A 55445-nucleotide genomic window follows, 5' to 3' on the forward strand; every position below is an offset into this window, starting at 1 on the left:
TGCTCGGTGCTTGGCTCCGCGACGGCTTTGATGCCGCCGGATGCGAGGGAATGAGGGATGGTATTCCCGAAGCCTGGCTCCTTATGATCCATGATAACGGGCTTGCTTTTTTGGGATGCGCGCATTCCCCGTTAGGAAAACGTCCCTCTTCATCCACAGGAAATTCCCACCGGGAAAAGCCGGAATGCTGATCCCGGCCGGCTTCATCCCGGTTTATCGCCTCCTCCAATCCCCCCCCCCCCCCCCACCTTTTCCCTATGGATATTCCCATTCTCCAGCAGTCCCATTCCATAAGCCCGACGTCGGGAATGCTGTGGGGGGGGGGAAAGGGGCAGCGAGATCCTTTGGGATGGAGGTGCCTTTGAGGGAATGGCAGGGTTTGTTGGGAATACCGGGAATAGGGATGTATATAGGGCTAAATAGAGAGCTGTATGTACATAGGCCTATATATACTGCATGTATAGGGCGTATATAGCTATATACACTATATATAGGGTCCTATATAGGGCTATATATACTGTATGTATAGCCTATATATAGGTATATCCACCCTATATGCTATATATATAGCGTATATAGTATATATGTGCTATATAGACTACCTATATAGGGAGCTTTATGTCCATAGGACTATATAGACTACCTATATAGGGAGCTTTATGTCCATAGGACTATATAGACTACCTATATAGGAAGCTTTATGTCCATAGGACTATATAGACTACCTATATAGGGAGCTTTATGTCCATAGGACTATATAGACTACCTATATAGGGAGCTTTATGTCCATAGGACTATATAGACTACCTATATAGGGAGCTTTATGTCCATAGGACTATATAGACTACCTATATAGGGAGCTTTATGTCCGTAGGACTATATATACCCCCTATATATAGCTATATAGAGAGCTTTATGTCCATAGGACTATATATACCCCCTATATATAGCTATATAGAGAGCTTTATGTCCATAGGACTATATATACCCCCTATATATAGCTATATAGAGCTGCATAGGTGTATAAATGCAGCTCTATATGGCCGTAAAGCCCTATATCTACTCGTATAGGGGCATGAATGCAGCTCTCCATGCCCTTAAGGCCATATATATGCCTTTGGACCTCTATAGCACATATAGTTCTATATGCAAAAGGCAGTTCCTATAGCTACCTATAGATATATAGGTCTCGAGCTGCATATAAGCCCCTGTATCTACCCGTATACGTGACTGTCGTGTCGTGTTACCCATCTATAAAGCTATAGGTGCGTGTAGGTATATATACAGGTTTAGATGCCTATAATACGGTCCTATATAGCTATATATCTATATAATAGGGTATTACGCCTATTGAAAGCTATGTATATAGGGTTATATAGGGGTATATATATATAGTTATGCATACATATAATGCTATATATGTGTCTTTCTATAGGTCTATATGCACCTATAGCTCTATACGGGTATAGGTGCCTATAATATGGCCCTATATAGCTGTGTATCTATATAATAGGGTATTACCCCTATTGAAAGCTATGTATATAGGGTTATATAGGGGTATATATATATAGTTATGCATACATATAATGCTATATATGTGTCTTTCTATAGGTCTATATGCACCTATAGCTCTATACGGGTATAGATGCCTATAATACGGTCCTATATAGCTATATATCTCTATAATAGGGTATTACCTCTATTAAAACCTATGGATATAGGGTTCTATAGGGGCATATATATAGGGCTATATATATATATATAAAAGGGTCTATATGTATCCATATCCATAGAGCAGAAGGGACCTTAAAGCTCACCCCAATGCCTCTCTAGCTCTTCATAGGCGCTCTATATGTACCGGTCCATCCATAGCATTCCCTGTGCATCCCTTCCAAATTCCCTATGGAATTGGGGCGAGGGGAAGAGCCCCGATAGGGATGCGCTCGGTTTTCCAGTGCCACGATCCCGGCGCAATTCCCGAGCCCAAAGGCACGGATGGGGGGGGGGGGGGGGGGGGGGATGGATGGATGGATGCCTCCTTTTTGCTTCCAAATCCCGCTTTTTCATCCCGGTTTTCCATGTTTCGGAGCTTTCCCATCTCCCATCGGTCATCCCGGGAATGTGAGGGATCTTTAGTGCGGAAAACCGCCCCATTCCCAGCCCCATTCCAGCCGGCTTCGGGGCTGGGGTTAACAAAAGGCGCCTCTTCCAAATGCCTTTCCCTATGGATCAGCCGGAAGCGGGGGCAGGAGAATGGCTTGTTTCCTGGGAATCTGCTTCGCATTAGGCTCGGCTCCGGGGGATAAAAGGGCCCGCTCGGGAATTGCGTCTGGAAAAGGGAATGTCGGAGCTGGGGCTCCTTTTGCCCATGGGACTGCGGGGTTCCTTCGGTTTCCATGGAATTCGGCTTGGATGCGGTGGGATTGGATTGGGGGGGGGGGGGTTTGGGATTGGATTGGAGTTGGTTTTGATTTTATGGGAATTCCGTGCGGGATGAGGGGGAAGTATTTGCGTTTGGAGGGGGATTCATTGGGATCTGGGGGGAATTAGTGGGAATTCCGGGGGAATTGGTGGGAATTTTAGGTGGAATTAGTGGGAATTTAAGGGAAACGAATTGGAATTCAGGTGGAATTGTTCGGAATTTAGGTGGAATTAATTGGAATTTAGGTGAAATGAATTGGAATTTAGGGGGAATTCTTTGGAATTCAGGTGAAATATGGAATTTAGGGGGAATTATTTGGAATTTAGGTGAAACTAATTGGAATTTAGGCGGAATTATTCTGAATTTAGGTGGAATTAATTGGAATTCAGGTGAAATTATATGGAATTTAGGTGGAATTAATTGGAATTCGGGTGAAATTATATGGAATTTGGGTGAAATTAATTGGAATTTGGGTGAAATTAATTGGAATTTGGGTGAAATTAATTGGAATTCAGGTGAAATTAATTGGAATTTGGGTGAAATTATATGGAATTCAGGTGGAATTAATTGGAATTTAGCTGGAATTATTTGAAATTTAGGTGGAATTATTTGCAATTCAGGAGAAATTTGGAATTTAGCTGGAATTGGAATTCAGGTGAAATTAATTGGAATTTAGGTGTAATTATTCGGAATTTAGGTGGAATTATTCGGAATTTAGGTGGAATTACTTGGAATTCAGGTGGAACTAATTGGAATTTAGGTGAAATGAATTGGAATTTAGGTGGAATTCTTTGGAATTCAGGTGAAATATGGAATTTAGGGGGAATTATTTGGAATGTAGGTGAAACTTATTGGAATTTAGGGGGAATTATTCTGAATTTAGGTGGAATTAATTGGAATTCAGGTGGAATTATATGGAATTTAGGTGAAATTTGGAATTTAGGTGGAATTAATTGGAATTCATGTGAAATTAATTGGAATTCAGGTGAAATTAATTGGAATTTGGGTGAAATTATATGGAATTCAGGTGGAATTAATTGGAATTTAGCTGGAATTATTTGAAATTTAGGTGGAATTATTTGCAATTCAGGTGAAATTTGGAATTTAGCTGGAATTAATTGGAATTCAGGTGAAATTAATTGGAATTTAGGTGGAATTATTTGGAATTTAGGTGGAATTACTTGGAATTCAGGTGGAACTAATTGGAATTTAGGTGAAATGAATTGGAATTTAGGGGGAATTCTTTGGAATTCAGGTGAAATATGGAATTTAGGGGGAATTATTTGGAATGTAGGTGAAACTAATTGGAATTTAGGTGGAATTATTCTGAATTTAGGTGGAATTAATTGGAATTCAGGTAGAATTATATGGAATTTAGGTGGAATTAATTGGAATTCAGGTGAAATTATATGGAATTTAGGTGAAATTAATTGGAATTTGGGTGAAATTAATTGGAATTTGGGTGAAATTATATGGAATTCAGATGAAATTAATTGGAATTTAGGTGGAATTATTCGGAATTCAGGTGAAATTGTATGGAATTCAGGTGGAATTATTTGGAATTTAGGTGGAATTATTTGGAATTTAGGTGAAATTATATGGAATTTAGGGGGAATTATTTGGAATTTAGGTGAAATAATTGGAATTTAGGTGAAATTAATTGGAATTTAGGTGAAATCATATGGAATTCGGGTGGAATTATTTGGAATTTAGGTGGAATTATTTGTAATTTAGGTGAAACTAATTCAAATTTAGGTGAAATTATTCAGAATTTAGGTGGAATTATTTGGAATTTAGGTGAAATTATTTGTTTCAGGTAAATTTCTTTAGATTTTAGGTGAAATTCCTTGGATTTTAAGTGGTTTTATTGAATTTTATTCCCTTTAATTTCATTTTAGGTGGATTTAGTCCCATTTTGGGTGGGTTTATTTGGAATTTGGGTGAACTTCCTTGCTTTCCCGGTGATTTTCAATTTTGGGTGAATTTCTTTCAATTTTGGGCGAATTTCTTTAGATTTTGGGTCATTTTATGTGGTTTGATTCCATTGTAGGTGAATTTAGCTCAATTTGCGGTGGTTTTATTTGGGATTTGGGTGAATTTATGTGGATTTTGGGTGAAATTCGCTCCATTTTGGGTCATTTTATTGGCCTCGATTTGATTTTGGGTGAAATCACTTGGATTTTAGGGGGTTTCATTTGGTTTTCTTCAATTTTTGGTCAATTTTTGGTGAGCTTCCATCAATTTTAGGTCAATTTTAGATGAATTTCGGTCAATTTTAGGTGTTTGTTGCTTTTTATTTGGGTTTAGGTGAATTTAGGGCCATTTTAGGTGGATTTTGGTCAATTTTAAGTGAATTTCAGTCAATTTTAAGTGAATTTCAGTCAATTTTAGGTGTTTCTTGCCTTTTAGTTGAGTTTAGGCAAATTTAGGGCAATTTTAGGTGAATTTTGGTCAATTTTAAGTGAATTTCAGTCAATTTTAAGTGAATTTTGGTCAATTGTAGGTGAATTTTGCTGAATTTTAGGTGTTCCTTGTTTTTTATTTGGGTTTAGATGAATTTAGGGCAATTTTAGGTGGATTTTGGTCAATTTTCAGTGAATTTCAGTAAATTTTAAGTGAATTTTGGTCAATTTTAGGTGAATTTCCATCAATTTTAGGTGTTTCTTTTTATTTGGGTTTAAGTGAATTTAGGGCCATTTTGGGTGGATTTTGGTCAATTTTAAGTGAATTTCAGTCAATTTTAAGTGGATTTCGATCAATTTTAGGTGAATTTTGGTCAATTTTAGGTGTTTCTTGTTTTTTAGTTGGGTTTAGGTGAATTTAGGGCCATTTTAGGTGGATTTTGGTCAAATTTAGGTTAATTTCAGTCAATTTTAGGTGAATTTCCATCAATTTTAGGTGTTTCTTGCCTTTTAGTTGAGTTTAGGCTAATTTAGGGCCATTTTAGGTGAATTTTGGTCAATTTTCAGTGAATTTCAGTCAATTTTAGGTGAATTTTGCTCAATTTTGGGTGAATTTTGGTCAATTTTTAGGTGAATTTTGGTCAGTTCTAGGTGTTTCTTGCCTTTTAGTTGAGTTTAGGCAAATTTCAGTAAATTTTAGGCGAATTTCAGTCAATTTTAGGTGAGTTTCAGTCAATTTTAAGTGAATTTCAGTCAATTTTAGGTTTTTCTTGCCTTTTAGTTGAGTTTAGGGGAATTTCAGTCAATTTTGGGTGAATTTCAGTCAATTTTGGGTGAATTTTGCTCAATTTTGGGTGAATTTTGCTCAATTTTGGGTGAATTTTGCTCAATTTTAGGTGTTTCTTGCTTTTTCTTTGGGTTTAGGTGAATTTAGGGCCATTTTGGGTGAATTCGCGTCAATTTTAGGTCCATTTGGTTTCATTTTGGCTGAACGGCGTTCCATTTGAGCTTGGTTTTGGTTTTCTTCGGATTTGGGGGAATTTCTTTGGATTTGAGGCCATTTTCTTGGAATTTCGGCGGAATTCCTTGCGTTCGCTTTGCTTTTCCGGGTTTCTCGGCATTTTCCTTCATTTCTTGGAATTTTCCTGGAATTTCTTTGCGTTTTCCGTGATTTTTGTCTAAATTGGAGGGGAATTTCCCTGGGTTTCTTAGGATTTTCTGGGAATTCCCCTTCCTTCCCTTCGGATTTCTGTTTCGGAGCCGCTTTTCCCTAAAAAGCCGCCCTGTTCCGCCTGGAAAACCGGGCTTGGAGCCGGCAAAAGAGCTGGATCTAAAGGGGGAAAAGGGAGTCCTGTTGCCTTTAATGCAATTCCCGGAATTGGGATCTGAATTGAGATGGATTTTTGGGATGCGGCTTTATTAAAGGGGGGGGGGTATTCCCATTATTATGGCGACGTTTTCCCTTCTCCTATTCCCGAGCCCGCCTCCTTCCGAATGGAATTCCAAAGGTCCGGAAGTGAAAAGCTCCTCGGAAAGTTGGGAATGGGGCCGGAGCGAATCCCTTTGGATCCCAAAGGATCGGGCCTTTTGTGCTTGCTTGCCGGAGGCTCGGCGGCATCCGGAGTATCCATAGGGAATGCGGGCTGGGAGAGAGGCTCAAGCTTCCCATTTTATTGGAGCTGCTACAAATCCACATGGATTTGGGGGGGGGGGGGGGTAAATCCTGAGCCGGGATCCCGAATCATTCCCATTGGGAATGCCGGCGCGACGGTGCTACAGGTTGGGGAGCGGATTCCTGGGAATGCCGAGGGGTTGGGAATGGAAAAGGGTTGGGAATGGAAAATGGTTGGGAATGCCGAAGAGTTGGGAATGCAAAAGGGTTGGGAATGCCAAAGAGTTGGGAATGCCGAGGAGCTGGAAATGCAAAAGGGTTGGGAATGCCAAAGAGTTGGGAATGCTGAGGAGTTGGGAATGGAAAATGGTTGGGAATGCGAAAGAGTTGGCAATGCGAAAGAGTTGGGAATGCCGGGGAGTTGGGAATACTGAGGAGTTGGGAATGCCAAAGAGTTGGGAATGCCGAGGAGTTGGGAATGCAAAAGGGCTGGGAATACCAAAGAGTTGGGAATGCCGAGGAGTAGGGAATGCAAAAGGGTTGGGAATAGCCAAAGAGTTGGGAATGCCAAAGAGTTGGGAATGCCAAGGAGTTGGGAATGCAAAAGGGTTGGGAATGCTGAGGAGTTGGGAATGCAAAAGGGCTGGGAATACCAAAGAGTTGGGAATGCCGAGGAGTTGGGAATGCAAAAGGGTTGGGAATAGCCAAAGAGTTGGGAATGCCAAAGAGTTGGGAATGCCAAGGAGTTGGGAATGCAAAAGGGTTGGGAATGCTGAGGAGTTGGGAATGCAAAAGGGCTGGGAATACCAAAGAGTTGGGAATGCCGAGGAGTTGGGAATGCAAAAGGGTTGGGAATAGCCAAAGAGTTGGGAATGCTGAGGAGTTGGGAATGCAAAAGGGTTGGGAATACCAAAGAGTTGGGAATGCCGAGGAGTTGGGAATGCCAAAGAGTTGGGAATGCCGAGGAGTTGGGAATACTGAGGAGTTGGGAATGCAAAAGGGTTGGGAATGCTGAGGAGTTGGGAATGCAAAAGGGTTGGGAATGCAAAAGGGCTGGGAATACCAAAGAGTTGGGAATGCCGAGGAGTTGGGAATGCCAAGGGATTCGGGAAGAATCCCGCTTGGATAACGCCTGAACTTGGCTTTTTCACCTGCGGAGCTGGAAAGGTGGGAATGGGATTGGGGGGGGGGCGGATGGCAAAGCATCTGATCCCGCTTTTTAGCTCCCGGAATTCCCGGGATAAAGAGGTTTATCCCATAGGCAGGGGATTATTCCATGGTTTTCCCTTGCAATGCCCTCGAGCGGCGCTGGCGTATCCCAGGAATTCCTTTCCGGAGAAGGGGATGGGGTTTGGCTTTTAACGGTCACAAGGCATCCGTATGGGAATACTTGGGAATGACGGGGATGATCCCGCGGCATTCCCGGGCGGACAGCGTGGGGATTGGCCTGGTGATCAGCGGCTCCATAGGGATCCCCGGGCGTTATTCCCGTTGTCGGGAATGGGAATGGGGGGGAAGGTGCCTGCTCCCGGCGGGATGCGGAGGGCGAAGGGGGGGAATGGGGGGGGAAAGGGGGGGTGCTGGGAGTGGTTTCTGCCTATTAGGGCTGTTATTAGGGCTATTATTAGGGCTATTAGCGCTATTATTAGTGCTGTTAGTGCTATTATTAGGGCTATTAGCGCTATTATTAGTGCTGTTCTTGCTATTATTAGGGCTATTAGTACTATTATTACTGCTATTATTAGTGCTATTATCGCTATTAGTGCTATTATTAGTGCTATTTGTGTTATTAGTGCTATTGTCGCTATTATTACTATTATTCCTATTAGTGCTATTATTGGTGCTGTTATTAGTGCTATTATTAGTGCTATTATCGCTATTATTACTATTGTTGCGATTATTACTGCTATTAGTGCTATTATTAGTGCTATTATCGCTATTATTACTATTATTGCTATTATTAGGGCTATTATTACTATTATTAGTGCTGCTATTAGTGCTATTATTAGTGCTTTTATCACCATTATTACTATGATTGCTATTGTTAGTGCTATTAGTGCTATTATTAGTGCTATTATTCGTGCTATTATCGCTATTATTATTACTGTTACTCTTATTATTAGGGCTATTACTATTAGTAGTGCTATTATTAGCGCTATTATTACTATTATTGCTATTAGTGCTATTATTAGTGTTATTATTAGTACTGTTAGTGTTATTATTAGTGCTATTAGCGCTATTATTAGGGCTATTATTACTTTTAGTGCTATTATTAGTGCTATTAGTGCTAGTGTTAGTGCTATTATTAGTGCTATTATCCTATTATTATTGCTATTATTAGGGCTATTATTACTATTATTAGTGCTGTTAGTGCTATTATTAGTGCTATTATCACCATTATTAGTGCTATTATTAGTGCTATTATTACTATTATCATTGGTATTATTACTATTATTGCTATTATTATTCCTATTATTCCCATTATTTTGATGATTATTGCTATTATCACTTCTGTTATTACTATTAGCATTACAATGGTAGCTAGTACTATTAGTGCTACTATTAGTGATATTATTATTACTATTATTGCTATTATTATGGCTAGTATTACAATTATTATGACTATTATTGCTATTATTATTCCTATTATTCCCATTATTGCTATTATTATTATTACTATCACTACTCTTATTACCGTTAGCATTGCAGTGATAGTTATTACCATTATTACTCCTATTTTTGCTATTATTATTCCTATTATCACAATTACTGCTATTAGTGCTAATATTATTACTGTGAGCATTGCAATGATCATTGCTATTATTGCTATTATTGCCATTATTAGCATTCGAATCATTATTACTGTTATTACCCTTATTGACACTATTATTGCTGTTATTATTACCCTCATTACCACTATTAGTGCTATTATTATTACTATTAGCATTGCAATGATCATTATTACCATTATTAGTGCTATTATTATTACTATTAGCATTGCAATGATCATTATTGCCACTATTATTGCTATTATTATTGCTATTAGCATTGCAATGATCATTATTACCATTATTAGTGCTATTATTATTGCTATTAGCATTGCAATGATCATTATTGCCATTATTACCACTATTATTGCTATTATTATTACTATTATCACCCCTATTATTGCTATTATTATTACTATTAGCATTACAATGATCATTATTCCCATTATTGCCACTATTATTGCTATTATTATTGCCATTATTACCACTATTATTGCTATTATTATTACTATCATCACCCCTATTATTGCTATTATTATTACTATTAGCATTACAATGATCATTATTACCATTATTAATGCTATTATTATTGCTATTAGCATTGCAATGATCATTATTACCATTATTAGTGCTATTATTATTACTATTAGCATTACAATGATCATTATTACCATTATTAGTGCTATTATTATTACTATTAGCATTACAATGATCATTATTACCATTATTAGTGCTATTATTATTGCTATTATTACTATTAGCATGCCAATGATCATTATCACCACTATTACCGCTATTATTATTACTATTAGCGTTAATAGAGGGGGCTGGACGATCCCTCCCAAGCCACGTTATTCCATGGTTACCAGGGATAACGGGAATAACAATAGGCGGGGGGGGGAAGAGGAGGAGCTTTAAGGCCTTTTCCAACCGGGAACCAGTTGGATTCTATTATTGGTAATATTAATAGGAGTATTAGGGCTATTATTAGGGCTATTATTAGGGCTGTTATTAGGGCTGTTATTAGGGCTATTATTAGGGCTATTATTAGGGCTGTTATTAGGGCTTTTATTAGGGCTGTTATTAGGGCTGTTATTAGGGCTATTATTAGGGCTTTTATTAGGGCTGTTATTAGGGCTATTATTAGGGCTATTATTAAGGCTATTATTAGGGCTATTATTAGGGCTATTATTAGTATTATTGCCATTCCTATTATTAACCCCTCCATGGCAGGGATGCGGCTTTAAGGTCCCTTCAGCCTGCTTGTATTATCCCTATTTGTATCCCTATTATTATCCCTGGTTTTATCCCTATTTCATCCTTCTATTATTCTTCCTATTATTACCCCTATTATTATCCCTATTAATATCCCTTTTACTATCCCTATTATTCTTCCTATTATTCTCCCTATTATTATCCCTTTTATCCCTATTATTATCCCTATATTCTTCCTATTATTACCCCTATTATTATCCCTTTTATTATCCCTATTATTCTTCCTATTATTCCCCCTATCATTATCCCTATTGTTATCCCTATTAATATCCCTTTTATTCTTCCTATTATTATCCCTATTAATATCCCTTTTGTTATCCCTATTATTATCCCTATTATTCTTCCTGTTATTCTCTTATTCCCCCCATTATTATCCCTTTTATCCCTATTATTATCCCTATTATTCTTCCTCTTATTCTCCCTATTATTTTCCCTATTATTACCCCTATTATTATCCCTTTTATTATCCCTATTATTCTTCCTATTATTCTATTAATCTTCCTATTATTATTCCTGTTATTATCCCAATGATTATTCCTATTTTTATCCTTATTTTTATCCCTATTTTATTCTTCCTATTAGTCTTCCTATTATTACCCCTATTATTATCCCTATTAATATCCCTTTCATTATCCCTATTATCCCTATTATTCTTCCTATTATTCCCCCTATTATTATCCCTTTTATTATCCCTATTTTTCTCTTTTATTATCCATACTATTCTCCCTATTATTCTCCCCATTATCCCTATTATTCTCCCTATTATTCTCCCCATTATCCCTATTATTCTCCCTATTATTAGCCCTATTATTATCCCTATTATCCCTATTATTCCCATCTTTTAGCTGCGGCGGAGGGAATCCAGCGTTTTCCCCCCCTGTCTTTGGGAATTCCATGCTTTGGAATTCCATGCTTTGGCATGGAGCCGCCTTCTCCCTGTATCCCGAGTGATGCTCTTCATCGCCTTCAGTATCCCTGTGTAGCCAATGGGTTTCCTATCCCGTTATCCATGAGTTGGGAATGTCGGAGCGGGTCCGTTGCCTTATCCCGGCTCTTCTTCCTGCTTGAACCGGGAATTGGGAATGGGCCCGAATCCATCCGGGAGATTCCAAGGTTTTTATGGGATCACATAACGGAGGCATCCAACAGCGTGTAACGGGATATAGGCTATGGGAAGAGGGAATGAAATCCCATGGGAATGCGGAATTCCCTTTCTCCTGCCTTCTTTTGGTTGGGAATTGTAGGGAATTCCGTTGGGATTTTGATGCTCCCAAGGAAAGGGAAACCATGGATGTTTGCCAAGGATAACGGGCAATATTCCCGGAATAGGGAATCGCCGCAAATCCGAAGGAAAAGAGCGCTTTTCCCACTTCTTTTTAGGGAATAATCCACATTTCCCCCCCGTCTTTGGGAATTCCATGCTTTGGGAATTCCATGCTTTGGGAATTCCATGCTTTGGGAATGCGCTCCGGGATTCATCCTTGCAAGAGGACCATTGGGATCTCGGCTGCTTCCTCCTTTGCATCCCTTAGGAGCTACCCAAGCTCTTGCTTCCCCATTCCAAGCGGTATTCCCATAGGATTTGGGGGGGGGGGGTCTTTTCCCTGTTTTCCCAGCAAATCCAAGCCGAATCCGTCTGTTTTTCCATAGGTTTATGCCCCGTCGGCCAGCACCGCCGACTACAACCGGGATTCTCCCGGTTTTCCAAGCTCCAAACCCGCCGCCGGCACTTTTCCAAGCTCTTTCTTCATGCAAGGTAAGGAATTCCAGTGGGAAGCGATTCGGGAAGTGATTCCCAATGGGAATAATGGGAGTGATTTGGGAAGCAATTCCCATTGGGAAGAATGGGAAGAATTTGGGAAGCAATTCCCAATGGGAATAGTGGGAATGATTTGGGAAGCAATTCCCATTGGGAAGAATGGGAAGAATTTGGGAAGCAATTCCCAATGGGAATAGTGGGAATGATTTGGGAAGCAATTCCCATTGGGAAGAATGGGAAGAATTTGGGAAGCAATTCCCAATGGGAAGAATGGGAGTGATTTGGGAAGCAATTCCCAGTGGGAATGGGAGCGATTCGGGAAGCAATTCCTACTGGGAATAATGGGAAGAATTTGGGAAGCAATTCCCATTGGGAAGAATGGGAAGAATTTGGGAAGCAATTCCCAATGGGAATAATGGGAATGATTTGGGAAGCAATTCCCATTGGGAAGAATGGGAAGAATTTGGGAAGCAATTCCCACTGGGAATGGGAGCAATTCGGGAAGCTCATCCCACTGGGAATGGGAGCGATTTGGGAAGCAATTCCCACTGGGAATAATGGGATTGATTCGGGAAGCAATTCCCACTGGGAAGACTGGGAAGAATTTGGGAAGCAATTCCCAATGGGAATAATGGGAGCGATTTCGGAAGCAATTCCCACTGGGAAGAGTGGGAACAATTCAGGAAGCAATTCCCATTGGGAATGGGAGCGATTCGGGAAGCAATTCCCACTGGGAATAATGGGATCAATTCAGGAAGCAATTCCCACTGGGAATGGGAGCAATTTGGGAAGCAATTCCCAGTGGGAAGAATGGGAATGATTCGGGAAGCAATTCCCACTGGGAAGAATGGGAAGAATTTGGGAAGCAATTCCCAATGGGAATAATGGGAGTGATTCGGGAAGCAATTCCCAGTGGGAATGGGAGCGATTTGGGAAGCAATTCCCATTGGGAAGAATAGGAACAGTTAAGGAAGCAATTCCCACTGGGAATGGGAGCGATTTGGGAAGCAATTCCCATTGGGAAGAATAGGAACAGTTAAGGAAGCAATTCCCACTGGGAATGGGAGCGATTCGAGAAGCTCATCCCATTGGGAATAACGGGAGCGATTCGGGAAGCAATTCCCACTGGGAAGAAGGGGAGCTCCATGGCATTCCATAGGGATTCCAGCCCTGCTCTTGCTTCCCAGATGGCCACCACGGCAGTGATCCATGGAGCTCTTCCAGTGGGATGAACCAGCCCGGCTACGGAGGGATGCTGGGAAGCTCATCCCATATCCCGCAATCCAGCAGCTACTGCAGCCTGCATCCGCACGAGCGCTTGGTAAGGACCTGCATCCATAGGGATGGCCGTGATGGACCCGGATCCATAGGGATGTCTATGATGGTCCAGCATCCATAGGGATGGCCGTGATGGACCCGGATCCATAGGGATGGCCATGATGGACCTGCATCCATAGGGATGGCCATGATGGACCTGCATCCATAGGGATGGCCGTGATGGACCAGCATCCATAGGGATGGCCGTGATGGACCAGCATCCATAGGGATGGCCATGATGGTCCAGCATCCATAGGGATGGCCATGATGGACCTGCATCCATAGGGATGGCCATGATGGTCCAGCATCCATAGGGATGGCCGTGATGGACCCGGATCCATAGGGATGGCCATGATGGACCTGCATCCATAGGGATGGCCATGATGGACCAGCATCCATAGGGATGGCCATGATGGTCCAGCTTCCATAGGGATGCCCATGATGGACCAGCATCCAAAGAGAAGTCCTTAATGGACCTGCATCCATAGGGATGGCCGTGATGGTCCAGCATCCATAGGGATGACCATGATGGACCAGCATCCATAAGGATGTCCATGATGGACCAGCTTCCATAGGGATGTCCATGATGGACCAGCACCCATAGGGATGGCCATGATGGACCAGGATCCATAGGGATGTCCATGATGGACCAGCATCCAAAGGGAAGTCCTTAATGGACCTGCATCCATAGGGATGGCCATGATGGACCAGCATCCATAGGGATGGCCATGATGGACCAGCTTCCATAGGGATGGCCATGATGGACCTGGATCCATAGGGATGGCCATGATGGACCTGCATCCATAGGGATGGCCATGATGGACCCGGATCCATAGGGATGGCCATGATGGACCAGCTTCCATAGGGATGGCCATGATGGACCTGGATCCATAGGGATGGCCATGATGGACCTGCATCCATAGGGATGGCCATGATGGACCCGGATCCATAGGGATGGCCATGATGGACCAGCTTCCATAGGGATGGCCATGATGGACCAGCATCCATAGGGATGGCCATGATGGTCCAGCATCCATAGGGATGGCCGTGATGGACCAGCATCCATAGGGATGGCCATGATGGTCCAGCATCCATAGGGATGTCCATGATGGACCCGGATCCATAGGGATGGCCATGATGGACCTGCATCCATAGGGATGGCCATGATGGACCAGCATCCATAGGGATGGCCATGATGGTCCAGCTTCCATAGGGATGCCCATGATGGACCAGCATCCATAGGGATGTCCATGATGGACCTGGACCCGTAGGGATGGCCACTATGGACCAGTATCATTCGGGATGTCCATGATGATCCATCATCCCCATTATGGATCTCCATGATGTTCCATCCTCACCATCCTGGATCTCCATGATGCTCTATCCCCATTATGGATCTCCATGATGCTCCATCATCCTTACGGATCTCCATGATGATCCATCACCATCATAGATCAAAGTGATGCTCCATCATCCTTATGGATCTCCATGATGATCCATCATCACCATCATGGATCTCCATGATGCTCCATCATCCTTATGGATCTCCATGATGATCCATCATCCCCATTATGGATCTCCATGCTGCTCCATCACCATCATAGACCAAAGTGATGCTCCATCATCCTTATGGATCTCCATGATGCTCCATCATCACCATCATGGACCTCAATGATGTTCCATCACCATCATGGATCTCCATGATGCTCCATCATCCTTATGGATCTCCATGATGCTCCATCATCACCATCATGGACCTCAATGATGTTCCATCACCATCATGGATCTCCATGATGCTCCATCACCATCTTAGACCAAAGTGATGCTCCATCATCCTTATGGATCTCCATGATGATCCATCATCACCATCATGGATCTCCATGATGCTCCATCATCCTTATGGATCTCCATGATGCTCCATCATCACCATCATGGACCTCAATGATGTTCCATCACCATCATGGATCTCCATGATGCTCCATCACCATCTTAGACCAAAGTGATGCTCCATCATCCTTATGGATCTCCATGATGATGCATCATCACCATCATGGATCTCCATGATGCTCCATCATCCTTATGGATCTCCATGATGATCCATCATCCCCATTATGGATCTCCATGATGCTCCATCCCCATTATGGATCTCCATGCTGCTCCATCACCATCATAGACCAAAGTGATGCTCCATTATCCTTATGGATCTCCATGCTGCTCCATCACCATCATAGACCAAAGTGATGCTCCATCATCCTTATGGATCTCCATGATGATCCATCATCACCATCATGGATCTCCATGATGCTCCATCATCCTTATGGATCTCCATGATGATCCATCATCCCCATTATGGATCTCCATGCTGCTCCATCACCATCATAGACCAAAGTGATGCTCCATCATCCTTATGGATCTCCATGATGCTCCATCATCACCATCATGGACCTCAATGATGTTCCATCAGCATCATGGACCTCAATGATGCTCCATCACCATCATGGACCAAAGTGATGCTCCATCATCCTTATGGATCTCCATGATGCTCCATCACCATCATGGACCTCCATGCTGCTCCATCACCATCATGGCCCCAAGTGATGCTCCAGCACCACCAGCCCCCATCCATCCCCATTACCTCCTCCAGATGCCCCCCAACCTCCCTTTATCTCTTCCCCCCCCTTCTCCCCATTGATTCCCCCCCCCCCCCCCGCCCCACGGATCGGGCCGCTCCGGGTATCCCGATCAGCTCCTGCCTTTTTCCATGCAGAGCTTCCCATCCCATTCCTCCGGAGAGCTCAATTCCAGCCTCCCTCCGATGTCCACCTTCCACCGCGGCGGCAGCGGCCACTACAGCACCTCCTCCTGCACCCCCCCGGCCAACGGCACCGACCCCATCATGGGTGAGTCCGCGGGGGCCCCATGGGTGCTGGTACCCGAGGGATGAAGGCAAAGTGGGGCGGGATGCGGTGGGTAGCATCCATATGGAATGATGGGGCCATTGGGATGCTGGTACCCAAGGGATGAAGGCAAAGTGGGATGGGATGCGGTTGGAAGCATCCATGGATAGTGATGGGGTCATTGGGATGCTGGTACCCAAGGGATGAAGGCAAAGTGGGGCGGGATGCAGTGGGATGCATCCATGGATAGTGATGGGGCCATTGGGATGCTGGTACCCAAGGGATGAAGGCAAAGTGGGGCGGGATGCAGTGGGAAGCATCCATATGGAATGATGGGGTCATTGGGATGCTGGTACCCAAGGGATGAAGGCAAAGTGGGGCGGGATGCGGTGGGATGCATCCATATGGAGTGATGGGGCCATTGGGATGCTGGTACCCAAGGGATGAAGGCAAAGTGGGGCAGGATGCAGTGGGATGCATCCATGGATAGTGATGGGGTCATTGGGATGCTGGTACCCAAGGGATGAAGGCAAAGTGGGATGGGATGCGGTTGGAAGCATCCATGTATAGTGATGGAGCCATTGGGATGCTGGTACCCAAGGGATGAAGGCAAAGTGGGGCAGGATGCAGTGGGTAGCATCCATATGGAATGATGGGGCCATTGGGATGCTGGTACCCAAGGGATGAAGGCAAAGTGGGATGGGATGCAGTGGGTAGCATCCATATGGAATGATGGGGCCATTGGGATGCTGGTACCCAAGGGATGAAGGCAAAGTGGGGCGGGATGCAGTGGGATGCATCCATGGGTAGTGATGGAGCCTTTGGGATGCTGGTACCCAAGGGATGAAGGCAAAGTGGGATGGGATGCAGTGGTTAGCATCCATATGGAATGATGGGGCCATTGGGATGCTGGTACCCAAGGGATGAAGGCAAAGTGGGGCGGGATGCAGTGGGAAGCATCCATATGGAATGATGGGGCCATTGGGATGCTGGTACCCAAGGGATGAAGGCAAAGTGGGGCGGGATGCGATGGAAGCATCCATGGATAGTGATGGGGTCATTGGGATGCTGGTACCCAAGGGATGAAGGCAAAGTGGGGCGGGATGCAGTGGGAAGCATCCATATGGAATGATGGGGCCATTGGGATGCTGGTACCCAAGGGATGAAGGCAAAGTGGGGCGGGATGCAGTGGGAAGCATCCATATGGAATGATGGGGTCATTGGGATGCTGGTACCCAAGGGATGAAGGCAAAGTGGGGTGGGATGCAGTGGGAAGCATCCATATGGAATGATGGGGCCATTGGGATGCTGGTACCCAAGGGATGAAGGCAAAGTGGGATGGGATGCGGTTGGAAGCATCCATGTATAGTGATGGAGCCATTGGGATGCTGGTACCCAAGGGATGAAGGCAAAGTGGGGCGGGATGCAGTGGGAAGCATCCATATGGAATGATGGGGCCATTGGGATGCTGGTACCCAAGGGATGAAGGCAAAGTGGGCCGGGATGCAGTGGGAAGCATCCATATGGAATGATGGGGCCATTGGGATGCTGGTACCCAAGGGATGAAGGCAAAGTGGGGCGGGATGCGGTGGGATGCATCCATCCCTAGTGATGGGGCCATTGGGATGCTGGTACCCAAGGGATGAAGGCAAAGTGGGGCGGGATGCAGTGGGATGCATCCATGGATAGTGATGGGGCCATTGGGATGCTGGTACCCAAGGGATGAAGGCAAAGTGGGATGGGATGCAGTGGGAAGCATCCATATGGAATGATGGGGCCATTGAGATGCTGGTACCCAAGGGATGAAGGCAAAGTGGGATGGGATGCAGTGGGAAGCATCCATCCGTAGCCGATGGATGGGCTGAAGGAAACGGGAAGCATTCCCCATTCCCGATGCCGGGAAGCCCCTTGGAGCAGCGGGATGAAAGCGGCGATGGAAAAGGGGATGGGATCCGGTTGGGAATGGGAATTCCCAAGGTTTTTTCCCTACTTCTTTTCACCCGCTTCCCTTTTGTTTTCCAGGCACCCGAGGAAGCGGAGCAGGCGGAAGCTCCCAGACTGGGGATGCCCTGGGCAAAGCCCTTGCCTCCGTAAGGATCCATTTCCTCTTGGAATGCTCATTTCCCAGCGGGAATGGGGGCGGGGAGCCCAGCAACCCCATCCCAATGGCATCCCGGAGGAATTCTCCCCGAGAAGCATCACTTGTGAGGCCGGAATTCCGTGGCGAAAGGACCCGGCGCCTTTAGCCGGGATAACCAGGAAGCGTTTTCCATGCCGGCATTCCCGACGGATAGGGATGCTTTGGGTATCCCGAGGGCAATTCCCACCTTTTTTTTCTTTCCATGATTTTCCGCCCCACAAAGGGCGCCCGGCGTTCCCGAAGGAGAATTTCATGGAAGCGCTTCCATGAATTCCTCTTCGGATCGCTCGATCCCCATGGAAAACAAGGCAGGAGGTCTTGTGTGGGCAGAGCGGGTTCCATGGAGTTCTCCGGCCAGGGAATGGCTCCTTGGTCTCCTTCCCATCTTCTGGAATGCCGCCTTCAACCAGGCCAAGGGCTTGCGGGCAACGGGTCTATGGGATGGGGGATGGAGCGGTGCTGAGGCCGTCATTCCATAAGGATCCAATGGGATTGTGTCTTATGTGATGGGGAAGAGCAATGCTGAGGCCGTCATTCCATACGGATCCAATGGGATTGGGTCCATCTATTGCAGTAGAGCAGTTTGGGGGCCATCATTCCATAAGAATCCAATGGGATTTGTGTCTGTGTGGTGGGGTAGAGCGATGCTGAGGCCGTCATTCCATAAGGATCCAATGGGATTGTGTCTATGTGATGGGGTAGAGTGATGCTGAGGCTGTCATTCCATACGGATCCAATGGGATTCTGTCTATCTTATTACAGTAGAGCAGTTTGGGGGCCATCATTCCATAAGAATCCAATGGGAATGTGTCTGTGTGGTGGGGTAGAGTGATGCTGAGGCCGTCATTCCATAAGGATCCAATGGGATTGTGTCCATCTATTGCAGTAGAGCAGTTTGGGGGCCGTCATTCCATAAGAATCCAATGGGAATGTGTCTGTGTGGTGGGGTAGAACGATGCTGAGGCCGTCATTCCATACGGATCCAATGGGATTCTGTCTATGTGTTGTCATAGAGTGATGCTGAGGCCGTCATTCCATAAGGATCCAATGGGATTGTGTCTATGTGTTGTCATAGAGTGATGCTGAGGCTGTCATTCCATAAGGATCCAATGGGTTTGTGTCCATCTATTGCAGTAGAGCAGTTTGGGGGCCGTCATTCCATAAGAATCCAATGGGAATGTGTCTATGTGATGGGGTAGAGTGATGCTGAGGCCATCATTCCATAAGGATCCAATGGGATTCTGTCTATCTTATTGCAGTAGAGGAGCTTGGGGGCCATCATTCCATAAGAATCCAATGGGAATGTGTGTGGTGGGGTAGAGCGATGCTGAGGCCGTCATTCCATAAGGATCCAATGGGAATGTGTCTGTGTGGTGCGGTAGAGTGATGCTGAGGCCGTCATTCCATAAGGATCCAATGGGATTGTGTCCATCTATTGCAGTGGAGCAGTTTGGGGGCCGTCATTCCATAAGGATCCAATGGGAATGTGTCTGTGTGGTGCGGTAGGACGATGCTGAGGCCGTCATTCCATAAGGATCCAATGGGATTTGTACCTTTCTATAGTAGTAGATGAGTTCTGTGGCCATCATTCCTTAAGGATCCAATGGGATTTGTGCCTTTCCATAGTAGTAGAGCAATTTGGGGCCATCATTCCTTAGCGATCCAACGGGATTTGTGCCTTTCCATAGTAGTTAAGTAGTTTTGGGGCCATAATTCCTTAAGGATCCAATGGGATTTGTGCCTTTCTATAGCAGTAGATGAGTTCTGTGGCCATCATTCCTTAGCGATCCAATGGGATTTGTGCCTTTCTATAGTAGCAGAGCAATTTGGGGCCATCATTCCTTAGCGATCCAATGGGATTTGTACCTTTCTATGGTAGTAGATGAGTTCTGTGGCCATCATTCCTTAGCAATCCAATGGGATTTGTGCCTTTCCATAGTAGTAGAACAATTTGGGGCCATCATTCCTTAAGGATCCAATGGGATTTGTGCCTTTCCATAGTAGCAGAGCAATTTGGGACCATCATTCCTTAGCGATCCAATGGGATTTGTGCCTTTCTGTAGTCGTAGAGCAATTTGGGACCATCATTCCTTAGCGATCCAATGGGATTTGTGCCTTTCCATAGTAGCAGAGCAATTTGGGACCATCATTCCTTAGCGATCCAATGGGATTCCATCCATCCCTCGCCGCAGCCCCCTTCAACGGCCTTCTCCAAGGCCATTCCATAGGGATCTCTCCCCTTCCCATCCCTCCGGAGCCCTTGCCATATCCCCATCCAGGCCATTCCCCTCCTTCCCCTTCCCCTTCCCATCTCCCGATCCGTGCCCTCCCGTCGGGAATACCGACGGCCCGTATCCCGCCGCGCTTCCCGGTATTCCATGCTTTTTAGATTAATGCTCTATCATCGTCTCTTAAAGATCTACTCTCCAGAGCCCACCACCACCAGCTTCCCATCCACTCCTTCAACTCCTGTTGGCTCTCCCCCTTCTCTCGCAGGTATTGTGCTTCCTTCTTTTATTCCCTTCCTTTCCCGGGTGTGGGTTTGGAATGGGGCCGGGAAAAAAGAAGGAAAAGGAAAAAAAAAACCTGGAAAAGACCCGGAATTCCCCCCCCCCCCCCCCCCCCTTTCCTGGGGTTGCTTCCCGTTTTTTCCCTATGAACCTAAAAGGGGGGGGGGGGGGGGGGTTGGAAAAGGGATGGAGGGATGAGGTGAGGTTGGAAGGGCTGGCGGTATTCCCAAGGTTATTCCAAAGGTGGGGTGATGGCGGTCCCGGAAAAGCCCTTTTGGAAGGGGGCTCCGATAGGATGGGGTTGGGAAAGGGCCCAAGGGAAGGAGCGCGGCGCTGCATCCGTTGGGATGCGGAGCGCATCCGAGGATGGGGCATTCCCAATTCCCAAGTTTTTCCATGTATGGAGCATTCCCGCTTCCCATGCACTTCTAAGGATGAAGCATTCCCAATTCCCATGCACTTCCAGGGATCCTTAAGGATGGGATTGGGATGGAAAGGGCCATAAGAGCTAGGGCCAGGTGAGGACCACGTTGCTGCATCCATTGGGATGCGGAGCGCATCCGAGGATGGAGCATTCCCAATTCCCAAGTTTTTCCAAGGATGGAGCATTCCCAATTCCCAAGCACTTTAAAGCATGGAGCATTCCCAATTCCCATGCACTTCCAGGGATGCTTTAGGATGGGATTGGGATGGAAAGGGCCGTAAGAGCTAGGGCCAGGTGAGGACCACGTTGCTGCATCCATTGGGATGCTGAGCGCATCCAAGGATGGAGCATTCCCAATTCCCGAGTTTTTCCAAGGAAGGAGCATTCCCAATTCCCAAGCACTTTAAAGCATGGAATATTCCCAATTCCCATGCACTTCCAAGGATCCTTAAGGATGGGATTGGGATGGAAAGGACCATAAGAGCTAGGGCCAGGTGAGGACCACGTTGCTGCATCCATTGGGATGCGGAGCGCATCCAAGGATGGAGCATTCCCAATTCCCAAGTTTTTCCAAGGATGGAGCATTCCCAATTCCCAAGCACTTTAAAGCATGGAGCATTCCCAATTCCCATGCACTTCCAGGGATCCTTAAGGATGGGATTGGGATGGAAAGGGCCCTAAGAGCTAGGGCCAGGTGAGGACCATGTTGCTGCATCCATTGGGATGCGGAGCGCATCCGAGGATGGAGCATTCCCAATTCCCAAGTTTTTCCATGTATGGAGCATTCCCGCTTCCCATGCACTTCTAAGGATGGAGTATTCCCAATTCCCATGCACTTCCAAGGATCCTTAAGGATGGGATTGGGATGGAAAGGGCCCTAAGAGCTAGGGCCAGGTGAGGACCACGTTGCTGCATCCATTGGGATGCTGAGCGCATCCGAGGATGGAGCATTCCCAATTCCCAAGTTTTTCCAAGGATGGAGCATTCCCAATTCCCAAGCACTTTTGAGCATGGAGCATTCCCAATTCCCATGCACTTCCAAGGATCCTTAAGGATGGGATTGGGATGGAAAGGGCCGTAAGAGCTAGGGCCAGGTGAGGACCACGTTGCTGCATCCATTGGGATGCGGAGCGCATCCGAGGATGGAGCATTCCCAATTCCCAAGTTTTTCCATGTATGGAGCATTCCCAATTCCCAAGCACTTCTAAGGATAGAGCATTCCCAATTCCCTTGCACTTCCAGGGATGCTTTAGGATGGGATTGGGATGAAAAGGGCCCTAAGAGCTAGGGCCAGGTGAGGACCACTTTGCTGCATCCATTGGGATGCTGAGCGCATCCAAGGATGGAGCATTCCCAATTCCCAAGTTTTTCCAAGGATGGAGCATTCCCAATTCCCAAGCACTTTTAAGCATGGAGCATTCCCAATTCCCATGCACTTCCAAGGATCCTTAAGGATGGGATTGGGATGGAAAGGGCCGTAAGAGCTAGGGCCAGGTGAGGACCACGTTGCTGCATCCATTGGGATGCTGAGCGCATCCGAGGATGGAGCATTCCCAATTCCCAAGTTTTTCCATGGATATGGCATTCCCGCTTCCCATGCACTTCTAAGCATGGAGCATTCCCAATTCCCTTCCACTTCCAAGGATGCTTTAGGATGGGATTGGGATAGAAAGGACCATAAGAGCTAGGGCCAGGTGAGGACCACGTTGCTGCATCCATTGGGATGCTGAGCACATCCAAGGATGGAGCATTCCCAATTCCCAAGTTTTTCCATGGATATGGCATTCCCACTTCCCATGCACTTCCAGGGCTTCCAGGCAGGCGAAACAAGAGCCCATATAGAATCCCATCTCCCTGCTCCGAGCCTAATCCTGGCTCCTGAAGTCGGGAATGGCTGGGAAAAGCCCTTCTTTTCCCTATGGATACCCGCGCATCCCTTCGGATCAGCGGCACCCGGTCCCCGGCACCAAAGCCGAAGGCTCGAGGCCTGCGACCTCCCTCTCCGAGCCCCCCCTTGGGAATTACTTATGGAAAACCTATGGAAAACGGGATCCCCTCGATCCCCATCCATCCCCTCCCTCCACCGCGATGCCTCCCTTCTCCATTGGAAACCAATGGAAGGAACCCCTCCTTATCCATGCTTCCTTAAGGAAGTTTTCCCGGCTGTTTCCCCTTCCCCCCCTCCCCTTCTTCCCATTCCCGAATCCCTTGGGAATGCCGGGGTTCTAATGGTGCTTCCCGTTTTGCTACCAGCAGGCCCAGCTGTATGGTCTAGGAATGGAGGCCAAGCGGCAGCATCTCCCACTTATGAAGGTCCCTTACATTCCTTGGTAGGTGATTCCATGGGGACCTTCCCCATTCCCGGCCTTTTCCATGCCTCATCCATGCTTTTCCTTCCCCTTCCCATCCCGTTTTGCCCAGGAGATGGAGTTTGGATCCCGTAGGAAAAGAGAGCGGAGGAGGAGGAGGAGGTGGTGGTGGTCAAAGGATGGAGGAGATGGTGGTGGTACCCGTAGGATGGAGATGGTGGTTATCCCATTGGATGGAGATGGTGGTTATCCATAGGATGGAGATGGTGGTTATCCCAGTGGATGGAAATGGTGGTTATCCCATAGGATGGATGGGAATATAGGAGGAGATGGTTATCCCATTGGATGGAGATGGTGGTTATCCCATAGGATGGAGATGGTGGTGGTACCCATTGGATGGAGATGGTGGTTATCCCATAGGATGGAGTGGATGGATAGGAATATAGGAGGAGATGGTGGTGGTACCCGTAGGATGGAGATGGTGGTTATCCCATAGGATGGAGATGGTGGTTATCCCATAGGATGGAGATGGTGGTTATCCCATTGGATGGAGATGGTGGTTATCCCATTGGATGGAGATGGTGGTTATCCATAGGATGGAGATGGTGGTTATCCCAGTGGATGGAAATGGTGGTTATCCCATTGGATGGAGATGGTGGTTATCCCATTGGATGGAGATGGTGGTTATCCCAGTGGATGGAAATGGTGGTTATCCCATAGGATGGATGGGAATATAGGAGGAGATGGTTATCCCATTGGATGGAGATGGTGGTTATCCCATTGGATGGAGATGGTGGTTATCCCATTGGATGGAGATGGTGGTTATCCCAGTGGATGGAGATGGTGGTTATCCCAGTGGATGGAAATGGTGGTTATCCCATAGGATGGATGGGAATATAGGAGGAGATGGTTATCCCATTGGATGGAGATGGTGGTTATCCCATAGGATGGAGATGGTGGTGGTACCCATTGGATGGAGATGGTGGTTATCCCATAGGATGGAGTGGATGGATAGGAATATAGGAGGAGATGGTGGTGGTACCCATAGGATGGAGATGGTGGTTATCCCATAGGATGGAGATGGTGGTTATCCCATAGGATGGATGGGAATACTGGAGGAGATGGTTATCCCATAGGATGGAGATGGTGGTTATCCATAGGATGGATGGGAATATAGGAGGAGATGGTAATCCCATTGGATGGAGATGGTGGTTATCCTATAGGATGGATGGGAATATGGGAGGAGATGGTGGTGGTACCCTTAGGATGGAGATGGTGGTTATCCCATTGGATGGAGATAGTGGTTATCCCATAGGATGGATGGGAATGTAGGAGTTGATGGTGGTTATCCCATAGGATGGAGTGGATGGATGGGAATATAGAAAGAGATGGTGGTTATCCCATTGGATGGAGATGGTGGTTATCCCATTGGATGGAGATGGTGGTTATCCCATAGGATGGATGGGAATATAGGAGGAGATGGTTATCCCATTGGATGGAGATGGTGGTTATCCCATAGGATGGAGATGGTGGTGGTACCCATTGGATGGAGATGGTGGTTATCCCATTGGATGGAGATGGTGGTTATCCCATTGGATGGAGATGGTGGTTATCCCATTGGATGGAGATGGTGGTACCCATAGGATGGAGATGGTGGTTATCCCATAGGATGGAGATGGTGGTTATCCCATAGGATGGATGGGAATACTGGAGGAGATGGTTATCCCATAGGATGGAGATGGTGGTTATCCCATAGGATGGATGGGAATATAGGAGGAGATGGTAATCCCATTGGATGGAGATGGTGGTTATCCTATAGGATGGATGGGAATATGGGAGGAGATGGTGGTGGTACCCTTAGGATGGAGATGGTGGTTATCCCATTGGATGGAGATAGTGGTTATCCCATAGGATGGATGGGAATGTAGGAGTTGATGGTGGTTATCCCATAGGATGGAGTGGATGGATGGGAATATAGAAAGAGATGGTGGTTATCCCATGGGATGGAGATGGTGGTTATCCCATTGGATGGAGATGGTGGTGGTCCCATAGGATGGATGGGAATACTGGAGGAGATGGTTATCCCATAGGATGGAGATGGTGGTTATCCCATAGGATGGATGGGAATACCGGAGGAGACGGTGGTTATCCCATAGGATGGAGATGGTGGTTATCCCATTGGATGGAGATGGTGGTTATCCCATTGGATGGAGACGGTGGTTATCCCATTGGCTGGAGTTGATGGTTATCCCATAGGATTGGATGGGAATACCGGAGGAGACGGTGGTGCTCCATGGACTCCAGCGAGCTCCATGGAGCTTCTCCCTTCCTCATCATTCCCATAGGGAAGCGCTGGAGCTTCCCGAAACAACGGCTCATTCCCGATGTTCAAGCCTTCCCTTAGGAATGTTGCACTTCCCGGCCTGCATTCCCAATGGGATCCGTCTGCTTGACCGGGATCTTGAGGCTTCGGAATGCTGTGGCCTATTCCTTAAGGGACCCAATCCCCCTTCCCGTTTTCCTTATGGAGGCCCATGGGGAATGCATATCCCTATGGAAAAGTAGGGATGGGGAGGGTGATTCCTTCCGCTTGGAATTCCATCCATGCTTCCTCCTCATCCTCCCCTTCATCCCGGCGTTGGGGAGGCGCCGATCCCCAAGGCCAATCCTATGGAATCCTAAGGCTTCATCCCTATCCATAGGGATCCATTGGGATGAGGCGCTCCCATCCTTGCCGGAGCGGCCCCATTCCCGCTTGGAGATGCTTTGGAAAGGCGGAATTGGGCTGGGAGAAGGGAGGGAGCCGGCTTGGAGGCGCATTCCCAAAGGAATTCCAGATGGATTTCATCTTCCATCCCAAGTTTTCTTTGGGGGGTGGGTTTGGAGGTTGGAAGCAGCTTTTCCAAGGCAATTCCCATATTCCGGATCCTCTTGGAACCCGCTTTGCCCATGGAAATGAAGGCCCGGGCGAACGCCCTTGGTGCGGAATTCCAGCCGTTGGGAAAAGGAATCCCCGGTCCCCTATCCCTGAAGGCAAAGAGGGAGCCGGAAAGGGGTGGAAAAAAGCCGGGAAGCAGGGATACGGTCGATCCCACTTAATTCCATCCCCCCCCCCCCCCTAAAATGACGGCATTCCCATTGTTTAGTGATGCTCTTCCACTGTTTCCCCCCGCCTCTTCCCTTCTTCCCAAAGCAGCAGAGCCGCATCGAGGACCGCTTGGAAAGGTTGGATGATGCCATCCATGTGTTACGGAATCACGCTGTGGGGCCGGCTCCCCCCCCCATGGCCGGGCCCCATGGGGACCTACACGGCTTGATAGGACCCGCTCCCAACGGATCCATGACGGGATTGGCGTCGGGATACGGCACCGGGCTCCTGTCGGCCAATAGGCACTCGTTGATGGTAAAAGCATGGGATAAAGGGATAAAAGGAAGTGGGATGGGATGGATGCAAGGGTTTGGTGGTATCCGATTGGAGATGCCAGTATCCCGGGATGGGGATGGAGGTGGTACCCATGAGCATCCCAGGATGGGGATGGAGGTGGTACCCATGAGCATCCCGGGATGGGGATGGAGGTGGTACCCATGAGCATCCCGGGATGGGGATGGAGGTGGTATCCATGGAGACAACAGTATCCCGGGATGGAGATGGTACCCATGAGTATCCCAGGATGGGGATGGAGGTGGTACCCATGAGCATCCCGGGATGGGGATGGAGGTGGTATCCATGGAGACGCCAGTATCCTGGGATGGGGATGGAGGTGGTACCCATGAGCATCCCGGGATGGGGATGGAGGTGGTACCCATGGAAACGCCAGTATCCCGGGATGGGGATGGAGGTGGTACCCATGAGCATCCCGGGATGGGGATGGAGGTGGTACCCATGGAGACGCCAGTATCCCGGGATGGGGATGGAGGTGGTACCCATGGAAACGCCAGTATCCCGGGATGGGGATGGAGGTGGTACCCATGAGCATCCCGGGATGGGGATGGAAGTGGTACCCATGAGAATCCTGGGATGGGGATGGAGGTGGTATCCATGGAGACGCCAGCATCCCGGGATGGGGATGGAGGTGGTATCTATGGAGACGACAGTATCCCGGGATGGGGATGGAGGTGGTACCCATGAGCATCCCGGGATGGGGATGGAAGTGGTACCCATGAGCATCCCGGGATGGGGATGGAGGTGGTACCCATGAGCATCCCGGGATGGGGATGGAGGTGGTACCCATGAGCATCCTGGGATGGGGATGGAGGTGGTACCCATGGAGCCATGAGCATCCCGGGATGGGGATGGAGGTGGTATCCATGGAGACGCCAGCATCCCGGGATGGGGATGGAGGTGGTACCCATGAGCATCCGGGATGGGGATGGAGGTGGTACCCATGAGCATCCCGGGATGGGGATGGAGGTGGTATCCATGGAGCTATGAGTATCCTGGGATGGGGATGGAAGTGGTATCCATGAGCATCCTGGGATGGGGATGGAGGTGGTACCCATGAGCATCCTGGGATGGGGATGGAGGTGGTACCCATGAGCATCCTGGGATGGGGATGGAAGTGGTACCCATGAGCATCCCGGGATGGGGATGGAGGTGGTACCCATGAGCATCCAGGATGGGGATGGAGGTGGTACCCATGAGCATCCCAGGATGGGGATGGAGGTGGTACCCATGAGCATCCCGGAATGGGGATGGAGGTGGTATCCATGGAGACGCCAGTATCCTGGGATGGGGATGGAGGTGGTATCCATGAGCATCCCGGGATGGGGATGGAAGTGGTACCCATGGAGCCATGAGCATCCCGGGATGGGGAATGGAGGTGGTATCCATGGAGACGCCAGCATCCCGGGATGGGGATGGAGGTGGTACCCATGAGCATCCCGGGATGGGGATGGAAGTGGTACCCATGAGCATCCCGGGATGGGGATGGAGGTGGTACCCATGAGCATCCCGGGATGGGGATGGAAGTGGTATCCATGGAGACGCCAGCATCCCGGGATGGGGATGGAGGTGGTATCCATGGAGACGCCAGCATCCCGGGATGGGGATGGAGGTGGTACCCATGAGCATCCCGGGATGGGGATGGAGGTGGTACCCATGAGCATCCCGGGATGGGGATGGAGGTGGTATCCATGGAGACAACAGTATCCCGGGATGGGGATGGAGGTGGTACCCATGAGTATCCCGGAATGGGGATGGAGGTGGTATCCATGGAGACGCCAGTATCCTGGGATGGGGATGGAGGTGGTACCCATGGAAACGCCAGTATCCCGGGATGGGGATGGAGGTGGTACCCATGAGCATCCCGGGATGGGGATGGAGGTGGTATCCATGGAGACGCCAGTATCCTGGGATGGGGATGGAGGTGGTACCCATGAGCATCCCGGGATGGGGATGGAGGTGGTACCCATGGAAACGCCAGTATCCCGGGATGGGGATGGAGGTGGTACCCATGAGCATCCCGGGATGGGGATGGAGGTGGTATCCATGAGCATCCTGGGATGGGGATGGAGGTGGTATCCATGGAGACGCCAGTATCCTGGGATGGGGATGGAGGTGGTATCCATGAGCATCCCGGGATGGGGATGGAAGTGGTACCCATGGAGCCATGAGCATCCCGGGATGGGGATGGAGGTGGTATCTATGGAGACGCCAGTATCCCGGGATGGGGATGGAGGTGGTACCCATGAGCATCCCGGGATGCGGATGGAAGTGGTACCCATGGAGCCATGAGCATCCTGGAATGGGGATATTACACTGGGATAACGGATAGGGCCCGGGGACATGGTCCAGGACCTGGATCCATCCCAATGGATGGCCATGGCCCTATGGAGACCATGGAGCAGGTCGATGGAGCTCTTCATCCCTCTGGATCATGGAAGATGGAGCTGGCAGGCCAGGTGTAGCAGCATTCCCAATGGGATTAGGCATCCCAATGGAGATCCGATTGATGGGATCCACACCGGATTCCTTAGGGGGGGCGGATCCCATTCCCTGCATTCCCTTTGTATTCCCTATTTATTCCCTTTGTATTCCCTCTATATTCCCTATTTATTCCTTCTTCATTCCCTATTTATTCCCTTTGTATTCCCTGTTTATTCCCTCTATATTCCCTATTTATTCCCTCTTCATTCCCTATTTATTCTCTCTGTATTCCCTATTTATTCCCTTTGTATTCCCTATTTATTCCCTCTATATTCCCTATTTATTCCCTGTTTATTCCCTCTTCATTCCCTATTTATTCCCTCTGTATTCCCTCTTTATTCCCTCTGTATTCCCTCTGTATTCCCTATTTATTCTTTCTGTATTCCCTGTTTATTCCCTCTATATTCCGTATTTATTCCCTTTGCATTCCCTGTTTATTCCCTCTTCATTCCCTGTCTATTCCCTGTTCATTCCCCGCTTGCATTCCCTGCTTACGCTCCCAGCCTGTATTCCCTGCCTTATTCCCTACTTTATTCCCTTATTCCCTACCTTATTCCCTGCCCATAGATGGGAGCATCCCTGTATCCATAGAGCCCAGAGATGGGAGCATCCCTGTATCCATAGGGAACATAGATGGGAGCATCCCTGTATCCATAGAGCCCATAGATGGGAGCATCCCTGTATCCATAGGGCCCATAGGTGGGAGCATCCCTGTATCCATAGAGCCCATAGATGGGAGCATCCCTGTATCCATAGAGCCCATAGATGGGAGCATCCCTGTATCCATAGAGCCCATAGATGGGAGCATCCCTGTATCCATAGAGCCCATAGATGGGAGCATCCCTGTATCCATAGGGCCCATAGGTGGGAGCATCCCTGTATCCATAGAGCCCATAGATGGGAGCATCCCTGTATCCATAGAGCCCATAGATGGGAGCATCCCTGTATCCATAGAGCCCATAGATGGGAGCATCCCTGTATCCATAGAGCCCATAGATGGGAGCATCCCTGTATCCATAGAGCCCATAGATGGGAGCATCCCTGTATCCATAGAGCCCATAGATGGGAGCATCCCTGTATCCATAGAGCCCATAGATGGGAGCATCCCTGTATCCATAGGGCCCATAGATGGGAGCATCCCTGTATCCATAGAGCCAAGAGATGGGAGCATCCCTGTATCCATAGGGAACATAGATGGGAGCATCCCTGTATCCATAGAGCCCATAGATGGGAGCATCCCTGTATCCATAGGGCCCATAGATGGGAGCATCCCTGTATCCATAGGGCCCATAGATGGGAGCATCCCTGTATCCATAGAGCCCATAGATGGGAGCATCCCTGTATCCATAGGGCCCATCTTAGGGAGCATCCCTGTATCCATAGAGCCCATCTTACGGAGCATCCCTGTATCCATAGAGCCCATAGATGGGAGCATCCCTGTATCCATAGAGCCCATAGATGGGAGCATCCCTGTATCCATAGAGCCCATAGATGGGAGCATCCCTGTATCCATAGAGCCCATAGATGGGAGCATCCCTGTATCCATAGGGCCCATAGATGGGAGCATCCCTGTATCCATAGAGCCTCTGGAGCTCTTCCCTTTGCTTGCAGGTGGGATCCCATCGGGAAGACGCCGTCGGAATCCGAGGGAGCCACTCGCTGGTGCCAAACCAGGTCCCCGTGCCCCAACTTCCCGTCCAATCGGCCACGTCTCCGGAATTGAATCCCCCCCAGGATCCATACCGGGGTGAGTGGGAGCCAGCATCCCATGGGATGTGGGTCTGGAGAAGGGGTGGCAGTGGGGAAAGGGTAAAGGAGCACCCGTCCTTGGAGCATCCCTTCCTTAGAGCATCCCATCCTTGGAGCATCCCATCCTTGGAGCATCCCATATTGGAGCATCCCATCCTTAGAGCATCCCATTATTAGAGCATCCCATCCTTGGAGCATCCCATCCTTGGATCATCCTATCCTTAGAGCATCCCTTCCTTAGAGCATCCCATCCTTGGAGCATCCCATCTTGGAGCATCCCATCCTTGGAGCATCCCATCCTTGGAGCATCCCATCCTTGGAGCATCCCATATTGGAGCATCCCATCCTTAGAGAATCCCATCTTGGAATATTCCATCCTTAGAGCATCCCACCTTGGAGCATCCCATCCTTAGAGCATCCCATCCTTGGAGCATCCCATCCTCGGAGCATCCCATCCTTGGAGCATCCCATCCTTAGAGCATCCCATCTTGGAGCATCCCACCCTTAGAGCATCCCATCCTTGGAGCATCCCATCTTTAGAGCATCCCCTCTTTGGAGCATCCCATCCTTAGAGCATCCCATCCTTGGAGCATCCCATATTGGAGCATCCCATCCTTAGAGCATCCCATTATTAGAGCATCCCATCCTTAGAGCATCCCATCCTTGGAGCATCCCATCTTGGAGCATCCCATCCTTAGAGCATCCCATCCTTAGAGCATCCCATTCTTAGAGCATCCCATCCTTGGAGCATCCCATATTGGAGCATCCCATCCTTAGAGCATCCCATTATTAGAGCATCCCATCCTTAGAGCATCCCATCTTGGAGCATCCCACCCTTAGAGCATCCCATCCTTGGAGCATCCCATCCTTAGCACATCCCATCTTGGAGCATCCCATCCTTAGAGCATCCCATCCTTAGAGCATCCCATCCTTAGAGCATCCCATCTTGGAGCATCCCATCCTTGGAGCATCCCATCCTTAGAGCATCCCATCTTGGAGCATCCCACCCTTAGAGCATCCCATCCTTGGAGCATCCCATCTTTAGAGCATCCCCTCTTTGGAGCATCCCATCCTTAGAGCATCCCATCCTTGGAGCATCCCATCCCTGGAGCATCCCATCTGGAGCATCCCATCCTTGGAGCATCCCATCTTGGAGCATCCCATCCTTGGAGCATCCCATCCTTACAGCATCCCATCCTTGGAGTGTCCCATCCTTAGAGCATCCCATCTGGAGCATCCCATCTTGGAGCATCCCATCTGGATCATCCCATCCTTGAGCATCCCATCCTTGGAGCATCCCATCCTTAGAGCATCCCATCCTTAGAGCATCCCATCCTTGGAGCATCCCATCCTTGGAGCATCCCATATTGGAGCATCCCATCCTTAGAGCATCCCATCCTTGGAGCATCCCATCCTTGGAGCATCCCATATTGGAGCATCCCATCCTTGGAGCATCCCATCCTTGGAGCATCCCATCCTTAGAGCATCCCATCCTTAGAGCATCCCATCCTTAGAGCATCCCATCCTTGGATCATCCCATCCTTAGAGCATCCCATCCTTGGAGCATCCCATATTGGAGCATCCCATCCTTGGAGCATCCCATCCTTAGAGCATCCCATCCATAGAGCATCCCATCCCTAGAGCATCCCATCCTTAGAGCATCCCATCCTTGGAGCATCCCATCCTTAGCGCATCCCATCCTTGGAGCATCCCATCCTTAGAGCATCCCATCCTTAGAGCATCCATCTTGGAGCATCCCATCCTTGGAGCATCCCATCCTTAGAGCATCCCATCCTTAGGGCATCCCATCCTTAGAGCATCCCACCCTTAGAGCATCCCATCCTTAGAGCATCCCATCCTTAGAGCATCCTATCATTAGAGCATCCCATCCTTAGAGAATCCCATCTTGGAATATTCCATCCTTAGAGCATCCCATCTTGGAGCATCCCATCCTTAGAGCATCCCATCTTGGAGAATCCCATCCTTGGAGCATCCCATCCTTGGAGTATCCCATCCTTAGAGCATCCCATCCTTGGAGCATCCCATCCTTGGAGCATCCCATCCTTAGAGCATCCCATCTTGGAACATCCCATCCTTGGAGCATCCCATCCTTAGAGCATCCCATCCATAGAGCATCCCATCCTTCGCCCATCCCATCCTTGGAGCATCCCATCCTGAATCCCTTTTCCATGCCTCTTCTCCCAGGCATTCCCAGCGGGCTCCAAGGCCAAAGCGTCTCTTCGGGAAGCTCGGAGCTGAAGTCGGATGAGGAAGGCGATGAGAACCTCCAAGATTCCAAAGCTCCGGAAGACAAGAAGCTGGAGGAGGACAAGAAGGAGCTCAAATCCATTACTAGGTCAAGATCTAGGTAACGGGATGGCCCTCACGTCGCTTCATTCAATTCCAGGAGTGGATTTCCATGAAGTGACCGGATCGGGAAGGGAAAACCTTCCGGGAATGCTTGGGAATGGCCCGCGGGCACCTTGGAGGGATGCTCTCCATTGGGGCCCATTGCGCTCCATCCGTGCCCTTAGGGGGCAATGCTTCCCTGCCTGGGCTTTTCCTATGGGATAACCCGGGGGGGGGGGGGGGGGATGGTTTTCCAGCTTTTGGGAACATGGGAATGGGGTGAGTGGAGAATGGATGCCGGCATTCCAGGAAGTGGGAATGCTTTAACGCACCGTAGCAGAGGATATCCTCTGGAGATGGAGCTTTGGGTACCAAAGGATGCAAGGAGCTTTGGGTACCAAAGGATGCGGGAGCTTTGGGTACCAAAGGATGCAGGAGCCTTGGGTACCAAAGGATGCAGGAGCCTTGGGTACCAAAGGATGCGGGAGCTTTGGGTACCAAAGGATGCAGGAGCTTTGGGTACCAAAGGATGCAGGAGCTTTGGGTACCAAAGGATGCAGGAGCTTTGGGTACCAAAGGATGCAGGAGCCTTGGGTACCAAAGGATGCAGGAGCTTTGGGTACCAAAGGATGCAGGAGCCTTGGGTACCAAAGGATGCAGGAGCTTTGGGTACCAAAGGATGCAGGAGCCCATCCATGACTTCCATGATGCTCCAAAGGGTTGAGGTCCTGCCCTCCCCTTTAGTGATGGAGAAGGCTGCTTCCCAAGGCCAGATGTTGGTGCAGCCAATTCCCAACGTTGGGAATACCGGAGCCGCCGGCAGAACGGGAATGGGATATCCAGGAATGATGCGGTTGTGACTCGGACCACCCTATTGGTCCTTGCTTGGAGCTGGGTGAGCTTTAAGCTCCCTTCCCAACCCAAGCATTCCATGTGGGCTGGAAAACCATGGGATCAATGGGAGATGCCCATTGGAGATGCTCCATTCCCAATGGGTTCCTTGCTCCATGGAGACATCAGAATGGGATCAATGGGAGATGCCCATTGGAGATGCCCCATTCCCAATGGGTTCCTTGCTCCATGGAGACATCAGAATGGGGTCAATGGGAGATGCCCATTGGAGATGCTCCATTCCCAATGGGTTCCTTGCTCCATGGAGACATCAGAACGGGGTCAATGGGAGATGCCCATTGGAGATGCTCCATTCCCAATGCGTTCCTTGCTCCATGGCGGCACTAGAATGGGGTCAATGGGAGATGCCCATTGGAGATGCCCCATTCCCAATGGGTTCCTTGCTCCATGGAGACATCAGAACGGGGTCAATGGGTGATGCCCATTGAAGATGCTCCATTCCCAATGAGTTCCTTGGTCTATGGAGGCAGTAGAACGGGGTCAATGGGAGATGCTCATTGATGGTGGCCATTCCCAATGCATTCCTTGCTCCATGGCTGCATCAGAACGGGGTCAATGGGTGATGCCCATTGAAGATACCCCATTCCCAATGCGTTCCTTGCTCCATGGCAGCAGTAGAACGGGGTCAATGGGAGATTCCCATTGATGGTGGCCATTCCCAATGGGTTCCTTGCTCTATGGAGGTTGGAGAATGCCATCAATGGGTGATGCCCATTGGAGATGCCCCATTCCCAATGGGTTCCTTGCTCCATGGCAGCATCAGAACGGGGTCAATGGGTGATGCCCATTGGAGATGCCCCATTCCCAATGGGTTCCTTGCTCCATGGCGGCACTAGAATGGGGTCAATGGGAGATTCCCATTGATGGTGGCCATTCCCAATGCATTCCTTGCTCCATGGAGGCATCAGAACGGGGTCAATGGGAGATGCCCATTGGAGATGCCCCATTCCCAATGGGTTCCTTGCTCCATGGCTGCATCAGAACGGGGTCAATGGGTGATGCCCATTGGAGGTGCCCCATTCCCAATGGGTTCCTTGCTCTATGGAGACATCAGAATGGAGTCAATGGGAGATGCTCATTGATGGTGGCCATTCCCAATGCATTCCTTGCTCCATGGCTGCATCAGAACGGGGTCAATGGGTGATGCCCATTGGAGATGCCCCATTCCCAATGGGTTCCTTGCTCTATGGAAGCAGTTGAATGGAGTCAATGGGAGATGCTCATTGATGGTGGCCATTCCCAATGGGTTCCTTGCTCCATGGCTGCATCAGAACGGGGTCAATGGGTGATGCCCATTGAAGATGCTCCATTCCCAATGGGTTCCTTGCTCCATGGCAGCAGTAGAACGGGGTCAATGGGAGATGCTCATTGATGGTGGCCATTCCCAATGCGTTCCTTGCTCCATGGCGGCATCAGAACGGGGTCAATGGGAGATGCCCATTGGAGATGCTCCATTCCCAATGGGTTCCTTGCTCCATGGCGGCACTAGAATGGGGTCAAGGGGAGATGCTCATTGATGGTGGCCATTCCCAATGGGTTCCTTGCTCCATGGAGGCATCAGAACGGGGTCAATGGGTGATGCTTATTGAAGATGCTCCATTCCCAATGAGTTCCTTGGTCTATGGAGGCAGTAGAACGGAGTCAATGGGAGATGCTCATTGATGGTGGCCATTCCCAATGCATTCCTTGCTCCATGGCTGCATCGGAACGGGGTCAATGGGAGATGCCCATTGGAGGTGCTCCATTCCCAATGGGTTCCCTGCTCTATGGAGGTTGGAGAATGCCATCAATGGGTGATGCCCATTGGAGATGCCCCATTCCCAATGGGTTCCTTGCTCCATGGCGGCACTAGAATGGGGTCAATGGGAGATTCCCATTGATGGTGGCCATTCCCAATGCATTCCTTGCTCCATGGCTGCATCAGAACGGGGTCAATGGGAGATGCCCATTGGAGATGCTCCATTCCCAATGGGTTCCTTGCTCCATGGCGGCATCAGAACGGGGTCAATGGGTGATGCCCATTGAAGATGATCCATTCCCAATGAGTTCCTTGGTCTATGGAGGCAGTAGAACGGGGTCAATGGGAGATGCTCATTGATGGTGGCCATTCCCAATGCATTCCTTGCTCCATGGTGGCATCAGAACGGGGTCAATGGGAGATGCCCATTGGAGATGCTCCATTCCCAATGGGTTCCTTGCAATATGGAGGCAGTTGAATAGGGTCAATGGGAGATGCTCATTGATGGTGGCCATTCCCAATGCGTTCCTTGCTCCATGGAGGCATCAGAACGGGGTCAATGGGTGATGCTTATTGAAGATGCCCCATTCCCAATGGGTTCCTTGCTCCATGGCAGCATCAGAACGGGGTCAATGGGTGATGCCCATTGGAGATGCTCCATTCCCAATGGGTTCCTTGCTCTATGGAATCAGTTGAATGGGGTCAATGGGCGATGCCCCTTCGGGAGCATCCTTACCTCTACCCATCATTGGAAGCCGCTTTTGCCCTTCTCGGTGTCCTGTCCCCGTCCCCCCCCCCCTTTTTGGCCGTGCAGCGCCAACGACGACGAGGACCTGACCCCCGAGCAGAAGGCCGAGCGGGAGAAGGAGCGGCGCATGGCCAACAACGCCCGGGAGCGCCTGCGCGTGCGCGACATCAACGAGGCCTTCAAGGAGCTGGGCCGCATGGTGCAGCTGCACCTCAAGAGCGACAAGCCCCAGACCAAGCTGCTCATCCTGCACCAGGCCGTGGCCGTCATCCTCAGCCTGGAGCAGCAAGTGCGGGGTGAGGGCGATGGCGCAGGCCGGCCGTATCCGTTTGTCTGTCCGGTATCGTCTTTGAGCCGTGCGGCGGTAGCTAGCGGCAGCCGTTCGGCGTCCGTCATCCGTCCATCAGCATCCATCCATCATCCATCCATCAGCATCCATTCAGCATCCATTCAGCATCCATCATCCATCCATCAGCATCCATCCATCATCCGTCCATCAGCATCCATCCATCATCCATCATTCGTTATCATCCATTCATCTTCCATTCAGCATCCGTCATCCATCCATCAGCATCCATCCATCATCCATCCATCAGCATCCCTCCATCATCCATCCATCAGCATCCATTCAGCATCCATCATTCGTTATCATCCATTCATCTTCCATTCAGCATCCGTCATCCATCCGTCAGCATCCCATCCGTCATCCGTCCATCAGCATCCTTCGGCCATGCGCCGTCATCCATTGTCATCCATTCATCTTCCATTCAGCATCCATGCATCCATCATCCATCCATCATCCATCAGCATCCATTCATCATCCATTCAGCATCCATCATCCATCCGTCATCATCCTTTAGCCATGCGTCGTCATCCATTGTCATCCATTCATCTTCCATTCATCATCCATCATCCATCAGCATCCATTTATCATCCATCATCCATCCATCAGCATCCATTCATCGTCCATCATCCATCCATCAGCATCCTTTAGCCATGAGTCGTCATCCATCAGCATCCATTCATCATCCATCCTCCATCCATCATCATCCATTCATCATCCATTCATCATCCATCATCCATTCATCATCATCCATCCATCATCCATCCATCAGCATCCATTCATCATCCATCATTTGTTAGCATCCATTCATCTTCCATTCTTCATCCATCATCCATCCATCATCATCCATTCATCATCCATCATTCGTTATCATCCATTCTTCATCCATCATCCATCCATCATCATCCTTTAGCCATGCGTCGTCATCCATTGTCATCCATTCATCATCCATCCTCCATCCATCAGCATCCATTCAGCATCCATCATTCGTTAGCATCCATTCGGCATCCATTTGGCATCCTTCATCCATCCATCATCATCCTTTAGCCGTGCATCGTCATCCATCGTCATCCATTCAGCATCCATCATCCATCCATCATCCATCAGCATCCATTCATCATCCATCAGCATCCATCCATCATCCATTCATCACCCATCATCCATCCATCATCATCCTTTAGCCATCCGCCGTCATCCATCTTCATCCAGTCATCTTCCATTCATCGTTCGTCATCCATCATCATCCCTTAGCCATCATCCATCCATCCAGTCTCATCCCTTAGCCATCCGTCATCATCCATCATCATCCATCATCCGTTATCATCCCTTCATCATCCATTCAGCATCCATCATCCATCCATCATCATCCATTCATCATCCATCATTCATCATCCATCATCCATTATCATCCCTTCATCATCCATTCAGCATCCATCATCCATCCATCATCATCCATTCATCATCCATCATCCGTTATCATCCCTTCATCATCCATTCATCATCCATCATCCATCCATCATCATCCATTCATCATCCATTCATCATCCATCATCCATCCATCATCATCCATTCATCATCCATCATCCATCCATCATCATCCATTCATCATCCATCCATCATCCATCATCCATCCATTCATCATCCATCCATCATCCATCATCCATCCATCATCATCCATCCATCATCCATCCATCATCCATCATCCATCCATTCATCATCCATCCATCATCCATCATCCATCCATCATCATCCATTCATCATCCATCATCCATCCATCATCATCCATTCATCATCCATCCATCATCCATCATCCATCCATTCATCATCCATCCATCATCCATCATCCATCCATCATCATCCATCCATCATCTAGCATCCATCCTTCATCATCCCTTAGCCATCATCCAGCCATCATCCGTTATCATCCGTTCATTATCCATCATCCATCCATTATCATCCCTTAGCCATGATCCGTTCATCATCCATCATCCACCCATCCATCATCATCCATCATCCATCCATCCATTATCATCCCTTATCCATCATCCATCCATCATCCATCATCCATCCCTCCATCATCATCCATCCATCATCCGTCCATCCATTATCCATCATCATCTCTCATCCATCATCCGTCATCCTCCATCATCACCTGTCCATCATCCATCCATCCATCCATTATCATCCATCCATCCATCCATCCATCCTCATCCATCATCATCCCAAATCCATCCATGCATCCATCCATCCATCATCATCTATCCATCATCCATCCATCCATTCTCATCCCTTATCCATCCATCATCCATCCATCCATCCATCATCCATCCATCATCCATCATCCATCATCCATCCATCATCCATCCATCCATCATCCATCATCCATCCATCATCCATCCATCATCCATCCATCATCCATCCATCATCCATTATCCATCCATCCATCCATCCTCATCCATCATCATCCCAAATCCATCCATGCATCCATCCATCCATCATCATCTATCAATCATCCATCCATCCATCATCATCTATCCATCATCCATCCATCCATCATCCATCCATCCATCATCCATCCATCATCCATCATCCATCCATCATCCATCCATGGCCTTCCATCATCCATCCATCATCCATCCATGGCCTTCCAGCCCCCTTCCACCCCATTCCCTAGGGATTCCCCCTACACCCGTGACCCCCTGGCTGTGAAGAAGCCTTTGACGTCCCCTTCTCCTTCCATCCCAACAGAAAGGAACCTGAATCCCAAGGCGGCGTGCCTGAAGCGACGGGAAGAAGAGAAGGTCTCCTCGGATCCCCCCCCGCTTTCCCTGGCAGGACCCCATCCTGGCATGGGAGATGCTTCCAATCACATGGGACAGATGTAAAAAGGCAAGTCCCTCGGGATCGGGCGTCCGGCGCGCGGCCATGAGGCCATCCCTCATCCATCATCCATCCATCATCCATCATCCATCATCCATCCATCATCCATCATCCATCATCCATCCATCCATCATCCATGCATCCATCATCCATCATCCATCCATCATCCATCCATCATCCATCATCCATCCATCCATCATCCATCCATCCATCATCCATCATCCATCCATCCATCATCCATCATCCATCCATCCATCCATCCATCATCCATCATACATCATCCATCCATCATCCATCATCCATCATCCATCATCCATCATCCATCCATCCATCATCCATCCATCCATCATCCATCATCCATCCATCATCCATCCCTCATCCATCCATCATCCATCATCCATCATCCATCCATCATCCATCATCCATCCATCATCCATCATCCATCCATCATCCATCATCCATCATCCATGCATCCATCATCCATGCATCCATCATCCATCCATCATCCATCCATCATCCATCATCCATCCATCCATCCATCCATCATCCATCATCCATCATCCATCATCCATCCATCATCCATCATCCATCATCCATCATCCATCCATCCATCATCCATCCATCCATCATCCATCATCCATCCATCATCCATCCATCATCCATCATCCATCATCCATGCATCCATGCATCCATCATCCATCCATCATCCATCATCCATCATCCATCATCCATCATCCATCATCCATCATCCATCCATCATCCATCCATCATCCATCATCCCTCATCCATCATCCATGCATCCATCATCCATCCATCATCCATCATCCATCATCCATCCATCATCCATCCATGCATCCATCCATCATCCATCCATCATCCATCCATCATCCATCCATCCATCCATCCATCATCCATCCATCATCCATGCATCCATCCATGCATCCATCCATCATCCATCCATCATCCATCCCTGCATCCCTACATCCCTTCATCCCCGCATCCACCCCTCTCCTCAATCCCCACTCCTTCCCATCCCCTTCCCAACCCATTCCATACCCCTTTCCCCCCCAAATCCCTGCTAGCTGCATCCCATCGCACTTCCAACCCATGGATCGGGATCGAATCCCGCTTTCTAACCCATTCCCATTCCCTTCTCCCCCCCTAGGTCCACGTTGCCCCAGTGAAGCAAGAGCCCACTTCCTTAAGAGCTGTATCCCAACCCTTCCCGATATTCCCACTTTTCCAACACCCCCCCCCCCCTTTTTGTACCGTAAGACAAGTCTGCGTGGTCGAAGCAACCCAGACGCACCGCCATCCCAGCATTCCCGACGGCCGAATGCCGCCGCGCTTGGCCGTGCCGTAAGCCTTCCAATGGCTCCTTCCAATCCGCACTGTGGGGGACAATGCAGCTCTCTTTTGTGCCTAAATCCGGGATTTGGATTGGATTGGGATTTGGGGGGGGGGGGGGGGGGAGGAAAAAAACATGGAAAACCGAGGTGGGGATACATGATGGGAATGGGGCCGGGTGGGAAAAAAGATGGAAAACCGTCGGAATCTTGCAATAATGACCAAGTGTACTTCAGATTAAGGCACCCCCCCCCCCCCTCCTCTTCGGTATTCCCAAATCCTTCGGGATGAGTGAAGCGCATCCTGATGGAAAAAAAGGGGATGGAGGGCTCCTTTCCTAATCCCGCGCTCCTTTTCCATGCCGCTCTTCCCAAGGAAGTTGCGCCTGCCTGCCTTCTTTCCTTCCTTATCCCTTCGGCATTCCCAACTTTTCCCCCCCCCCCCTTTCTCCAAAAGCCAGCATTGTCCAGTGGAAGCGCCGGGATCCTTGGAGCCCATTCCTTTAGGATAGCAGAAACAGATGGATCTTATAGACCTATGACAAATATATATATATATATATATATAGAAAGCTATATGAGCAAAGTGGCTTGTAAATATCCGGGAATTCCGGGATAACAAGGGGAAGGGTTGGGAATGCCGTCGGGAATGCCGGCATTCCCACTTTTTATCCTTCCCCCCCCCCCCCCTTCTCTTTCCTCCTCCTCCTTGGCTTCTCCATAGGGCCAACGCTGGAATGCTGCCCCTCGCCTCCCCCCTTTTCCTTCCTCTTCCCGTTGGGAATGGGAATTGCGTTGGGATAAAAGCCGGAAAAAGGCGGTTTGGGTGTTAAAGGGGGGGGGGGGGGGGGGGGTGTTATCCCATCTTTTTCCATCCCCTTTTTCGGAATGGATCCTATGGGATTGAAGGTTGCGAACTGAACCACTGTGCCTTCCAATGGGTGCGAGCAGGAAAGAGCGGATGGATTCCCGTTGGGATAACGGGATAACGGGAAAGGGGATGATGATGGGGATGGATGGGGAGAATTCCCAAGGATTGGGAAGTGGATTCTTGCCTTCCTCCTCCTCTTCCTCACCCGGCTCCCCAACGGGAGTTGGGAATCCCACAGCATTCCTTACGCTCGGCAATCGGGAAGACGCCGACATTCCCAAACTCCGGCATCGCCTCATCCCGAAGGGAAAAGGGGGAAAACTGCTGCTTCTTTGGCAACAAGGACAACGCCGGGATCGGAGCGGGGGGGGGGGGTATCCCAATGGATCGGCGGCGGTATTCCCAATCCCGGTATTCCCGATGGAATTCCATACCCCCCCCCCCCACTGCTTTTTCCAAACCCACCCGGCTTGGACCTGCTCAACGGATCCATAGGGAACGGATCATAGGGATCCATAGGGAATGGTGGGCGTTGCGGCGCGGGCCCTCTTCCCGAAGTCGGGAATGCCGTCGGGAATGGGCCGCTCGCATCATTCCGTATATATGCCGGGTTGTGTGGTGTCCAATGGGCTCCTGGTCCCATGTAACTGCTTGGTCTTTCTGTGCTTTTCCATTGTTGGGAATGGGGATCGGGAATGGGGATCGGGAATGGGATCGGGAATGGGAATATTGGGGGGGGGGGTCAGGGTTTGGTTTCCAACAAAAGCTTTGGGAATGCCGGAATGCTGCCGAAGCTCTCCCGCTTGGAATAGCGAGCGGGATGCTGAGGACCAAGGGGATAGCATCCCAAGCATCCGGGATGAACGGAATGGGAATTCCATCGGGAAGCGCTTCCCCCCCCCCCCCCACTAAGGGAATTCCATCGGGAATTCCATCAGGAATTCCATCGGGAATGGCCTGCGAGGCAAGATTCCCGTTGGGAATGCATCCCGGCTCGCATCCAAGAGCATCCCGGCATCCGGTCCCTTTGGGATGCTCTTATCCATGGATGTTATCCCAGCATCCCAACCTTTTCCAAAGGGATTTGGGGGGGGGGGGGGAAGGCGGAATTCCATTGGAAGTCGAGGAATTCCCGGCATTGGGAATGGGAAGAGAGGAAAGGTTTTCCCTATGGATCACCCGCAGGGATCCAAGGAATAGCTTGGAAAAGGGCGGAATTCCAATGGGAGAATCCCGTTTCCTTCCTGTTCGCATCCCCACTCCGGGCTCCTTTTCCATCCTTTTCCCTTGGAATTCCGCTCCCGTCTTGGCGCATCCCCATTCCCAAAGCGTGATCCTTTGGGATGCGCGCCGGGATACACCGGGATATGGATGAGCGCTTCCTATTGGGAAGAGCTGGAAAAGGCCCAAAGGATCGGATTTGCCCCCCAAAAAAACCAGGAATGCCGAGGGAAAGAATTCCCGGTGTTTTTTCCATTGGGAAAACTGCCCGAATCCCGAAAATTCCCGGCTTTATTCCGCTGTTTCCAATGGAAAAGAGGGAATTATCCCATTGAGGGGGGGGGGCGGAGAGGGAGAAGGGGGGGGTTGGAGGAACCGGCCACGAAATCCATGGAAAAGCATGGAAAAACATGGAAAAGCATGGAAAAACATGGAAAAGCATGGAAAAAGATGGAAAAGCATGGAAAAAACGGAGAAAATCATGGAAAACCGTGGGAAATGCCCTAGAAACGGGGAGATCCATGGGGAACCTATGGAAAACCAAGGGAAATCATGGAAAACCATGGGGGGAAAATGGGAAGCCCTGGAAAAACAATGGAAAAACGGTGGGAAAGTAGAGAAAATCCATGGAAAACCGTGGGAAAAGATGGAAAATCCTGGAAAATACATGGAAAAGCATCGAAATCCCATGGAAAATGAGAAAATCCGTGGAAAACCGTGGAAAAAGATGGAAAATCCTGGAAAATACATGGAAAACGAGAAAATCCCATGGAAAATGAGAAAATCTGTGGTAAAAGATGGAAAATCCTGGAAAATACATGGAAAAGCATCAAAATCCCATGGAAAACTGGAGAAAATCCATGGAATACCATGGGAAACGGTGGAAAAGGTGGAAAATCCTGGAAAATACATGGAAAAGCATCAAAATCCCATGGAAAATGAGAAAATCCATGGAAATCCATGGAAAAAGATGGAAAATCCTGGAAAATACATGGAAAAGCATCAAAATCCCATGGAAAACGAGAAAATCCGTGGAAAACTGTGGAAAAAGATGGAAAATCCTGGAAAACACATGGAAAAGCATCAAAATCCCATGGAAAACTGGAGAAAATCCATGGAATATCGTGTTAAACGGTGGAAAATGATGGAAAATCCTGGAAAATGCATGGAAAAGCATCAAAATCCCATGGAAAACAAGAAAATCTGCGGAAAACTATGGAAAAAGATGGAAAATCCTGGAAAATACATGGAAAAGCATCAAAATCCCATGGAAAATGAGAAAATCCATGGAAAACCATGGGAAATCCTGGAAAAAGATGGAAAATCCTGGAAAATACATGGAAAAGCATCAAAATCCCATGGAAAATGAGAAAATCCATGGAAAACCATGGGAAATCCTGGAAAAAGATGGAAAATCCTGGAAAATACATGGAAAAGCATCAAAATCCCATGGAAAATTAGAAAATCCGTGGAAAACCGTGGAAAAAGATGGAAAATCCTGGAAAATGCATGGAAAAGCATCAAAATCCCATGGAAAACTAGGAAATCCATGGAAAACCGTGGGAAACCGGAAAATAATGGAAAACCGCTAAAAATATATGGAAAAGCATTAAAAAAACATGGAAAATTGGAGAAAATCCATGGAAAACCATGGGAAACGGTGGAAAAAGATGGAAAATCCTGGAAAATACATGGAAAAACATCAAAATCCCATGGAAAACTTGAAAATCCATGGAAAACTATGGGAAATCATTGGAAAACTCTGGAAAACCAAGTCAACCCTTGGCAAGCCATTGAAAAAGCCTGGAAAACCATGGAAAAATAGGGAAATCCATGGAAAAATAGAGAAATCCATGGAAAACCGTGTTAAACCATGGAAAAATAAGGAAATCCACGGAAAACCATGAAAAAACAGGGAAATCCATGGAAAACCCATGTTAAATCATGGAAAAATAAGGAATTCCATAGAAAACCACGGAAAAACAGGGAAGTCCATGGAAAACCCATGTTAAACCATGGAAAAATAAGGAAATGTATGGAAAACCCGTGTCAAACAAAGGAAATCCATGGAAAACCACCTGAAAATAGGGAAATCCATGGAAAACTAGGGAAATCCATAGAAAACCATGGAAATTCATGGATAACCCATGCCAAACCATGGAAAAATAAGGAAATCCATGGAAAACCGATGTCAAACTAAGGAAATCCATGGAAAAGCATGGAATTCCATGGAAAACCCATGCCAAACTAAGGAGATCGACGGAAAACCATGTGAAAATAGGGAAATCCATGGAAAAACCCCTGGAAAACTTGTGAAATCCATGGAAAACCCCGGAAATCCATGGAAAAGCCTGGAATTCCATGGAAAACCCAAGCCAAACCATGTAAACATAAGGAGATTGATGGAAAACCATGTGAAAATAGGGAAATCCATGGAAAAACCTGGAATTCCATGGAAAACCCATGTCAAACTATGGAGATCCATGGAAAACCTTGGGAAAATAGAGAAGACCATGGAATTCCATGGAAAACCCATGCCAAACTATGGAGATCGACGGAAAACCATGTGAAAATAGGGAAATCCATGGAAAAAGCCCTGGAAAACTTGTGAAATCCATGGAAAACCCGGGAAATCCATGGAAAACCATGGAAATCCATGGAAAAGCCTGGAATTCCATGGAAAACCCATGTCGAACTAAGGAGATCAATGGAAAACAGTGTGAAAATAGGGAAAACCATGGAAAAAGCCCTGGAAAACTTGTGAAATCCATGGAAAACCCGGGAAATCCATGGAAAAGCATGGAATTCCATGGAAAACCCATGCCAAACTAAGGAGATCGACGGAAAACCATGTGAAAATAGGGAAATCCATGGAAAAACCCCTGGAAAACTTGTGAAATCCATGGAAAACCCATGTCAAACTAAGGAGATCAATGGAAAACAGTGTGAAAATAGGGAAAACCATGGAAAAACCCCTGGAAAGCTTGTAAAATCCATGGAAAACCCAGGAAATTCATGGAAAACCATGGAATTCCATGGAAAAGCCTGGAGTTCCATGGAAAACCATGTCAAACTAAGAAGATCGACGGAAAACCTTGAGAAAATAGGGAAATCCATGGAAAACTCTCTGGAAAACCCTTGAAATCCATGGAAATCCATGGAAATCCATGGAAAACCCTGGAATTCCATGGAAAACCCATGCCAAACCATGTCAAACTAAGGAGATTGATGGAAAACCATGTGAAAATAGGGAAATCCATGGAAAAACCCCTGGAAAACTTGTGAAATCCATGGAAAACCCAGGAAATCCATGGAAAAGCCTGGAAATCCGTGGAAAACCATGGAATTCCATGGAAAAGCCTGGAATTCCATGGAAAACCCACGCCAAACCATGTCAAACTAAGATCGATGGCAAACCATGTGAAAATAGGGAAATCCATGGAAAAACCCCTGGAAAACTTGTAAAATCCATGGAAAAGCCTGGAATTCCATGGAAAAGCCTGGAATTCCATGGAATTCCATGGAAAACCATGGGCCAAGAGGGCCCCCCCATGGCAACCGAGGGCGAAGTCATCCAACCCCATCCGGAGCGCGTTGGGTCGTGTTCCTTCCCCCCCCCTTCCAAACCTTGGGTATCCCAATGGAAAAGGGGGGGGGGGGGTTGGAATGGGGTTGGGAATGGGGTTGGGAATGGGGTTGGGAATGGGGGGGGGTGGATGGCTCCAAGGATCCCGGCCATTCCCTGTATCCCGTTGTAATTCCTCGATGGCGTCGTGTACAGGCCCGTTCCGTAGCAATAAATGTGCCCTTTTGGTAAGGAAGCCGGCTGGTTTTTGGGGGGGGGGGGGGGCGGAATTCCAGAGGTTGGGAATGTTGGGGGGGGGGGGTTGGGTATTCCAGAGGTTGGGAATTGGGGGGGGGGGGGGGGAAGAGGGGGAATGGGGGGGGGAAAGGGACTCGATGTTGTCGTTGGCCTCATTGGCATTGTCAGTGTCCATCATTGTCATCATCATCATGGTCATCCATCATCATCATCTTCATCATCATCCATCATCATCATCATCTATCGTCATCATCCATCCTCAATCATTATCCACCATCATCATCCTTCATCTTCATCATCCATCATCATCATCATCCTTCATCCATCATCATCAACATCCATCTTCATCATCATCCATCATCCTTCATCATCATCATCCTCCATCATCATCATCCTTCATCATTGTCATCCATCATCATCATCATCCATCATCATCATCATCACCAATCGTTATCCATCATCATCATCCTTCATCTTCATCATCCATCATCATCATCATCCTTCATCCATCATCATCAACATCCATCTTCATCATCATCCATCATCCTTCATCTTCATCATCATCCATCATCATCATCCTTCATCATTGTCATCCATCATCACCTTCATCAGTCTTCATCATCATCCTCCATCATTATCCATCATCACCATCATCCTTCATCATCATCATCGTCATCCATCATCATCATCCATCATCTTCATCATCATCATCCATCATCATCATCAATCATTATCCATCATCATCATCGTCGTCCATCATCATCATCCATCATCTTCATCTTCATCATCCATCGTCATCACCACCATCATCCTTCATCATCCATCATCATCATCACCACCATTATCATCCATCATCATCCTTCATCATCCATCATCAATCATCATCATCATCATCCATCATCATCATCAGTCATCCTTCATCACCCATCATCATCATCGTCATCCATCATCATCATCATCAGCATCATCATCCTCCTCCTTCTTCATCATCCATCATCATCCTTCATCTTCATCATCCATCATCATCATCATTGCTGGAGTCAAGCCCTGGATCAGCTTTGCCCATCCCCACACCTCTTCCATTGGGATCATCCTTTGGGATCATCCATTGGGATCCTCCATTGGGATTATCCATTGGGATCCTCCATTGGGATCATCCATTGGGATCCTCCATTGGGATCCGCCATTGGGATCCTCCATTGGGATCATCCATTGGGATCCTCCATTGGGATTATCCATTGGGATTATCCATTGGGATCCTCCATTGGGATCCTCCATTGGGATCCTCCATTGGGATCATCCATTGGGATCCTCCATTGGGATCCTCCATTGGGATCCTCCATTGGGATCATCCATTGGGATCCGCCATTGGGATCCTCCATTGGGATTATCCATTGGGATCATCCATTGGGATCCTCCATTGGGATTATCCATTGGGATCCTCCATTGGGATCCGCCATTGGGATCCTCCATTGGGATCCGCCATTGGGATTATCCATTGGGATCCTCCATTGGGATCCTCCATTGGGATTATCCATTGGGATCATCCATTGGGATCCTCCATTGGGATCATCCATTGGGATCCTCCATTGGGATCCGCCATTGGGATCATCCATTGGGATCCTCCATTGGGTTCCTCCATTGGGATCATCCATTGGGATCCTCCATTGGGATTATCCATTGGGATCCTCCATTGGGATCCTCCATCGGTATTATCCATTGGGATTATCCATTGGGATCCTACATTGGGATCCTACATTGGGATTATCCATTGGGATCCCCCATTGGGATCCTCCATTGGGATTATCCATTGGGATCCTCCATTGGGATCCTCCATTGGGATCCGCCATTGGGATCCTCCATTGGGATTATCCATTGGGATCCGCCATTGGGATCCTCCATTGGGATTATCCGTTGGGATCCTCCATTGGGATCATCCATTGGGATCCTCCATTGGGATCCTCCATTGGGATTATCCATTGGGATTATCCATTGGGATCCTCCATTGGGATCATCCATTGGGATCCTCCATTAGGATCCTCCATTGGGATTATCCATTGGGATTATCCATTGGGATCCTCCATTGGAATCATCCATTGGGATCCGCCATTGGGATCCTCCATTGGGATCCGCCATTGGGATCCTCCATTGGAATCATCCATTGGGATCCTCCATTGGGATCATCCATTGGGATCCCCCATTGGGATCCTCCATTGGGATTATCCATTGGGATTATCCATTGGGATCATCCATTGGAATCATCCATTGGGATCATCCATTGGGATCCTCCATTAGGATTATCCATTGGGATCCTCCATTGGGATCCTCCATTGGGATTATCCATTGGGATCATCCATTGGGATCATCCATTGGGATTATCCATTGGGATCCTCCATTGGGATCCTCCATTGGGATTCTCCATTGGGATCATCCATTGGGATCATCCATTGGGATCCCCCATTGGGATCCTCCATTGGGATTATCCATTGGGATTATCCATTGGGATCATCCATTGGAATCATCCATTGGGATCATCCATTGGGATCCTCCATTGGGATCCTCCATTGGGATTATCCATTGGGATTATCCATTGGGATCCTCCATTGGGATCCGCCATTGGGATCCTCCATTGGGATTATCCATTGGGATTATCCATTGGGATCATCCATTGGGATCCGCCATTGGGATCCTCCATTGGGATCATCCATTGGGATCCTCCATTGGGATCCTCCATTGGGATCATCCATTGGGATCCTCCATTGGGATCCTCCATTGGGATCCTCCATTGGGATCATCCATGCGGATCGCCCCCTGCTCTCCACCCTGGGGCCTTCATCCTCCCCATCCCGACCCTTCCGTCATGCCCATTCCCTTGGGATGAAGGCATCCGTTGGGAATCAGGGGGATCAATTGGGAAAATCCCTAGGGAAGAGCCATAGGGAAGATCCCTACAGAAGATCCCTAGGGAAGATCCATGGGGAAAATCCACAGGGGAAATCCCTAGGGAAAATCCATAGGGAAGATCCATAGGGAAGATCCATAGGGAAAATCCACAGGGAAAATCCATAGGGAAAATCCATAGGGAAAATCCACAGGGGAAATCCCTAGGGAAAATCCATAGGGAAAATCCACCGGAAAAATCCATAGGGAAAATCCCTAGGGAAGATCCATAGGGAAAATCCACAGGGAAAATCCATAGGGAAGATCCACAGGGAAAATCCACAGGAAAAATCCACAGGGGAAATCCCTAGGGAAAATCCATAGGGAAAACCCATAGGGAAGATCCATAGGGGAAATCCACAGGGAAGTTCCATAGGGAAAATCCACAGGGAAAATCCATAGGGAAGATCCACAGGGGAAATCCATAGGGAAAATCCATAGGGAAGATCCATAGGGAAAATCCACAGGGAAAATCCATAGGGAAAATCCACAGGGAAAATCCATAGGGAAAATCCCTAGGGAAAATCTATAGGGAAAAAACCTAAGGAAGGTCAATAGGGAAAATCCCTAGGGAAAACCCATAGGGAAGATCCACAGGGAAAATCCCTAGGGAAGATCCATAGGGAAAATTCCTAGGGAAAATCCACAGGGAAGATCCATAGGGAAAATCCATAGGGAAAGCCCATAGGGAAGATCCATAGGAAAATCCACTGGAAAAATCCATAGGGAAAATCCACAGAGGAAATCCACAGGGAAGATCCATATGGAAAATCCATAGGGAAGATCCATAGGGAAGATCCCTAAGGAAGCTCAATAGGGAAAATCCCTAGGGAAAATCCAAAGGGAAGATCCATGGGGAAAATCCACAGGGAAAATCCGTAGGGAAAATCCCTAGGGCAAACCCATAGGGAAGATCCATAGGGAAGATCCATAGGGAAAATCCCTAGGGAAGCATGGAAGGCCCCTGCGGAGCTCCAATCGGAGCCGGCCTTAACCTTCCTTTTCCCCAGCCTCTCCCGAATCCCTGCCATGGAATTCCATGTGGGAAGCCCCAGGTATCCCGGTGGCCGTCGGAATTCCTGACTCCGGGAATGGAAGCATTGGGAAAGCTGGGAATAAAGGACTTGGAGCACGGGATGGAATCGGGGAATGCTTCCAGGGCCTTCTATGGGGTATCCCGGTATCCCTGCATCCCTGTATCCCGGTATCCCTGCATCCCTGTATCCTTGTATCCCTGCATCCCTGCATCCCTGTATCCCGGTATCCCTGCATCCCTGTATCCCGGTATCCCTGCATCCCTGTATCCTTGTATCCCTGCATCCCTGCATCCCGGTATCCCTGTATCCCGGTATCCCTGTATCCCTGCATCCCTGTATCCCTGCATCCCTGCATCCCTGTATCCCTGCATCTCTGTATCCCTGCGTCCCTGTATCCCTGTATCCCTGCATCCCTGTATCCCAGCATCCCTGTATCCCTGCATCCCTGCATCCCTGTATCCCTGCATCCCTGCATCCCTGCATCCCTGCATCCCTGTATCCCAGCATCCCTGTATCCCTGTATCCCTGCATCCCTGTATCCCTGTGTCCCTGTATCCCTGTATCCCTGCATCCCTGAATCCCTGTATCCCTGAATCCCTGTATCCCAGTATCCTGGCATCCCTGCATCCCTGCATCCCTGCATCCCTGTATCCCTGCATCCCTGCATCCCTGCGTCCCTGTATCCCTGCATCCCTGTATCCCTGCATCCCTGTATCCCTGAATCCCTGTATCCCTGAATCCCTGCATCCCTGTATCCCTGTATCCCATCCCCCCCCCATTCCTATGGGATAAGAGCTGGGAAAAGCCTCCCTGGGAGCTGCTTCCGATGGGATGGGTTTGTGTGGGAATGGGAATACCGACCGCCCCCCCCCGTTTTGGGGCTTTTTGTGGGATAACAATGGGATAACAGTGGGATAACAGTGGGATAACAATGGGATAACAGTGGGATAACAGTGGGATAACAATGGGATAACAGTGGGATAACAATGGGATAACAATGGGATAACAATGGGATAACAATGGGATAACAGTGGGTTAACAATGGGATAACAGTGGGATAACAGTGGGATAACAATGGGATAACAATGGGATAACAGTGGGATAACAATGGGATAACAGTGGGATAACAATGGGATAAACATGGGATAACAATGGGATAACCAAATGGATAACCATGGGATAACCTTGGGATAGGCATGGGATATCCAATGGGATAACTATGGGATAAGCATGGGATAACAATGGGATAACCAATGGGATAAGCATGGGATACCAATGGGATATCCAATGGGCTAACCTTGGGATAACCAATGGGATAACCTTGGGATAACAATGGGATAACCAATGGGATAGGCATGGGATAACCAATGGGATAACCTTGGGATAACCAATGGGATAACCATGGGATAGGCATGGGATAACCATGGGATAACCTTGGGATAACCAATGGGATAACAATGGGATAACCTTGGGATATCCAATGGGATAACAATGGGATAACTTTGGGATAGGCATGGGATATCCAATGGGATAACAATGGGATAAGCATGGAATATCCAATGGGATAAGCATGGGATAACAATGGGATAACCAATGGGATAACCAATGGGATAACCATGGGATATCCAATGGGCTAACCTTGGGATAACCATAGGATAACCATGGGATACCCAATGGGATAACCAAAGGGATAAGCATGGGATAACTATGGGATGACCATGGGATATCCAATGGGATAACCATGGGATAACAACGGGATAAGCATGGGATAGGCATGGAATATCCAATGGGATAACCAATGGGATAACCTTGGGATAACCAAAGGGATAAGCATGGGATAACAACGGGATAAGCATGGGATAGGCATGGAATATCCAATGGGATAACCATGGGATAACCAATGGGATAAGCATGGGATAACCTTGGGATAACCAATGGGATAACAATGGGATAACCTTGGGATAACCAATGGGCTAACCATGGAACATCCAATGGGATATCCAACGGGATAACCAATGGGATATCCAATGGGATAAGCATGGGATAGGCATGGGATAACCAATGGGATATCCAATGGGATATCCAATGGGATATCCAATGGGATAAGCATGGGATAGGCATGGGATAACCAATGGGATAACCAATGGGATATCCAATGGGATATCCAACGGGATAACCAAGGGGCGCTGGGGGTCACTGCCGGCCGTATTCCCGACGGACCCCATTCCAACGGATGGGAATGCGCCATTCCAGCTTGGGAATGATGCTCTCCATCCCCCCCCCCCCCCCCTTTTCCTGCCGATGGAGCCCCATTCCAGGATGGATTTTGGGAATCGCCTTAGGGATGCACTGGGATATTCCCTTGGGAGCAATCCCGATGGATTCCCCACTTCCCCCCCCCCCTCCATCCCTGTGCATCCCTTAGCCCAAAGCCTTCCCCCATTAGAAACCCATTGGGACCCATAGGGACCCATAGGGACCCATAGAAGCCATTGAGCCCCATTGAGCATCATAGGGACCCATTGAGCCCCATAGAACACATTGAGCACCATTGAGCCCCATAGAATCCATTGAGCCCCATAGGCCCCATTGAGCCCCATAGAACCCAATGAGCCCCATAGAACCCCATGAACCCCATAGGGACCCATTGAGCCCCATAGAACCCATTGAGCCCCATAGGGACCCATTGAGCCCCATAGGCCCCATTGAGCCCCATAGAACCCATTCAGCCCCATAGGGACCCATTAAGCCCCATAGAACCCATAGAGACCCATAAAACCCATTCAGCTCCATAGAACCCATTGAGCCCCATAGACCCCATAGAGACCCATAGAACCCATTGAGCCCCATAGAACCCATTGAGTCCCATAGACCCCATAGAGACCCATAGAACCCATAGAGACCCATAGAACCCATTGAGCCCCATAGACCCCATAGAGACCCAGAGAACCCATTGAGCCCCATAGAACCCATAGAGACCCATAGAACCCATTCAGCCCCATAGAACCCATAGAAACCCATAGAACCCATTCAGCCCCATAGAACCCATTGAGCACCATTGAGCCCCATAGGGACTCACTGAGCACCATAGAACACACTGAGCACCATTGAGCCCCATAGAACCCATTGAGCCCCATAGAACCCATTGAGCCCCATAGGGAACCATTGAGCCCCATAGAACCCATTGAGCACCACTGAGCCCAATAGGGACACATTGAGCCCCATAGAACCCATTGAGCACCATTGAGCCCCATAGGGACCCATTGAGCCCCATAGAACCCATTGAGCCCATTGAGCCCCATAGAGACCCATTGAGCCCCATAGAACCCATTGAGCCCCACTGAACAACATAGAACCCATTGAGCCCCATAGAACCCATTGTGCCCCATAGGGTCCCACTGAGCCCCATAGGCCCCACTGAGCCCCATAGAACCCAATGAGCCCCATAGAACACATTGAGTCCCATAGGGACCCATTGAGCCCCATAGAACCCATAGAAACCCATAGAACCCATTCAGCACCATAGACCCCATTGAACCCCATAGAGACTCACAGAACCCATTGAGCCCCATAGACCCCATAGAGCCCCATAGAGCCCATTGAGCACCATAGAACCCCTTGAACCCCATAGGGACCCATTGAGCCCCATAGAACCCATTGAGCCCCATAGAACCCCTTGAAACCCATAGGGGCCCATTGAGCCCCATAGAACACATTGAGCCCCATT

At 48.4% G+C, this 55445-nt stretch overlaps 1 protein-coding gene across 8 annotated transcripts; it reads left to right on the forward strand.

Annotated features, from left to right (window-relative positions):
- The first annotated feature begins 7429 nt into the window (after positions 1-7429).
- LOC136004271 (transcription factor 4) lies at positions 7430-41815 on the forward strand. Of its 8 annotated transcripts, XM_065660631.1 has the most exons (13): positions 7430-7603; positions 12130-12235; positions 13426-13559; positions 16323-16455; positions 18475-18542; positions 21010-21088; positions 23780-23856; positions 27032-27238; positions 31373-31508; positions 33716-33878; positions 37324-37553; positions 40349-40489; positions 41646-41815. In XM_065660631.1, exons 1-12 carry the CDS (start codon positions 7445-7447, stop codon positions 40483-40485), a joined length of 1629 nt encoding a protein of 542 aa, XP_065516703.1. In that variant the 5' UTR covers positions 7430-7444; the 3' UTR covers positions 40486-40489; positions 41646-41815. The 8 variants fall into 8 exon arrangements, with proteins under 8 accessions (XP_065516703.1, XP_065516696.1, XP_065516697.1 ...); XM_065660624.1 differs by lacking the exons at positions 7430-7603; positions 12130-12235 and having other exon boundaries at positions 13431-13559; positions 27029-27238; positions 41646-41813; XM_065660625.1 differs by lacking the exons at positions 7430-7603; positions 12130-12235 and having other exon boundaries at positions 13431-13559; positions 23783-23856; positions 27029-27238; positions 41646-41813.
- Positions 41816-55445: the final 13630 nt, after the last annotated feature.

Source organism: Lathamus discolor, chromosome W (genome assembly GCF_037157495.1).
Source record: "Lathamus discolor isolate bLatDis1 chromosome W, bLatDis1.hap1, whole genome shotgun sequence".
NCBI classification, from domain to species: Eukaryota; Metazoa; Chordata; class Aves; order Psittaciformes; family Psittacidae; genus Lathamus; species Lathamus discolor.

Bases quoted from the DNA above. Each gene is read 5' to 3' on its own strand.
- LOC136004271 (XM_065660631.1), top strand. From the start codon at position 7,445: ATGCTGAGGAGTTGGGAATGCAAAAGGGTTGGGAATGCAAAAGGGCTG. The intron at 23,857-27,031 runs GTAGGTGATTCC...TTCCCAAAGCAG, and splicing joins AAGGTCCCTTACATTCCTTG to CAGAGCCGCATCGAGGACCG. The intron at 33,879-37,323 runs GTAACGGGATGG...TTGGCCGTGCAG, and splicing joins ATTACTAGGTCAAGATCTAG to CGCCAACGACGACGAGGACC.